The sequence below is a fragment of the Diorhabda carinulata genome, chromosome 6 (genome assembly GCF_026250575.1).
Source record: "Diorhabda carinulata isolate Delta chromosome 6, icDioCari1.1, whole genome shotgun sequence".
NCBI classification, from domain to species: Eukaryota; Metazoa; Arthropoda; class Insecta; order Coleoptera; family Chrysomelidae; genus Diorhabda; species Diorhabda carinulata.
In genome coordinates this window covers 20,204,606-20,263,278 of record NC_079465.1, presented here as the reverse complement: position 1 = coordinate 20,263,278, position 58,673 = coordinate 20,204,606, and the positions used below count along the sequence as shown (strand labels likewise).

Sequence of the window (58,673 nt, the reverse complement as noted above, 5' to 3'; positions counted from 1 at the left end):
GTCTTAAAACTATTATAATCTGACCTTATAACCATAACAATTTATCGCAATAAAATTTTTTAATTTGACCTCACAATATAATACCCTGAGAATAAAAAAAATAATAATAACATAATAAAATAAAGAAATTCAAATAATTATTAATGGCGCCCAAATTAAAATCTGATTTTATTTAAAATAAAGTTTATAAAAATAAACATTACACACTATAATACCATAACAATTTGGCGCCCAACGTGGGGCATATATAAAAATTGGGCATAAAAAAAAATTGGACATAACAAAATTTGGCATTGAAGAGTTTACAGTAATAACAAATTTAAACAAGAAAAAATGGAAAAAGGAATGACACTCGGAGATGGGAAACAAATAAGAGCAGAAGGAGAATCAGATGAAGAAGAAAGGAGACATGGAATGGGTGATTTCCAAGTACATTATATGGAACAAGACCATAATGAAGAAACAGAGAGAACTGAAACAGAAGAAATGATAGAAAATCAAACAGCAGAAAATTCACAGAAAAAGAAAGAGAGGATGGATATAATGAGTATGTTCCAGATTATGATAAAAAAAATGGATGAATCTAAAGAAGAAATAAAACGAGAAATGAATACAAATAGTCAAAGAATGGAAGAGAAAATAGAAGATATGAGAAAACAATTGGAAGAAGTAAGAAGCTATGCCGAAAACAAAATACAAGAGACAAAACAAGAAATTCGAGATGAAATGTTAGGAAGATTAATGGAAGTGGAAGAAATACAATCTAGAGAAATGGAAAATATTAAGAAAAATGAAAATGAATTTAAAATGGAAATAAAGAACATACAAGGAAAAATAGAACAAATTGAGAAAAAAGGAATGAGTATGGAATATGTTGGAGGAGTAAAAACAATTTATGGAGCAACTAGTCAAAAATTTGACGGAAATATTAAAAAACTGCATCCAAAAATATTCATAAGAATTTTGAAAAATCGAATAAGAGAAATAAATAATATTGAAGACATAAAGAAAATAATAAGAGATCATTTAGAAAATCATGCGTTAATATGGTTTTCTGCCAGGGAAAAAGATATGTCGGAATTTCAAGATTTTGAAACGGCATTTTTACAATGTTTCTGGGGGGAAAATACTCAATCAACCATCAGGGAACAATTATATTTCGGAAAGTTTGATGAAAATAGAACCCATAGTTTAAACAATTATGCAATCCAACTACATGCGATGACACAATATCTGGAACCACCAATCCCTGAGGAGGAAATCGTTATGTTCATAGCAAGGCATTTCAAGGCAGAATTGGCTGAGACCATTGCAATACAAAATATAAGAAAATTGGATCAATTATCTATGTATCTACAAAGAGTAGAGAGAAATTTGATCAGACATGAAAATTCACAACAAAATATAAGAACAAATTATAGAAACAATGAAAATAATCAGAGAAACAACAATCAAAACAACAATTGGACAAATAATAGATTTAATAATAATAGAAATTATAATAATAATGCACAAATTAATAATAACAATAATTACAATAACAGAAACTACAATACTAATACTAACAATAGAAACAACAATGATTCATACAGACAAAATAATTATAATGACAGGAACAATAGACAATATAGAGGACTGGAGAGTAGAAATTCTGAAGGAAATATGCAAAGAGGAAATGGAGATCAAGAGACAAGAAGAGTAAATTTTCAAAGAATCAATCAAGATAGAAGAAATAGATCAGAAAGCAGAGATGATGATGTAACAAATATAAATGAGACAAGATTACATACAGCACAAATATATAGGGAAGATACAAGACAGACAACTGAACAAATAAATGACAATGAAAATTTTTAAATGCGCACAGATCAAATAAACAAAATCTATATATTTGTAAATATGAAAATCCAAATGAATTTATAAAAATAAATGAAAATATAGACACAGATGGGAATAATAGTTTAATTATTATAAATGGGCTAATTAACAATTTAGAAGCTAAATTACTTATTGATACTGGATCAGAAGCATCAATGATTAATAAAAATTTTGTTGATAAATTAAATATTCCTACAAATAAAATTATTAAAATCCCAAAAATAAATTTAATAGGTGCTAATTCAAAGAAAATATGTGAAATTAATAGATTAATAAATATAAACGCTAATATTAAGGGAAAAGAATTTAATTTACAAGTATTAATTGCTCCAGATATTGAGACAGAAATAATAATAGGATATGATGAGCTAGAAAAACATAAAGCCATAATAGATATTGAAGAAAGAAGATTAAAATTGGATGGAACATGGATTAACTTTGAAATAATAGCTTTGAAGGAAGAAGGTAAAGTAGTTAATAATATGTACAAGGAAGAATTGAATAAAAATTATGATGATGAAGAAGAAGGGGAAGATGAAGTTATAATGGATTGTCCAGAGGACAGAAAAGAAGAAATAAAAATGTTAATGAATAAATATAATAATTTATTTTCAAAGGAAAATAGAATTGCGAAAGATTATGTACATAAAATAGAAGTCAATGAAGATATTAAGAATTTCAAAGCTAAAACTTATCCTATTCCATACAAGTATAAAGATCAAGTGAGAAAATGCATAAAAGAACTATTGGAAAATAAAATAATAGAAAGAAGCAACTTACAATACATTAATCCTATTGTTGTGGTATTAAAAAAGAATGGAGAATTGAGACTTTGTTTAGATGCAAGAAATATAAATAAATTTTCAAAACCTCAATATGAAGCACCTATGTCAGTTGAATCTATTTTGGGGCGTATAACAAGAACATCTATATTTTCAAAACTAGACTTAAAACATAGTTTTTGGTTGATTCCTTTACATGAGGATAGTCGGGATTTTACAGCTTTTTCCATAGACGGAGAAATCTATAGATTTTGTGTTGTGCCATTTGGTGTACAAAGTGCATGTAGTTCATTAGTAAGGGCACTAAATAAAATATTAAATAAGTATGAATCATTTGTTCTTCATTATGTGGATGACATTTTGATTTTTTCCAAAAATATAGAAGAGACAACAAATGTGCAAAACTACAATTGCCATTTGAAGGACCTTACGTTATTAGTAATGAGGAAGGAATCAACAGTTACATTTTGAAAGATCCCATTAGTGAGAGAATAAGAGGAATCTTCCATATTAATCAGTTATATAGATTTTATACATAAAACGAAAGGACATGACTGATAAATTTATTGATATTTCATTAATACTAAAAAAATTATAACTGGGAATTTATCACAAAATAATTATTGGAATAAAAGACAATAACTGAGAACAACTTATAAAGAAGAATTAAAATTTGGTTTTCTTATTTCTTTTATAAATAAAATAAATCAAGAAAACAAATTTTGGGAATGTTGTTATGGTATGAATATATCCAAAATAAATTATTAAATAATAATAAGATATAAATAAAGCAATAAGTTCAGTTCTGTTAAGCGGGATTTACATTTACGAGTACTCGGATCCGAGTTACCCTACTTGGAGACAAACTCTGAAATGTAAATGTTTACTTGTACAGTGTTCCCACTTGGATACGAGTTAGTATCAAGTAGAGCGCAAACCGAGTCCTGTCTCCAAGTAAACGTGGTTATTGAGAGTTAAAATGGCGGAAACTAAATTTTCGGCGGAACAGATGGAACAATTTATTGATATTTATCGATCTTTTGATTGTTTATGGGATGTGAAGTGTAAAGAATACCGTGACATTAACAAAAGAAATAACGCCTATGAAGCAATGGCGGATATTATGAACATTACCATAGAACAAGTGAAGAAAAAAATAAATAACATTCGTTCCACGTACCTTCAGGAAAAGAAAAAAGTCGATATATCAAAATCTACAGGTAAAAAAACCAGTTAAGCAATATTTTCTTTTCTTTAATACAATAATAATAAAAGCAAAGATAGAACTTGTTTGCATTTTTATTTACAGGGTCTGGTACGGAGGATATTTACACACCAAATTTATCTTGGTTTGGTAGTATGACTTTTTTGGATGATGTCACTACGCAGAGAAAGACAAATTCCACGCCATCAGTTGTAAAATGCGTGAGTTCATAAATGAAAGCCATTATTTAGTGTTTGGTCATTTATTAATAAGTAACAATAAATTATTTTCATATGTTGAAAAATCAAAAAATTTCTAAATATGTTTCCACTGAAAATCAATTTGGCCTTCATTATAAAAATATTCTGCAAATTCGTTACGTATTGAATGCGCGACTTCACTCGCATTGTTACTTCCTTGATGAGCTATTCCTCTCATACTTGTTGGAATATCTTCAAGCTCGTAATTTAGGGTAACCTCTTGGCATTGTTTTTTTAAGAAGTTATGTAAGACACATGCGGTTAAAACGATTTTATCAATAGTTTCTACTTTTAGACAAATTGGTTTTCTAAATATTCGAAAACGTGATGTCAAAATACCAAAGGCATTTTCTACTACTCTACGTGCACGACAGAGTCGGTAATTAAAAACTTTCTGTTTTGCATTAAGAGGCCTGCTCCTTGGAAATGGTTTTAGAAGATTCTTTGAAAGAGCAAATGCCTTATCCCCTAGCATAACATACGGTACTGGCTTAATGCGATTTGGTAAGCATTTATCAGGTGGTAGATTTAAAGTGGCTTCTTGCAATGCTTGATTTAATGTACAATTTTTGAAGATACCTCCATCTGATATACGTCCATTGCAACCAACATCAATATACAAAAAATTATAGTTTGCGTCTGCTAAAGCGAATAACACTATACTATGTGTGCCCTTGTAATTGAAATAGTAGGATCCTGCATTGGGCGGTGCTTCTATTACAATATGTTTGCCGTCTATAGCACCAATGGTATATGGAAAATTCCACTTGTTTTCAAATTCCTTGGCAATTTTTTCCCACTCGCCTTTTGTGCGAGGAAACTAGAAATAAATGTATACATTAATTTACAAATTTAATTATTTTAGGTGAAAAAATCAACAAATAAAGAACACAATACAACAATCACATAAGAAACTCCCCGAAGTACCAATTCGGAATCACAGTGTGGTAAACGAGCTCGTCGCCAAGAAACAAATGTAGATAGAGGGTTAGAAGATGCCGTAAATAGTCTAAGTGCAATATGTAAGGAAGATTCGACGGAATTTGATAAGTTTGGAGAGAGCGTCGCGGCACAGCTTAAAGAAATGCCTTTAGAAGATGCGTTGCATCTACAATTGGACATTCAGCAGCTCATCACACATTGAAGATTAAAGATATTGAATCAGCGCAAAATATCCAGTAAAAATAATTCAAATAGGACAGTTTCCCCAGGCTTGACATCTCCTTTTTCTCCAGAAGAATATAATATACCGACACCTTCTTCCAGTCATTCTTCTCAGTCAACCTATTCAGCATCACTTGACAACGTCACATATCGTGGGAGTAACGCAATTTTTGAAGCAATGGAAAGTGCCAGTATTACGGAAGACTATTTATCCATCTAATGATTTTTGTAAATTAAAAGATGTTAGAAATTAAGAATTAATATAAAAAAAAAGTTGTGAAAAATGTTTGGTTATAATAAATATATAAAATAAGTGCAACCTTTTATTAAATACATACCTTCATATACTGGGGCTGCAACACTTCATATACATATTCACATACTTGAGGAACAAATAAACTTATTGTGGAAGCTGATACTCTGGTCAGATATTCTAATGACCTATAGCTATCTCCAGTTGCAAGAAATCTTAATGTTATTGCAAGGCGTAATTCAGAACTTATAGCACTTCGTAAATATGTATTCTGTTTTTTTAAACCTAAAATTAAATAAATAATAATTGCTAGGTCATGTATACCCAATCATTCTCTTACCTTTATATGTAACATACAAAATGTTTCGTAGTCCATCCGCATGAAATTCTTAAAATCTTTCCCGTCTTGGGTTAACAAATCTTTTAGCAGATTTTCTTCAATTCCAAGTCTGTGGCGCTCTTGTAAATGTTGTTTAACCCAAATAGTTCTATTTCGTTTAACTTTGTCATATTCTTTCCTCTTTTTAAACACCATAAACAATACTAAAGTTACAGCGGCACGTTTTTTTCTTGAAGGAGCCATTTTTAAACAAAAAAAGATTTGAATTTACTCGGACGTATTGTAAACGATTGAACTCAACTCGCAAATATAACTCGGATCCGAGTACTCGTAAATGTAAATCCCACGTTATTCGGTTACTTAGAGCAGTTTATCACAATAAAATAAATAACATTCTTTATATTAAGTTTTGGCCAACACTATATTCTAAATTATTATTTAATTTTGACAAATCCTGTATAATCAAAGAATTTAATAAATCAATAAATTGACAGATAAAAACAGGAGCACCAACTTCAAAAATTTGTGTGACATACCAACATAAATTTTAAGGTTATAAATGATAAAATATAAAAATTTTGATAACTGCAACGATAAAATTAATAACATAGGAATGAAATAAATACAACAAAGAAATTATAGAATAATATTATTTGAATAAAGTCACAATAATTTAAAAATTTAGAAATGACAATTTAGTAACTAACTTTTAAAATAAATATCATTGGTTAAAAGAAAAAAAAAAGTTTGTTTAAGAAAAAAAAACAATGAAGAAGGGAATCAACAACGAAAAAAAATTGATAATTAATAATTGTATAAGTGTAGTCATAAGAAATTAGTGAAAACAATTAAATAAAGTGAAATAAGTAAGAATACTCACAAAGGAACAATTTCCAAGATAAAGAAGTTGTGAAAAGGAAAAGAACAGGAGTGGAACTACTGCGGAGTATCTGTTTATTCTGCAAGGCCGTAACAATTTCCAATTTAAAAAAAAAAATTAAAAATACAACATAACAAACACTCAAGGTACTGTTCTATTAAGTTTAAGTATTTCTTTTAGTATATAATATTTGAGTTCACATTTCCATATAATTTAGTTTTATGAGTGTAATTATGAGTATGAATGAATGAATGAATGTTTGTAAAATAAAATAATTGTAATAGCTAGTTAAGAAATTGTATATTTTGAATATTTTATTCATTATAAAGAACAGACCCGGTCTTAAAACTATTATAATCTGACCTTATAACCATAACAATTTATCGCAATAAAATTTTTTAATTTGACCTCACAATATAATAAGGTAAGGCGGGGTAACTGGGTCATGATTTTACAACAGTAGTATGGGTTCGACATTTATACGGGCAATAAAAATTACAAATCTAAGAAAAATTTAATTTAGGATATATATGTGTCTTAAGAAAGGATTAATTTAAAATACATTCGGGTTTTAGAATTAAATTGCAAATAGTTGAGTGAAATTTTTGTGTTTGTTTTTTTTTAGCACCTGGGCCCAGTTACCCCATATAAATGTGCCGGATTTGCCTATACTAAGGAAGACCTTCAAAAGGCCCTTAATGATGTGCGAAATGGAAATAAAACTACTAGAGGTGCAGCTGCTTTCTATAATATTCCTAGAAGCACACTGAAACATTATGTATTAGGAACTAGAGGTAAAGGCGCTTCCGCAGAAGAGGGCATAGGCGGTGGAGGTGTAAGATCCTATTTGTCGGCTGCAGAAGAAGAAATTGCCAACTGCATTAGAGTAATGGAAAAAAACGGATTTGGACTTTCACGAGATGAGGTTTTGGACTTGGTACAATTGTATATTAGACAAAATAATATACAGATTCGATTTAAAGATCAACGCCCTGGTCCAGACTGGTTTGTTTTGTTTAGAAAAAGGCATCGATTATCCATTAAAAAACCCCAAAGCATTGAACACATTAGAGGTGACCAGGTCAATCCTTGGGTAATTTTCGACTTTTTTGACAAGTTAACACAGCTCGTAAAGGACTTAAATCTAGAAGAAAGGCCGGGTCAAATATACAATTGTGATGAGACATCTTTTTGCCACGACCCGTCAAAAACCAAAATTGTTGGGGCTATTGGTGGCAAGTGTCAACGCAAGACTAGTTCCACTGGAAGAGAAAACACCTCGGTTTTACTCTGCTGTGCCGCTGATGGAAAATCCCTCCCATTGCTTTGCGTGTTCAAGGGCAAATACGTAATGGAAAATTGGATAAATACAGAAGTTGCCACAGAAACTGCCGTTTCCGTAACTGAGCGAGGGTGGATGGAAACAACCCTATTTTACAACTGGTTTAAAATGGTTTTCCTTCCAAATATTGGCAATGAACGGCCTGTACTGTTGGTGTATGACGGACATGTAACACATATTTCAACAAAGCTAATCCAGTTAGCCCAGGAAAATAATATTTGCATTATGAAACTGCCACCTCACACTACGCATGTTTTGCAACCACTTCATGTTGCGGTTTTTAAAGGTTTAAAAACAGATTGGGATAAGGAGCTGTGCAAATGGCAGCGTCAAAATCCCAGAAGAAAAATCCCCAAACCGGAATTTACAGCTCTCCTGACGAGAGTTGCCAGTCGAATTCCAGAGTCGAGTATTAAAAATGGATTTAAGACAACAGGAATATACGATCCAGAAAAAAATGGTCCAAACAGAGACGCTATTCCTCTTTCAGTATTCAAGCCTGACGACCTAAAAAAATATAGAGACAGCCTTCCTCCTATTACTGCTGAAGCAGAAATCCGTGCAGAAATCAAAGACAACCCGCCTCCAACGTGCAACAATACTCATGTTAGCGGTGCAACAGCAATCAAGGAGCCAGAAAAGAACAAGATTTCAACTTTGCAAGATCAGGAACCATTAAGCAACGATGTCAGTAATCAGCCGAGTACATCGAGAGTCGTGTTGAATTCATCAGCAAATACAGACAGCGATCTTTCTGGAAAAAGAGTCCAAAAATCCAACACGAAAAAGTTTTGAAGATGTGTTACTGGAACTATTTCAAAAAGATAAAAAAGTAAATCCAGAACGGAAGCGTAAAAGATTGGTAACCCATTGTGAAATCATAACATCGACAGAATATGCAACCAAAAGACAACAAGAAGAATTGGAAAAGGAGAAAAATCTAGAGCAAAAAAAGTTAAAGCTCTTAGAAAAGTCCGGTAAGAAGCAAAATGTAAAGGAAGTAAAAAAACCCAAACAAAAAAATGACCACCCAAGATTTGACTCGTCTAGTGAAAATGAAAGTGACTAAGTACTCACTGCGTGAAAGTGACGAAAGCCTAACAATAAACTTTTCTGAGAGCAAGGAAGAACCAAGCATCGTGAGTTCTGGTAACTGCTTGAGTACTGGTCAGTATGCCGTTGTTAAAGTTTTTGGAAAAGATGACTTATCTTTTAGAATGTATGTTGGAAGAATACAAAATACTGATACTCACGGCTACGAAGTCAAGTTTTTAAAGAGACATGGCCAGACTATGAAATTCCAGGAAACGGAGGAACAATCCTACATAAAAAGCACTGAGATAGTGAGAAAATTATCGCAGCCTATACCATGCAAATCGGCACGGTATCGTAATATGATATCTTTTAATACCGATCTGAATGATTTAAGTAACCTTATTGATTAAAGTATTTTTGTCTGTACTTATATCATTTATATGTTTTCGGAACTCTCGTTTTTAAGAAGAATTTTGTATTTTCGTTTTGAATTCCGTTTTTAGGTTCAAGAAATTTTTATAATATATAAGTACCCTGAGAATAAAAAATAATAATAACATAATAAAATAAAGAAATTCAAATAATTATTAATGGCGCCCAAATTAAAATCTGATTTTATTTAAAATAAAATTTATAAAAATAAACATTACACACTATAATACCATAACAATATATATATATATATATATATATATATATATATATATATATATATATATATATATATATATATATATATATATATATATATATATATATATATATAGATATTACGTAAAATTACAGATTTATGAATAAAGTATTATTATGAAATGTTATTAATATTTAACTAAAATTATTATAAATATTATTTTGAGTGTGTTGATCGATGCTTGTATTATTAGCGCGACTTTGGAAAGACCACCGATAACAGTTATGAGATTTATTTCATCGACATGTAGATTTAAAATAGATTTTTGTTCAATTCGGGTGAAAATATAATTTTTATTATAGAAATAACAAATAAAACGATCATCTATTATACTATTTAATAATTGTTTTTATTCTAAATATTAATATAAAAGGCATAAATGTAGAACAATTTATAATTATTAAAAAAAATATTAAATGATCAAACTATACCTAAGTGATTAAATTTTTCTCATACTAATTAGTTTTATACAAATAATAATTTTATATTGAACTGCATAATAATTTAGTATTAATATACATATTATTATTACTAATACAAGACATTTTTAGACAGTGTATTTTTCTTGCCATGGTAAAGGATGAATTGAAAAAAAGTTACACAAACGATTTCTTAAATTAACTGCATTATTTGTAGGTCTCTGATTATTCAATTTACTTTGGTTTTGATTTAATTGCTCTTGGTAACACGATTGAATTTGCGGTTTATCTGATTGTGTAAATGATCCATCATGAATTCGTATAAAATTATGTAATACACAAACAGCTTGTACGATACAATCTATATTGTTTACACTACAATGTATTGGTGTCTCCAAAAGTCTAAATTTTGATACCATCATACCAAAAGCGCACTCGACTGATTTTCGGCCTCTTGAAATTCTATAATTGTAAATTCTTCTTTCATTTGTTAGTTGTCTGCGCGGATATGGTCTCATTATGTGGTCGGTTAATGGAAAAGCTTCGTCAGCTACAAAATAATAAGGAAAAATGTCTTCTTCTCCTGGCAAATATGTAGGCTCAGGCAGACTTAGCTGATCATTAAATAAAGCTTTTCCAAATTCACTTTCTTTTAATGCTCTTCCATCACTATTCCTTCCATATTCACCTATGTCAACTGATAAAAATAATCCATCTGCATCTGATACAGCCATCAAAACTATTGAGAAATATCCCTTATAATTGTAAAACGATGAACCTGAATTGGGTGGTGCTTTAATTTTGATATGTTTCCCATCAATAGCTCCTACACAGTTAGGCAAGTTCCACAGTTCCCAATAACGATCAGCTACTTTCAACCATTGTTCTTTTGCTGGGTTTGGCATGTACTCTGGTTGCAAATTTTCCCAAATTGCTTTAGAAGTTTCAAATATAATTCTAATTGTAGTATGACCTCTAAGAAAATAAAAACTAAGGGATTTGCATAATACCTGAAAATAGTTCACTCGATAATTAACTTTTGGTCTATGAATTAATTAATAAAAAAATGTATTATTAATTATATAAAGTAGTATATTAAATATTTTTAACAATGATAAATAATAATAAAAAGTAGGACTATCCTATAGTATTATATTAAAATAAAATATTATATTCATGTAGCGCACTTTTTATACATGATAATTAACGTTTTTTGCAACCAATCGTAAATAATATAATTATAGTAAACCTATTCAATAAATTTTTATTTTTTTTAATAACTTACATTTTTGCGTTTTTAATTATTTTGTTGATTCTCAGATGCTTATTGAAGAAACTCTATTCATCATTGTCTATGTTCTCTGTCCTGTGCGCGAGAAAAACAAACTAACAATACGTGACAGCTAGGAGGGTGAACGAGATAAACGAATCAAGCAAAAAACAATGTCAGACGTCAGTAGTGATGGCCAGAGCACTTTTTAGACAAATGATAGTGTCTTTGAACATTTTATTATATAGAAGTTTATAAATATAAAAACTATCCACGCTATTCATTATTTTAACATGGTAGCAGAGCGTGGTTTGTTAAAAAAGGTAATTGAATAAGAAGATTAAGTCGATATTTGAAAAAGTAAAAAATTGAAGGTTAAATAGAATAGCTTGAAAGCATGGCCGACAGAAAAGACGATTTTGCTTTGCCGATATTTGATGGTAAAGATTGGACCAAATGGAAATTTAGATTAATGCTAGTATTGGAGAGTAAAAATTGCATAAATGTAATTAATGAAAAAATGCCAGAGGGAATAGAAGAAGAGGCACAGATAACATATTGGAAAAGAAATTATGTCAAAGCAAGATCTCTAATAGTACAAGGTGTGTCAAATGCTCAACTTGAACTAATTATCAACGAAAAAACAGCATCTGATATGATCCAAAAATTGAATTCAATATATGAACCATCCTCAACAGCATTGAAGCTAATTGCAAAAAGAAAATTATTAGAATTAAAAATGAAAGAAGACGATGATGCTAAAGATTTCTTAACGAGATTCGAACAACACATAAATGAATTACGAAGTACAGGAGAACAAATATCAGAAGATGACCACCTTAATTATCTATTACTTACTCTCCCAGAAACCTATGACAATTTAATAGATATTGTAGATGCATTGCCTCCTAATCAAAGAACTGTAGAATATGTTAAGTCAAAGTTACTCATAGATTTCAAGAAAAATCCAATTAAAGAGAATAATACACAAGTATTTAACTCACGAGCAATAAACAGAGGAAATCATGTAAAAAATTATGATGAATAGAATGGTATAAAAAAATGCTTCAAATGTGGACATATGGGTCATATACAGAGATTTTGTACAAGTTATCGCAATACAAGAGGTCATTACAGAGGTCAGGGGGACCATAGAGGATCTTTTAGAGGCAGAGGAAGATACAGAGAAGAAACAAGCAGTTCTAACTCGACAGGAAATTTTGCAGATGCACAAGAATACAACTCTTTTCAGTCATGAATTCAGAGAAAGATGTAACGGAAGCGAAAGAAAAAATAACATGGCTTCTAGACAGCGGATGCAGCGATCATATTGTTAATAAAGAGACTTATTTTAACGAGATAAGAGAATTAAAAAAAACAGTAAACATTAAGGTAGGTGACGGTCATATAATAAAAGCCTTGGCTATAGGGACAATAGTAGTAAATTTTACTGTAGGTGATAAAGAAATCAAAACACATATTAAAAATTGCTATTTTGCACCAGAAATGTCAAAAAACTTATTAAGTATGTCAAAAATAACTGATAATGGCAATAAAATTTGGGCTCAGCAGAATTATTTGAAAATTCTAAACAAAAATGACGAAACTATTGCATTAGCTGAAAAGAGAGGAAACCTATATGAACTAAATGGTAATATAGTTTTAGAAATTGAATCCAACGTTTGTAATGTTGTAAAAGAAAAAGAAAAATGGCACAAAAGGTTAGGTCACGTAAATTTTAAAAATCTCTCAATTATGTATAAAAATAATGTTTGTGAAGGTTTACCCAGTTCATTAGAAAATACACTTATTCAACGTGAAACATGTTTATTGTCAAAAATGACAAACTTGAAATTTAACAACAATAGAAAGAAAGCTAAGGATACTTGTGAAATAATACATACCGATGTTAACGGCCCAATTACCCAGCAAGGTTTCAAAGGTGAAAGATACTTTGTATCTTTTATTGATGACTTTAGCAAATTTGTTATGACATATTGTACACAGTCTAAGGATGAAGTTTTTAGTTGCTTTAAACATTGTGTAAATCTAATTCAAAATCAAACTGGCCATAAAATTAAAGAAATTAGATGTGACCGGGGCAAAGAATATTTGAATAAAAATTTTTACGAATTTACAAAAGAAAATGGTATTTGGCTAAGACCAAGTCCTAGCTATACACATGAATTAAATGGGGTAGCTGAAAGATACAACAGAAGTTTAATGAATACTGCAAGATGCTTGTTAACAGATGCTAACCTAGATAAAAAATACTGGCCCGAGTGTATAAAAACTGCCACGTATCTTAGTAATAGAGTAACTAAACACAATGATTTCAATAAAACCCCGTATGAATTGTTTTTAGGTAGAAAACCAAATGTTTCAAAGTTGAGAGTTTATGGCAGTACAGCTTTCGTAAGGATTAGTGAAACAAATAGGCATTCAAAATTAGAACCCAAATCAGAAAAAGGTATTTTGATAGGGTACTGTGATATGGACTATCGAATCTTAGTAAATGATAAAATAGTTGAGAGTAGGCATGTGAAATTTGTAGAACAAGATGAAAATTAATTAATTAATTAAACTAATATAAAATTTTCAAGACCATAAATCTTGAAAAAATAAATAAATAATGTTTTGCTCCTTTTACTATCATACGATATTTGTTTCTTATTATGATATAAAAAGATTTATTAACTGAAACCTAAATACTGCAGAAAACATTTTTTACCTTTACAAAATTATTTCTCACAATGTTAAGATAGAATTTTGCAAAAAATCTTACAAAATCCATCTTTTTGTTTTTAATATAAAGATAAAATAATACTTTTGTAGAAATCGTTCGTCAAATATGCTTCGAAAATTGTAAAGTTATAAAAAAATCAATAGACTAAAAAATAAAAACCTCTCGTTTAACAAGTAGGAGAGAAGAATGTACTTAATCTTGGTCTGGCAAAATTTTGGTCAAGTATTCACGTGCCAGACCAATTCTATTTGAAAGAGGAATAAAAGATAAAAATTTTGACGTTTAATTTTTTTTTATACCTTGTATAGAAAATTTGTTGTTGTTATAAGTTTGTTGGGGACTGTCTGACACACAGTTGCATCAAGAACAAGAACGTCAGACTTGAATTTCTGTATTTATCTAGTCAAAACGCAATCGTAAACTGAAAAATTATACTTAAGTTATGTAGATCGATTTTACGAAAAAATAAATTAGAAAGTTTATTAAAATAACAAAATTTGGACACGTCAAAGACCGCCAGACCAATGGTTTATTATTCATCTAATATTCAAAATTTAATAAAATATATTTTAGTACTTATTCTGGTTAACCACCCTTTCACGGCGGTCGCCGCTTGGACTATTAAGCAAGAAAGCTGCCTTGCGGAAATATGGAATTCCACTTTCCACATTGCAATTTCGCTTGAGTCAAAAATTCAGTGAAACGACATTTGGACCAAGTCCAATTCTTTCATAAAACGAGGAACAAATTTTGGTTGACTGGGATTTCCATAGTGCTAAAAAAGGTTTTCCACAAAGAAAAGAAGATCTGCAGATCAGTGTCAAGTGTTTTCTAGACGAAAAACCACGAGACAATCCATTTAAAGACAACATGCCGGGTGACGGCTGGTATAGAGCATTTATGAAGCGACATCCTATACTGTCTGAAAGAGTGCCTGAAGCCGTTACTGCTGCTAGTGCGAGGGTTAGTGAAGCAGACATTCGTAAATGGTTTCTGAATATTGAAACATACTTAAAACAAGAAAATTACTTTGATATTCTTAAATATCCCGACAGAGTTTTTAACGCAGACGAGACATCTTTCATGTTATGTCCAAAGAACAAAACTGTCTTAGCACCCAAAGGTGCTAGGAATGTTTATGAGATTGATAATACTCCAGCAAAATCTAATGTAACTGTTTTATTTACTTTGTCTGCTAAAGGTGATATAACTCCTCCTTTGTCATTTATCCTTACAAACGCGTACCTTCTGCAATTACCAATTCAGTACCAGATACGCAGAGACGGATTAATCCTTCAATTGCCTAGGGCATCACGTCTGTGGGGGCACCAGAAGAAGCACAAAAATAAACCGTCCTTACGGCATCATGTCTCACTCTCATCTCACGTCACCAAAAACCAAACCAAAAAAAGTTTCTAGGACTAATTTGAAAATTCGCGCGTTTTAAGTTATCATAGAGTCGGACTCTATGGTGGAATCCGACCTAGGCCGTGTTCCGAGTCGAATCCTTGCTATGAGCGATAAAACCGCTCATGCTGCTAACTTCATTTAAATGAATTACTACCGTATCACAGGTATGACACTCCAGACAAAAAGCGCGATTTGACCTGTCATTGTAGTGGTAGACGTTCTGTACACGCGCGCATGTGTGGGTAAGGTTAGGGATGGTTACAATATTATCAGGCGTCAGGTAACATAATCAAAGAAAGAAGTAAAACTAAACACACACCCTGGGTTACACTAAACAGTACAAATAAAGTGATAATGACTCAATAAACCGCTAACATACCTCTAAAGTCGCGGTTCTAGTACAAGTTTTCACAGAGACTGGAAATTTGTAAAAATGTCTGGTTGTAATTCGATTTATTACACAGAACAAAATATCCGCCCTATTATAAAAATTTGATTAAACTACCTTTCAAATGCGTCCTTACCCCTTCGAAATTGCACCCCGAGTTAGGGATACGAAACTATCGATAGTTTTTGACTATCGATACTATCGATAAACTATTGGGACTATCGAATACTATCGATAGTAATCAAGAAACGAGAAGTTGGAACATGATAAGTTCAAGTTAAGCATACAGACACTTATTTCAAAAGAATACATTTTTCAAAATCTATCTTCACTGCAAAGTCCGGCTGAATTTGCTAAATGATACATTTTGCTGTCTGCATGCACAGGTAGAGAAGCAAGAAGAAACAAAAAAAGAAGAATAGCCGCGAAAGGCGGTTAAAGGAGACGTTAAATGTAAAGGTTAAGGTTCCAACCTGTGGCGTGAGGCTTGGTTTTTGGTTTTGGTTTTATTTCAACTTTGATCTTTGATCAGATACCTATTAGTTGTGCTGTGCAATAAGTGTAGATGGATAATTAAAGGTTATATTACTCGTATAGTGTTTTGTGTAATTTTTTACTTTGTAATATTAAAAAAATGAAAAAATTCTTGAATATGAATATTTCTGCCAGTTTCAACAAGAAGCGAACCAGAGGTAAGTCGATATTCTTTGGTATTAAAAAATCGGCAAACAATATATACTTTGGTTGTTTTAATAAAAAAAATATATATGACAATAAGAATTAATTTTGGTGTAATAAAAAAAAATTAAGAGGTTATGATGCATATGGTCCGATTGATCATAAAATTTGCCATCTAATAGTAAAATGGCCCTTAATAGGTGCCATTTAGAAAAAAGTGACATTTCGGCGAAAACCACGTTTTACAAATTTATTTTTTATCTGGAGAATTTATTTTTAACTTTAATTTGTAAATTATTTTTTAATTGAGCATTAGAGGTTACTTAAACATATTTTTCAAGTTTGAAGCCAACCAATTGAAAAAAAATTTTGTTTAGAAAAATTAAAATTTTGCTTTAGTAATTTTAACCGTAGATTCCAAAAAATCTAAAATACATAGGGTGAATTAAACTTGACCGCATTTCCGTTGATACCGGAAGTCGGCCATTTTGATTCATGTATCAGGGATAATTCAAAATTATGTCTAGAATGTGTCTCCCAGATTTTATTCGAATTGTTTCATAAATATGGGAGATATTTACATGGCCCAAGTCTTATTGTCACCCTGTATATATTTTTCTATTTTAGATAACAATAGTGGTTCCGATGAGGATGAAAATTCTTCAAAAGTCAATCCTGGAGAGCCAATTCTTGTTCCCACAAGTTCTAGTAGTTTTACTAGTGTTAGCCTTAATAATATTCAAACTGAATTAACTGAAGTCGACAGGAGCAGAAAGAGAAATAAAATATCTACTGTGTGGAGATATTTTAAAGCATCCACTGACAAGAAGCTGGCTAAATGTTGTGAATGTGGCAAAGAATATAAGACTAGTGGAAACACCAGTAATCTCTCTGATCATTTAAAAAGGTTTCATCCGACACTTTTGATATCCAAATCATTCGAGCAAAGTAAGTATCTACATCAACATAATTATTCATGTATTTAAAAATAAATTTTAGGTGATGAAGAAAGAAGCTCAATATCTGAAGGTTCTTCAACTCGATCCAGTGGTCGATCAATCAGTCCTTATTTCCGGAGAACACTGCAATATGATAATAACTCTCAAAGAAAAAAGATCTTAGATCAAGCTCTTGTGATGATGATTGCTGAAGACTATCAACCGTTCACAATTGTAAAAGATGAAGGTTTCATCAAATTTGTACAGTTACTAGACCCAAAATATGTACTTCCAAATCCAGATACAATTAAGAATAAGCTTTTATTACAATTATATGTGAAACTTCTCAAGTGCTTAAAAACCATTTAGAAAATATAAAATATGTTTCATTGACTACTGATATCTGGACATCTACAGCAAATGAAGCTTACATTTGTTTATCTTGCCATTACATTGATTCAAATTTTACCCTTAGGAGAGTAATATTAGCTACTAAAAAAATGGATGAATCCCACACATCAGAAAATATTGCAAAAACTATCAAAGAAATTTGTGATAAATGGGATTTATTCGACAAAGTTACCTGCATAGTTACAGATAATGCAGCAAATATGACAAAAGCCTGTGATTTATTAAAAAAAAGACACTTACCTTGTTTCGCACATACAATGAACTTAGCAGTGCAGGAAAACTTTAAAAACACAGAAATACAACCAATTTTAAAAAAGTGTAAAGAAATTGTTACATTTTTTAAAAGTAGCAATCTGGCCACAACTAAATTTAAAGAGGAACAAAGAATTTTATGGAGAGGTACTGTTGACGAAAATAAAACTCCTTACAAATTAATCCAAGAAGTGACAACACGATGGAACAGCTGTTTTCAAATGATTAAAAGAATCTTATTAACTTCCAATGCTCTTAACTCCACACTACTAAAACTAAAAAATGCACCTACTCCATTGACTGCAGATGACATTGAAATATTGAAAGACTTAGAAAAATGCCTTTCTATATTTGATGATGCCACGGAAAAAATTAGCGGTAGTAAATATGTGACTGTATCATTAATAATACCTATATCATTTGGTATTTATAATTTTTTGAATACTGCTAATATTTCTACAGACCTTGGCAAATTGTTTTGTCAAGAGTTGATTGAATCAACAAGAAATCGACTGTTTCCCTACGAATCCAGAACAATTACCAGAATTAGCACTATTTTAGATCCGAGATGGAAAAAAGATGGGTTCCGAAGTGCAGAGAATGCTAATCAGGCCTCCTGTTTCCTGGATCAAGAAATGAGTCCTTTAATGAGAAATTTGAAAAACAATGAAGGAAATGAAGCCAACGGTTCAACCAACTCCCCAAAAAGTTGTCTTTTCGGATTTATGCATGAAAAAAATCAGCAAAAATCAAGAAATCACATTGCTGATGCAATAATTATCAAAAGGCAATACTTGGAAAGACAAAATCTGCCTGAAGATGGTGATCCGTTACTCTATTGGAAGGTAACTTATCTATTTCATTAAAATGGTCTAGAAATTGATTTTGCTTTGTTTATAGCTCAATAATGGTGAACTAAATCCTTTGCAAGAGTTAGTGGTTAGGTATTTATGCACGCCGGGATCCTCGGTTGAGTCTGAAAGAAACTTCAGCTCCGCAGGCCTTATTATAAATGAAAGAAGATCAAGAATCAAAGAAAAATATGTTGATGAATTAATATTTGTCACTAAAAATGCGTGGTTATTAAGCTAACTAAAATAAAAGATAGTTTTTCGTTTTTTTTGTAAATCCAAAATCCAGCATTTATTTAAAATATTAAACTATCGGAACTATCGATGGTTAATGAACAGACTATCGATAACTATCGATAGGCCCAACTAGCGATATTTTCGTATCCCTACCCCGAGTGGCCCACGAGCTCGGGCGATCGAGGGGGGCGTGACGTCACGAACGCGTTTTGGTGCGGGGCGGAGAGTGTCACTTCTGTACGGAGTACTATTACTAATTTTGTGACCGTATGAGTGCTATGAAGTTGCAGCGTAAGCGTTGTAATCGTGTCAACGAAACACGGCCCTAGAGTCATAATCCCGCGCACTTTCAATTTTTGTCGACAATTTATTGTGTTGTATTTTTAAATGATTGAAATAATTAGAAAGGAAGTATTTTGTCTTTGTTTGTGTAACAGGCTACTAACATATATCAGAACCAAGTTCTGTTTATAATATTGTGTTCGCTTAGGTACGTAAAGTTTTATTTTGTTTTGATAATGTACAAAGTTAAAATAATATCTAAAGTATTTTGTTTCATTTAAGTAATCACTTTTGGTTATGTAAATTTACTCAAACCAATCGAAGCTGAAGGTTTCTGCAAGCTTCGAAATAGGTAGTTTTTTCTAGGAAGGTAAATTAGTCTGAGAGGTCAATGACCGCACGTCAAATGATACCTACTAAAAACGGCTACCGATATCTAGCGATCGGGTGTGTTTCTTTAATTTAAAAGCTAATAGATATTGTTACAAGCTTTTACTAAACTTAAAGTAAGTTTATAATTTTGTACGGGCGGAATATTGGGATCGATTTTATTGAGTGAGTTCCAGCAACAGCGGTCCGATTGAGCTGAAATTAGGTATGAAGAACAATAAATACTCAAGATATTAAGATGTATTCCCTCCCGCCCGATGACAATCAATACGTTCTATCTATCAGGAATTGGTATTGATCTGATAATCAGGTCCCGAGAAGGAGCTGCATTTACCCGATTCGTAAATTGTTTTTACCCGATTGCGGGAGGGTAATGTGTTTGTCAGTCTATGTATTTACTTAAGTAAAAGCTCGTGACTAATTTTTTTTTTTTTTCGATAATTACTTGTTTTAAGATAATAATCATAAGTATGATGAATAAAGAAGTTCACCGTTGCAGTTTCTTTCTTTAGAATAGAATTTTCGAATGTCGCTAAGATAGGCATCGAATGTTTTTCGTTTGCAAAATAATAGGCTAGAATAGGTACATAGCTAAAAAAATAATATCTAATTACTTAATTTTAGCTTGAATTGAATTGAATTTATAAGGGCTTTGAAGCCTTCGGCTTCGGAGTAATTAGGTTCCATTTTACAGCGTTTAGTCTTTTTAATTATTTATTTCTTTATTTATTTCTAGGGGTATCCCTAGATTAAATCATGAAGCGTTCGCAATTGAGTGGTGCACAAAAACGAAAACACGCAGAAGAGAATAAAAGAAAAATAGCAGAAATAATAAGTAAAACAAAAAAGTTAACAAGTTTTTTCCCTCCCGATCAATCTGAACCACCGCCATCAGTTGATATTCCAATTCCAGGGACGTCAAAAAACAGTGAAGAAAATTTTACGATTCAAGAACCTTCTGATTCTGAAAGCTTGAATAATACTAAAGATAGAAAAGACGAAACTGTAATTAACAGAGCACCAAATCAAGAAAATGACCCAGGGCTATGGCGTGAATTTTCAAACGTTGACGTGCAATATTGGCTATCTTGCGGACCAAATGACTGTCAAAATCATAATAGTTCATTTGAGAAATCCCGTCGAACTTATGGTTCAACGTCGCGTTACTGCCATGAAAAAGTATTTATTGGCCAAAAGCCTAATGGCGAAAAATACAAAAGAGAGTGGCTACTTTATTCGACTTCTACAGAATCCCTTTACTGTATTGTATGTAAGCTTTTTGGTTCAGATAAATCTCCAGTTTTTGGTAGTTCAACAGGTTTTAGTGACTGGAGGAATACCAAAGTAATTATTGAAGGTCACGAAAAGAGTTCTAGTCACAGAGATTGTCTATTAACATATTTAACACGCAGGAAAGGTTTGAGCTTGCATCAAGGTTTTGATAAGCAAGTTCATGAAGAGAATGTTTACTGGGAGCAGGTATTACAGCGAGTTATAACTGTTATTCGTACATTGGCAGAAAGAGGCCTTCATTTTCGCGGTGCAGTAGAGAAATTTGGATCTCCTCAGAATGGAAATTTTCTAGCGTTACTGGAACTTATAAGTCAATTTGATCCCTTTTTAGCGGCACACATAACCAAATATGGAAACACCGGAAAAGGAAACGTCTCTTATTTATCTAAAACGATTTACGAAGAGTTGATTATGATAATGGCCCAAGATGTACATGGGAAAATTATATCGCAGATAAAAGATTCTAGATATTACAGTCTTTCAGTAGATTCTACGCCGGATTTGACGCACATGGACCAGCTCAGTGTAGTTATTCGCTATATAAAAGATGGACAGCCAGTAGAGCGATTTCTTACATTTATTGAGTTGAAAACGCATTAAACAGGAGATGAACTGGCAAAGCAGACTCTTCAATACCTTGAAGAACATTGTGGATTAGATTTTTCAAAATGTAGAGGCCAGTCTTATGACAATGCTTCATATAAGTCTGGGCGTTACAATGGCATGCAGCAGAAGATTCTAGAGGCGAATCCGTTTGCAATATATATCCCATTCGCTCAATTTAGTGGGTCGAAGCGCCGTGGATTGTTGCCTAGCAGCTGTAAACTCTACACGAATTTTACAACTGGCCGACGTTTCAGCTTTTAAACCGCTCAAAACGTATTGGAAAAAAGGCGTATTAGAATGGAGAAGACACCATATTTCGGAGTCATTAACCCAAGAAAAATTTGCTCCTATTTTACAAAAAGTAATGAAACCTGATATTATAAAACACGGTTTTGTTTGTACTGGTTTGTGTCCATGTGATCCAAATGCCATTGACTACTCAAAATGTCTTGGTAAAAATAATACTGATCAAGAGCCCAAAAAAGAAGACGAAGTTATGATACCTCGGTCAAAATTTGAAGAAATAGTTGGCGTTAATTTAATTAACAAGCTAAAACAGCCAAATCCAACGACCGAACAAGAATCTCAAGAATTTTGGGTTTTGCATAGATTGTGGAAGGAATATGATTCAACATCGGTTGAAAACGAGGCTGAAAACGAAATTGAAAACGAGATTGAAAACAACTCGGTAGTAGTTGAATTTCAAAATTTTGATGAACCCTTGCCTGTAAATATGGATTTAAACTGTACCAATATCACCAACGAAGACAACCAAGAATTGTTCAACATTACTGACATGCCGATTATATTTGCAAGCACTTCCAAAATGTCAATAGAAGAAGAATTGGCAACAACTTCTGTTGCAACGGGTGAGATTTATTTTATTACTTTTCCATGTTGGTTTATTTATGTATTTAGATGTTTCAGAAATTACAGAGGTCAATGAATCTAATAAATCAGTCATGAATCCTCCCCTAGAAAAAGAACACGAAGAAGAATTATCAACAAACGATCCTAGCAATGTATCACTCAAAGAGTATTTAGTATGGCCGGAAAGTCCTGCCAGGAAAGGCAACAGAAATTCTGAGCGAATGCCTTTCGTTCTCACGTCTGAACAGTGGAAACTCTAACAACACTTTTTAAGAGCTCATTATATTGCTACAGTGTGGGGAAATGCTGATCAGAAAATTCCAACGGAACTGAAACCTGCTGAATGTGGTTGGAAAAAGGACGCTTCCAGCTACAAGTTCTGTTGGTTTGAAGGTCAACAATGGCCTGCCCAAATTAAAGACGTTATTGTAAACGAAATCGCTGAGAATTGTGGTACGCAATATTTTTCTTAATTTAATTTATCAGCTGTTCAAGTTTGTTCGCTTCTTAATGCACATTTCTTTTCTAGACCAAATCACCGACAGTGAAAATGATAACACAGTGCCACAACATAACGATTTGATGGATGAAGATATAAATAATGTATTCGATGCAGAAAGTGATACGGATGATAGCGAAAATGATTTGGAGAGCGAGATCGATGAAGATGATAATGAGTGAACTCATATAATATATTTTCTCGAATGAATAAATTAAATGTAGTTGAAGTTGAAAAAGAGAAAGCAAGAAAAACTACTCATTCACTTTTTCTTTGTATTTTGACCATTATTACAATAAAGCATTTAATGACTTGCGTTATGTTAACACTTCATTAATAAATCTTATTTAAGTATACGTTTCTGTTCTTGTTCATGTAGCAATACACTTGATTCTTTCCTTTTCACGTTCTGTGATATATGTATATTTTATATTATTTACATAAATAAATGTGCAATTCATAATTTCATTTTAAACTATGACAATCAATTTATTATTGTTTTCTTTGGAAAACGATCGAGTTGGAAATAACTGAAAATTGAATAAGCGCGCTACGTCCGCATTACCGAAATGAGAGGCTAGCGATGGCGGTGGCGCGATGCGCCAGAAACGGAGAAACCTGCTTCAAATCGAGCGCTCTGTTATAATAGAGCAAGAGCCCATGAGTGCCAGACCTTCGGATTTTTATAAAAGCTGAAAATTTTTCTATGTGTGTCCCTAGTACAGGTAAGAATGATCCCCACCCATGAAGCTGAGGCAGCGGTGACTTTGAGTAGATGAGCAACGTATGTCTGACTACAGAAATAGGGAAAACCGTGTGTTAGAGAGAGAGCAGCGAGACAATGTGTAAGAGAGAGAGAGAGACTTCGTTTTTGCGCATGCGTAAAGTTATATATTCGTTGGGATGATAACAGCAGGAGCGCTGATATACCAGGTCGGTTAAAAGTCTTTGGGTTTTAAAAAATTATATATACCATTATTATTCGCTAATCTTGTAACATAAAAGTATAACGTATAAATAAAAAGAGATTTTTTGTCAATGTAAGGTATCACGCACGTAATCGAGACAGATTCGTTGCGATGATAACAGCGGGAGCGCTGATATACCAGGTCGGTTAAAAGTCTTTGGGTTTTTTAAAAATTATATATTCCGTTATTAATGTGATTGGAAATTAGTTTTTTGAGGATAGCAGAAGAGTGAAGATCATGTTAATCATTATATTAGCTGCAGTACTATGTCCAGTACTATGCGTTGTCGACCAACAGTATGCTATGAAGTATTTACACCGGTTCGGGTACGCAAATGAAAATGATTTGACTAAACTTGAGGATTATTTGTTGAGTTTTCAAGAAAGATATAATATCCCTGCAACGGGAGAATTAGATGAAAATACAATTCAACTTCTAAATAGACCAAGATGTAATGTGAGTGAAGCAGCTTCCGACGATGATCATTCTTTTAGAGTTAAATCAAAATGGTCAAAATTTGATTTGAAATGGTATTTCCCTCAGGCAACTCCAGAATATCTTAAAGTAACCAAAAAGGCTTTTGAAGTGTGGGGTAACAGTTTAAATTTGAATTAATACACAAAATAGATATATGCTCCCGATATATCTATTACAGTTGTACGGGGAAAGCACTATTTTCGAGCAAATTGCCAAGGTAGAGGTGAGTGCTCCAGTACATTCGATGGCCCCGGAAAGGTGTTGGCACATGCTTAGTTCCCAAAAGGCAACAGTTGTATAAAGCTTCATATTGATGCTGATGAGAAGTGGGATTTAAGTTTGGATGGATCAAGTTCAGAAGATCAGACTAGCCTACTTATGGTATTAATTCATGAAATTGGGCATATTTTAGGAATTGCTCACAGTGATATTGAGACAGCAATAATGTATCCATGGTATCAATTCAACATTGCTCCTAAATTGGATGAGGATGATAAAATGGCCCTTGAAGCTCTTTATGGACCAATCAATACATATGTAAATAATCCTTTCAAACCCTCATCAGCGCTGCCACCGACTACAAAGACACTTGCACATCAACCAAATGAATCGGATAAAAATTTATGTGTCATAACACCGGAGTATATGTTCATTGCCATGGCTGGTGAATTTGAAAATTACCATTTATATATTATTAATGAAAATTCCCTATGGAAAATTGATTTGAACTCGAAACTTATTCCCTCGCAACCAGAAATACTCGATGATTATTTACCTGAAGAAGTGGGTCCCATAATTCAGATTTTTCAAAGTTCTTCAGATAATTTAATAGCAGTCAATGACCGTAAATACTATGTAGCAGATTTTCCCGCTCTACAAATACTTGAGGAAAATAATTTAATTATACCTAAGAATTCTCAAATAAACACAATGTTTCAAAGCAATCATGGGAAAATATATGTATTTTATAATAACAGTAATTACATTGAATTTGACAAGAACTTGAAAACTGTTCGGAATAGAGGACAAATAAAAGATATTTTCCCTGGACTACCCACAGATGTTACAGGAGCATTCCAGTACATTGACGGACACATGTACTTTCTCAAAAACACCACATACTACAAATATAATGAGTTTACCAAAAAACTTGTTGCAGCCGGACCCTTTAATTGGAACGTGTTCGATATTCCATGTCCAAATGGAGACCTTTTAAATCATCTCAAAATTTTATTAACAAAAATAATTTCTTTTTATCAATGATGTTGTATATTTTAAATAAACTCTTATTAAAATTTTTTTCTGGAAATTCCCGAACGCCAATCTTAAGATAACTTTTACCTATTAATAAGAAATTTTTTGATAACGCAGGAAATTGATAAGAATATTTCTAAACCAAATGGACCACATTTACAGGAAATTACAAAATTACAAAATTGTCGCAAATAAAATATTTTTTCTAGAACATTCTATCACAATCGTATGGAGATAGTGACATGAGTATAAATAAGATGTTGCATTGTGTTGGAGTCGGTCTCTTCCACTGCCAGCAAGAGAAACCAGCTCTGAAGAACAAATACTAGTATCTGTTAAAATTGTGCCTTAACAAAAAATGTAAGTTTTTTCTTTTTTTTTCTTCTGGGTTACGCGCTCTCTCTCTTTTCAGATGGATTTAAAAAAAATTAACGCAACGTCTCTAATTACAGAGAGAAAACCAATAACAAAAATACAAGATCTACCTTTGAATACTCTGAGGGCTATAAAGAAGGCAAAAATAGTCAATTCCAAATTCGGAGAATCAGTTTTATTGGATTTAGATACAGAAGTAGTGTTTTTACCGCAAAGAGTCACAAGTGTCTACAAACCAGTCATTGAAGAATTTGAAAAGGAAAAATACGGAATTATATTCAAGGGATTAGTGGATGTTTGAAAAAATCAACGGCTAGCGTCATTTGAAATTGAGGAACTATAGACGTGCCTAAGACACAGAGAGAGAGAGAGAGAGAGAGAGGTGAGTACCATGAATATTGTAAAAAAATCTGAAAATTTACTGCAAGTCATTAAAAATGTCAGAAAAATATTGTTTGATAAGATAACGGATAGAGATGTGGAAATTTGGTTGAATCGATTGAAAAAACAAATTAAAGTATGTAATTTGACAATTAAAAAAGGAGGACTGCATGTAGCTACAATTAGGAAATTACAAACATACATAGGACATTTCAAACATTTTAAACAACTTATTTCAAATAGGAATATAGGTATGGGGCTGAATAATAAACTGAAAAATAGGGTTAAATGGGAAAATGTAGCTTCTGCATTTTCTAGAAGAATTAAAACCGGACTTATAGTAAATTTATATCATAAGGACTTAACGCAATTTTTAAATGATTGTCAAATAATTTTTAAAAATAAAATAAGGGAAATTTTTAGGAAAAAATATTCTGTTGTTAAAGTTTATGTTTGTTTTTGTGGAGAGTTCATTAAAAAATTTGGTGAAAATGAAATATCTAGTTTCCATTATTTTATGACTAAAAATTCTATTATCGATGTATCGACCGATATAGAGCGATGGTTTTTCGAGAACGTCAAAGATAAAATTAATTTTAAATTATCAGAATTTCAAGAGAGGGACTCTGGTTTTGCATTAAGTAAAATTATTTCTTTAGAAGTAAATATCAATAAATTTGAAATTGGAAACGGCTCATCTTATATTAAACTTCCAGAACTTATTCAAAAAAAGCGAGGGTGCATAAACATTAAAAATTCTGACCAAGCATGTTTTTATTGGTCAATTGTTAGTGCTTTGTACCCAGCCAAAAATCATAAAGAACTCACTTCCTCATATCCATATTATAGCACAGTCTTGAATACACAAGACTTGGAAGCTCCGATGCCCCTGCATCAAATTTCAAAGTTTGAAAAATCTAATAACATTTCCGTCAATGTCTATGCCTTGGATTTAATTGAAATAAATAATAAAAAACCATTTTACAAAGTATATCCAGTAAGACTTGCTAAATCAATACACGAGAAACATGTAAATCTTTTATTAATTCAAAATACATATTTTCCAAAGCTAAACGATTATGAAGCACCTCCTATAGATAATGACAATTCAGAAATCACATATCACTACTGCTGGATCAAAGATTTGTCACGTTTAATTAATAGTCAGTTAAGTAAAACTACATATAAAAAAATTATTTGCAATCGCTGCATAAATTATTTCAGTAGTGAAAGTAAATTGAATGTCCACTTGAAATTATGCTCTGAATTAAATAATTATAAAATGTCTTTTCCAAAATATGAATCTGTTAGTTTTAGAAATTATATATATATAAGACAATTTCCAATATATCTGTGGTTTTGGTGACACAGTCAATCAAACACAATTGTGTTTCTCTGTAAGAAAAGTAATTTATTGTTATTAACATGTAAACTAAAAATTACATGAAACAAAAGTATGCACCTATTTAGTACTAAACAAATATTTCATACCTGTAAGAAAAGAAACGACATTTAATGTTATTATTAACAATGTCTGTTCCAAAATCACAAATTAAAATAAACTTAAAAATGAAATTGTTTTCCAGCACACAATCACACAACACGACATTCGAGGTTATGCCCTGCTTCCCATCGATGACAGTGACAGATCATCTGTCACAAACGGACTTTATGTGACGTACGGCAAAATAACACGCAAAAGAAAATTATATTTTTCTTTACATCTCCCCTCCCAGCGAAGATAGGAGACTATATTTTCACATGTATGCCCTCAAAAGTAGGCAGGAGCTGGCGTTAGCTTCGAGATGTGGAAAAAGTTTGACTCTGATCTTCTATGGTCAGTGCTTATCTTGAAGATTGAGTTTGAAATTTTTTCTATGATTTTGTAGGGTCCAAGTCTCAATTCATCTAGCTTCTTCCTATTGAGTTTGTTTCCATTTTCTACAAAAACAGTATCACCAACTTTGAAGTCTATATTTTTTCTGTTTTTGTCATAAATTGTCTTGTTGTAATTATGTGATTTGATTGTATTTTTTAGTGCCTTTTCTCTGGCCTGGATTAAATCGTAGTCAGACTTCTTTTGTTTCAGCTCATTTGGCAAAATCGTGACATCTGTGCCATAAAGTAGGTACTTTGGAGCATATCCAGTAACAGTGTGTTCCGTTTCATTGTATTTTTGTACACAACTGTGAGCTACAGATGTCCATGCTTTTTTCTTGTCATGTTCGTTCATCCTGCACCTTATTTTATTGACCAATGTTTGATTTAATCTCTCGTTTAAGCCGTTTGAGAAAGGAGAGTTCACTGCTGTAAAAATTATTGGAATATTATTTTCATCCAAAAATCTCTTGAATTCCTTAGAGTTGATACCTGGGTATTGGTCTGATAATATCAATTCAATGTTATCACTCTCTGCACAATTCTTTATCAGCTTTATGAAGTCATTTGCATTTTGGGTACTTGATGTTAGAATATATGCATATCGGGTGAAATGATCTGATAAAAGGTGTAAATATCTCTTCGTTGATCTGGAACCTCCGAAACCTCCTATGGTGTCAATAGAGCATATCTGAAAAGGTTTTGTAGCAGGACCCAAATGAGACATCAGTCCATATTTATTATGTCCTCTTGATTTATTCTTTAAACATACTATACAACCCTCACAGATTAATTTTATGTTTTTAGTCATATTTTCTGCTGCATACACTGAGCTAATCATTTTCTGCATCTGTTTAATTCCTATGTGGCCTAGATCTGTATGTACATTTTTCATGAGTTCTATGCTCAATTCCTCTGATATAATGATTTTTTCCTTTTTCTTTACTTGCTTGTAGTAAACATTATTTCTTTTTACTAACTTTCCTTTTCTGCATTGTATATATTCATTTTTAATTTGATCTTTTAAGATATCTTCTAGTGTTATTGTATTCACTACTTTCAACTGATCCTCTAGGTTTTCATTTGGATCAAGCACTGGGTTCCTGCTCAGGCAATCAGCTTCAGTGTTGTATCTTCCTGGAGAATATTTAATTTGGAAATCATATTGTGATAAGTAATATGTTAAATCGCCTAGTTCTTCGTCAGTTCTAGACCTTATGTTCATGTTCTCTAATGGCTTGTGATCTGAAAAGACAATGAATTTCCTACCCATTAATAGATGTTGCCAATACTTTACACATTCTTTGACTGCCAGGCATTCCAGATATATAGCTTTCTTTCTTTTTTGGACTTCATTTAACTTTTTAGAAAAATATGCTACTGGTTTTTCTTCATTATTTCCTTGTGGCTGTTTTAGTATTGCTCCTACTCCTAGTATACTGGCATCTGTGTATATGTGAATAGGTAGGTTTGGATCAAAGATTGTCAATACCGGTTGAGAACATAATATTTGTTTCATTTCATCAAATGACTCTTGGCATGCTTCGGTCCAGTTAAAGGTTTGTCCTTTTCTTAAAAGGTTATGTAATGGTTCCAACTTTATTGCTATATTTGGCACATACTTATGATAAAAGTTTATCTTTCCCAGGAATTGCCTCACATTTTTCTGATTCTTTGGAATCGGGAAATTTTTTATTGATATTAAATTGTCTTTCAACGGTCTAACTGAATTATTTTGTATCACATGACCCAAGTATTTGACTGTATCCGCTGCAAATGTGCATTTAGAGAATTTTAGTTTCAAACCTTCACTTTTAATTGCTTGAAAGAGTTGTTCTAGATGCCTTACATGATCCGAAAATGATTTTGAAAATAGCAAAATATCATCGATAAAACATACCGTAAACTCTTCCAGCTTATGCTTCCGTATGATATTGCACATTATTCTCTGGAATATAGCTGGAGATGTTTTTAATCCAAATGGTAAGCAGGTCCATTGGTAGTGCCCCTCCTGTGTCACAAATGCAGTTTTGTATCTGTCAGTTACACGCAAAGGTATAGACCAAAACGCTGAATTTAGGTCTAGTGTTGAGAAAAACTTGCAGTCCCTTGTCTTTAATATTAGGTCTTCAATAAGAGGGAATGGCTGTGACTGAGGCACAACTATTTTATTTAAGTCTCGAAAATCAATGCACAATCTTGATTTTTTATCTTCTTCTCTTTTATATGCTAATGTGACCGGTGCTGCGAATGGGCTATATGATTCTTCTATTATATTTTTTTCCAATAATTTTGCAATTTGATTCTCAATTTCTTTCTTGTCTTCAATTGTGCAACGATATGGACGTTTACTACAATATTTTTCTGTTAACAGATCTATGTGTGCTTCATAATCCGTTACCTTTCCTATGTCAAATTTGTCCTTTGCAAATACTGACTTATTTTTTGATATTAATTCATCAATCATTGCCTGTTTTTCAAAGTCTAGATGATTAATACAAATTTGAAAGTCTTTTCCACATATGCCTTCATTGAAGTTTATTAAATTATCAGATTTTATTTTTATAGAAATTATATCTGAATCTGTTTCCTTAGAAACTGTTCCACTTCTTTGTATGGGTATTTTCTGACTAATTTCTAAGTTTGCATTTTGAACTAGGTAAAACTCTTTTATACAATCTAGTCCCACTAAGAAGTCATAATCGAAATTTTCCTTGTCTATTACAAAAACATTCATTTTCTTTTCCACATCAAAAATGGCTATATCTATTGTAATTATGCCATTTGCCTTTTTAACGCCATTAATCGTTTTCAAATTAGTATTGTTGTAGTGACTGGTTTCCTTATTATTTATTTTTAACAATCTTGAATTTATCAATGAGACATTAGAGCCTGAGTCATAGATCCCAAAAACTTCAACATTCTTATTGAGTACTAATTTGACTTTGATCAATGGCGGCACTATTAGTTTTTTTGATCTTCACACTGCAATTCACATTCCAATTCTGAATTGTTAACGAGCTTTATTTGCTTTTTATCCTTTTCTGTATCTGATTTTGTTCTAAACCAACAGGAATCTTTTGAATGATAGCGTACACCCTTTTTTAATTTTTCACAAATACTACATTTTTCTTTTACTTGCTTGGTATCGTCTTTTTTTTAATATTTTTTTTCTTTGCAACCAAATGTTCTAATTTTCCAAGTCCACTAAACAAGTCTTTAGTGTGTAAAATTTCTTCCTTGTTGATTCGATCAGTTATAAAATCTGGTAAGCCGGCGGCAATTATATCAATAAGTGTCCCTTCATCTATTGTTTTTCTTACTTCTAGTAAAAGTTTTTCTTTTTTAACTGCATATTCTAATAAAGATCCATATTGATATTTGAACGATAAAGCATACTTGCTAGTAGTCCAACCTTTATTTGCATAAGTCTGTATAAAGCTCGATTTCCATTGTAACCACTCGAAATGTAAGGTAAGTTTGATTATCATGGAAGAATACCAATCAGTGCACGATTTTTCAAGAAATAATCTAAAGATTTCAATTCTTTCTTCGTCTTTTAATACATTGAACCTTTCACATTCTTTTTCAAATACTTCCATCCACTGATTTGCATTTGAACTCTTTCCATCAAATTTTTCAATTACAAACTTGTCAGCTAGCTTCTTTATGCTTTGTTTTTCTTTTTTCTCTTGGTTTTCTATTAATTTCTCTAAAATTTTGGCTATAGGATCTTCTGAACACGTTTTGCTTACGACATTTTTGTCAACAAAATGGAAAAGTTGAAGTTTACTTTTCAAGTGAAACCAACAACAGACGGAAAGTCAAACTATATCGCCATAACCGCAATTGTGACTGAAGATGAAAAATATTTCCTTATTCCTGAAGAATTCCAAGCTATTTCACAGCACACATATATTCAAACTTCGAAAACCTTTGTCACAGTGAAAAATACATTAAAAAAAAGACATCAAACTAGAAGTGTTTGGATAAAAACAACAGAGGATATATTAAAAACATATGTTGATGAGGATGGCAATATGATTTTTCAGAACCAATTTCTAGAGGAAACTACCAAAGAACAATTAAATGTCGTTTTATAAGACAATTTCCAATATATCTGTGGTTTTGGTGACACAGTCAATCAAACACAATTGTGTTTCTCTGTAAGAAAAGTAATTTATTGTTATTAACATGTAAACTAAAAATTACATGAAACAAAAGTATGCACCTATTTAGTACTAAACAAATATTTCATACCTGTAAGAAAAGAAACGACATTTAATGTTATTATTAACAATGTCTGTTCCAAAATCACAAATTAAAATAAACTTAAAAATGAAATTGTTTTCCAGCACACAATCACACAACACGACATTCGAGGTTATGCCCTGCTTCCCATCGATGACAGTGACAGATCATCTGTCACAAACGGACTTTATGTGACGTACGGCAAAATAACACGCAAAAGAAAATTATATTTTTCTTTACATATATAAACAAACTACGCCTTTTGTAGTTTATGCCGACTTTGAGTGCATGCTAGAACAATTTACAGATAAAACACAGCTTCATAATAAGACAAATAAATATCAAAAACATATAGCATATAGTGCTGGTTACTATGTAAAATGTAGCTACAACGAAGACTTGAGTTTTTTCAAGAGCTACAGAGGTAGAGATTGCATGGATTGGTTTGCAAATGAATGATCGAATTTAGCTGAAAGTATTAAATCAGAAATTAAAACTATTACACCTATGGAAGAAAAACCAGATTTACGTGTGACAACAATGTGTCACATATGTGAAAAGGGTTTTTCCTCTACAGATATCATTGTTAGAGATCACGATCATTTTACGGGGAAGTTTAGAAATTTTGCACATCAAGCATGCAATTTAAATTTCAAAAAACTGTTTGTTGTACCTACAGTTTTCCATAACTTAAGTAACTACGATAGCCATTTCATCATTTCGGAATTAAGTAAAAGAGGAAACATCAGTTTACTCCCCATAAATAAAGAAAAATACATTTCATTTACACTTAACGATTCAGATACAAATATAAAATTTCGATTCATATATTCACTGAGGTTTTTGGGTGCTTCCTTGGAAGAATTGGCTGCTACATTGAATGATAATGATTTAAAAATTTCCAAAAGAGAATTTAGTAATTTAAGTGTCGAACAATTTAAATTAATAGCCAAAAAAGAGGTTTTCTGTTACGATTTTATAGATAGTTGGGAAAAATTAAATACTTGTGAACTACCACCAATAGAGGCATTTTATAATAAATTGGAGGATAAAAACATCAGTATTGAGAAGTATTCTCATGCTCATGCAGTGTGGAAATCATTTGATATTGAAAATTTGGGTCAGTATTCTGATCTGTACTTAAAGACCGATGTTTTCGAACAATTTCGAAGAAAATGTTCAATTACTTATGGTTTAGACCCTGCATGGTACTATACAATGCCTGGATATACTTGGGACTGTATGTTGAAATATGTAGGATGTAAATTAGAGTTATTGCATGACGTAGACATGATCATGTTTATCGAGAAAGCAATTCGAGGAGGAATTTCGGTTTGTAGCAGTAGATTATCGAATGCTAACAATAAGTACATGCCTGAATATGATTCTACAAAACCCTCAAAGTACTTACTCTACCTGGACGTCAATAATTTATACGGGTGGGCTATGTGTGAACCATTACCATACGGAGGATTTGAATGGTTAGATAATGAAAATTTTGATGTTATGTCTGTGGCAGATAATTCTTCCGTAGGATATATATTACAAGTAGACTTGGAGTATCCACATGAATTACATGATCTTCACAGAGATTTTCCATTTGCTCCCGAACACCGCAAGCCTGTAGGCTCAAATTATTCCAAATTAATGACAACGCTTTATTGTAAAAAAGAATACACAGTTCACTATCGTAATTTAAAACAAATGTTAGCCAACGATTTGAAAATTAAAAAGATACATAAAATTCTGAAATTCAATCAATCTGCATGGCTGCGACCCTATATCGAACTAAATACTCGTTTGAGGGCTGCAGCTACCAATGACTTTGAGAAAAATTTATATAAATTGGCAAATAATGCTGTGTTTGGAGAGACGATGGAAAATATACGGAAGCACCGAATTGTAAAACTTGTTAAAACCTGGAATGGTCGATACGGCGCCAAAAATTTGATATCTAGTGTTAGGTTTCATAGTCGTACAGTTTTTAATGAAAACCTAATTGCAGTAGAACTCACTAAATCACAATTGGTTTTCAATAAGCCTCTTTATGTTGGTATGACAGTTTTGCATTTGTCGAAGCTGTGTATGTATCAATTCCATTATGATTACATGATTCCGAAATTGGGTATTGATAGATGTAAATTAATGTACATGGACACAGACAGTTTTGTGTATGAGCTTCATCTGTGATGATGCATATGAGGAGGTGCTAAAAGCTGATTTAACAAAATTCGATACTTCAGATTACCCCATCAATAATAACTATAATATTCCACAGGTAAATAAAAAAGTTCTGGGAGTTATGAAAGATGAAAACAAAGGCCAAATTATGACTCATTTTGCAAGGCTTGAGGTCTAAAATGTATTCTTTTAAAGTTCAACCAGGTGCAATAGTAAAAAAGGCAAAAGGAGTTCGATATAATATAGTAAAAAACAAAATAAATTTTGAAGATTATGTAAACTGTTTAAATGATTTCAAAGAAAAAAATATTACTCAACGCTGTATTAGGTCATATGCTCATAACGTATATAGCATAGAACAGACAAAAATTGCGCTAAGTCCTCATGACGATAAAAGATATTTGATTACCAATAGTTATGATACGCTGCCGTGGGGTCATTATAGTATTCCAGACTTACTCTCTTGTAGATAATGAACTCCTCAATATTAATGGAATTATGCATCATAAAAATTTGTGAAACGATAAAGTCAGCAGCCGATTTCGCAGAGCAATCCCCTCTTCCTCGGAAATTGACCGAAAAAATTGTGAAAAAATTTCCTGTTTACAAATGGAATGCGATGATAAAAGAGGCTGAGAGTAATCCAAATTCTTCATCCATTGGAATAGAATATATTGACTATAATAAAGAAATACCGTTATATTTAAGAAACACTATATTAAGTAAAACAAATTGGGGAGATATGTTTGAAGAATCTACTTACTGCGTATGGTCTAGTGGATATTGGCTTCCACAATATCGTATAAATGTTTGTAAATCATGTTATTTTGTATTTAGAACGGTCCATAAATATTTAAAAAAGAACATTTTTGTTAATTATGATCACTGTCATGAAGTATTTGATGGTGACGAAATTGTTGAATGTGTATATCAAGAAATGTCCTATTGGTGTCAGAGTTGTTTTAACAAAGTCTTATTCATGATAAAATCACATGAGTCCTGTATTAATAATTTACATGAGATGCCTAGAAATAATCGTTTTGATGATTCTGATATAGACAGTGACATTGATACTTTTGAGGCCGCTATGCAGTAAAAACAATATTCATGGAATGTATCTCTCTCTCTCTCTCTCATAAATGTAGAATATTATCGTTTTCTTATTATAAAATTATTCCTGTGTTTTTGCGGTATTATGAACGGTGGCGGCTCATAATGCCACATCAAAATATCTGTTTTATCATAGTTTTTTAGTATGCGTTTTAGGTGATTTATATGAGCGTTGTTAGTGTTAGATATAAGTCTCTGCCCAACAGGGCTTTATTAGAAATGTAGAATATTGTCGTTTTCTTATAATAAAATTATTTTTAAAATTCTTGTGTTTTTGTTAGTTTCCAATATATCTTTATGTAATAGCAGTAAAAACAATATTCATGAAATGTATCTCTCTTGTCGTTGCGTCACGTCGTTAAGTCAAACGTCAAGTGCTGCGTCAAACGACCATCAAACGTGTCTACGTATGAGAATGTTCTCTTTCGTAATATGTCTTCAGAAGAGTACAGACGTCGAATTGAAGAGTTTATTAATAGCATTGGTGAATTAAAGAAAGATATTGCTTTCAATGGAGATAAAAGTGAGGTTATGAAACAAATGCAGAATCTTAGTTTATTTGATAAGAAAGTGACGTGGAGCAGTCTTCACTGGGTGTCTGAAGAGGTCCATCAGTTGGCCCGTAGACTGCCGCAAACTACTTATCCGTTAAGACGTATTCAACCTACACCATGTTCAACAGAACAGAAGGGGATATAAAAAATGAAATTAATTCTGTTTTTGCTATGTCATGTGTAATATTAGTGGCTGTATTTGTTTTAATTTTAAAAATTATTTTGAAAATTGTAAAACGAAAATTCCAGTCTTCATGTAATATAAAAGTTGATGAATATACAGAGTGTTTCAATAAAACCCATATTTAAAAAAAAAAAAACTTTATTTATAATGGTAATACAGTATTTAAAAACCAGTGACGGAGACGTTGTACATTTCTTTCAGTACATGAAAATAGTCCAGATGCGTGACAGGGGTTTGGATCTTGAGCAAAGTTTCCAGTTTCACAGGGTGTACCATCAAATTTGCAAACGTCAATAATATGTGGAAAAATACCGAAAATGTGACATTTCTTTTGCAGAAACTCGACTTTTTGTTGTCCTCGAACGTAAATGTAGTCTGCGACATACAATAACTTGCTTTCTAATATCTCATTTACTTTAGAATATTCTACATCTCCTGAAGAGTATCGAATGCCGTGCACATTTCTTTCCAAGTATGATGTGGTCTTTTTGTCCTCGTTACTTAATGTAGAAAACGGTTGCGGTGGTAAAAATATGTAATGTGAACTTTTGAAGCCAATTTCTATGGTGAGCTCTTTGGCAACGAAAAGACCGTCTACGACAAAACCTTGAATGTCTACAAAAGCTACTCTCATGTTGACGTCTGCTCGAACACTAACTCACAACATCTAGTTCAAGCTTTTAACAATTTCGGTGAGGGGGAAGTATTCCATTACACAATCGTGAATTATGATGCAATAGACTTTGGTATTTTCGGGAAAACCTATGTTTGCTTCAATGTCAAGTTTCACATCGACTGTGGATACCTTCATGCTTTCCTCCTGTTTTGAACAATCGATAACAAACAATGCTCGTTTCTTGAAAGAAGAATAATCCAGCAGGGGGCGCTTCTGTGTGGAGTTTGCGTAGTTGGGATAGAATTCAGTATAGTTAAAATAGGCTTCATTGTAATCAGTTTTAGCGAAATCCAATTGCATTCTTTCATTGGGCCAATAATCACCATTAAGTGACAGTCTTATACTTTGTACGTCGGTATTGTCGTCAAATAAAGTCGGGTCAGCTGTACTCAAGTTACGTTTGTCGGTTTGAAAGAAAACAATAACAAAACGAGGTCTTTCAACTGAAGTGGATGTCTTGACAGCCCAAACGTCATGTCTTGCTCCTTTAGTAATTGAGGGTAATTCGTGTAACTCCCACTTCCTAAATGGAATAACTATAGGTTGATCTTTTTGAATGGATTTCATGAGATTTAATTTTATGTCGTCATTAGGAAAGATATGTTTAACTTTTAGCTCAACGCTTGTAATGTTTATTTTAGCTGTTGTAGTGGAGAGCGTTCCAGAGACATTCTTTTCAGTAATATATAAGCAATCATTATCATTTCGTGCCCGAACTAGTCGTATTGTTTGACGCCCACATGTAATCATTGAATAATCGTTGAAAATGCTGAAAATATGTTTGAGAGGAATTTGAAGGTTGAAGGACTTGTCGCTAACATTCAGAATAGGATCTTTCGGGTAATTCCAGCCGGCTATAGCCATATGATTGGAATCTTCTTGGTTATAACAAGTCATAGCACGTACGGCACTCACTATTCCAGGATCCCGAACTGTTTCCATTTCCCTGGCACTTTCACTGTACGTACATGAATCGAATAGAAAGGCTCCAACATTATTTGCTAATTTTACGTCACCAGCTCCGTGTATTTCAAGCGAACCTTTAATGCACAACAAAGTTTCGCTCATTGCAAAGAACGAATCAACCTGATTAATGCTAAACTCCACAATGTCACTGCAATTGAATGACTTTATAAATGGAGCATAGGTTCTGTATTCAGCCTTTCGAATTGAATCGTCAAACATCGGCTTACGGTAGATATCAAACATTGGAGGCATGTTGTCGTTTTGTCGTTGACGTTTTCCATACATTGTTGTCATTTTTCAATTTAAAACCCAACGATTGCAGAACCAATTTGTTTGCGAACGTGAGTTGCTTCAGCTTTGATGGTAGCTTATCTAATGAAGTTGAATGCTCTGTAGACTGTTTTTTATGATTTATTATTAGTCCCATTTGCTTCGCGCTCTAAGCTCCAACACCAACGTACTTAGTTCTCCACGAAAGTTTACAGGCTGACCGTCTTGGTCTAAAGCGATGACGGTGATATTGGTTATTTCACGTTGTGGTATAACAGGTAAATAGAGCAAATTATGAGGAATTTCGTCTATGGAATATCCTGGATCCACTTGTATGACGAATTCGTATATAGTATGAGCAGGTCTGTTTGCATCGAAGGCTCCAGTGGTAATGTTACAATCGAAGCGAATACTAGATACTTTAATGATTTTGACGGGGAGATCTGACGAGTGTATTTTGTTTGCGTCGAGTATTTTCGGTGAAAAACCCAAAATTCTCCCAAGACTATTATCTTCTTTGAATGAAATTTTGTATTTACTGGAAATTTCACATTTCAACGTATTGTGATTGGGTTTTAGTGAAAATATACCTTCTGGTCTAGTTGAATTGTCCACACCCAGTTTATCTCGTATAAACGCTTCAAGATCGGCAATTTCGTAACATCCTGTGGGAAAATCAAAACTTTGAAGCTTGCCCTTGGTATCGTAGTAATAAAACTTACAATTTTCAATGTTTGGTATACTGTGATAAGAATGAAAAGATCGCAAAGCTATTTCGTAATCATTATTCGGATCGAGCACAATAGGCGTAGTAGGTTGAAAGGTAAATTCATGATTGATGCTGTTTACTCTCAGCAACTGTGACATGGTGACTAATGGAATTCGGGTGATGTTTGAATTTAAATAATACTACTTGTTTATTCTATTTATTGTTACAAAGAAAACAAGTGGCTTGAGAACTCGGAGGACCATCACAATGTGTTGTCCAATCAGGTCGGTTGTAATGGATGAAACAAGGTAGTCGTATTTGTAGTTCAAAATTTCCTCGATATTCATTGGGAAGTTTATGCCACATATCCAACAATTCCCAAGGTCTTACACACTCTATTAGATGTTCAATGGGAAAGTGCTTTAGTTCTTCGGCAGTAAAACTATTCAATGTTTTTCCATGGTAGATATGTTGTAGTAATAGTTCTACGCTCGTCATTGTTGCTGTAGAAATTTCAAACACAAATGTCCGCAATTTATTTGATTGTAGTTTTGATATTGGGTATTGTTGTAGAAAATTCTCGCACTCTTTCCCAGATATTCAACAACTTCTTTCGGCGGCTTCAAATTACCAAATGAATCAAAATACTCTACATCGTTGTTTATCTTTCTGTAAGCCACCCAATGACTCCCACTATTCTTAGAGACATCTAAATTAACCACTGCGCATTCTTGTCTTCGAGGACCGTCTTTGGAGAGGGTGTCTCGCATGAAAACTCCTCGAAAATGTGGTATTTTAAGTAATTTTGCATAATGCGCAATGTCAAAGTCAGATAGTGCGTGATTGGGTAGCTTTATTAGTTTTTTTTTGTTTTTTTTTTTAATACAATCCAAATCCACCTTTTGAATACTTTTTCAAGTATAGGCCAGATCCTACACGTTCCATAGCCTTATTATGACGTACATCTTCCTCCAATTTCTTTTGCGCATGTTTAGCATCAATGACGGTTTTTGCAATCCCAGCAGCACCACCTGACAAAGCTCCAAGTGCCGAAAGACCGGCAAACAAAGGAATAAGTTGTAGGAAACCTCCGGATTTCGCTACAGGTATTACTCGAGGAACCTCGACTTCTTTTTTGCCACCAAATTCTTTAATAAGTGCTTTGGCTGCTCGTAAGGCAAACGTTGCGGTGTCTTTCAAAGATGTTCCTCTCTTCAATGACTTTCCCACTTTCAGAATAACATCTCGATGCAAGGAACGACGTTTGCGACGACAACCCATTCCCAGCTTTCTTTTCACCTTCATTCCGCCTGTTACAAGTAATGCAGCAGCTTTCTCTCCCAGTGAAGCGTCTTTTGATTGGACGCGTGCCCAAGCTTTATCTTCAAGTATCTGATCGGCTTTGTGTCGTTCTTCGAGAGACTTATTCTTCCAGTAAGAAATATCGTGTTGTTTACAAGCAGCGTCCAAGGGGTTGATGCCCGGATCTCCACGATCAAGACGTTTTTCCAATTTTGTACCAGCTAAAAAAAAAATTTTTCGGAAAAAGGGTGGGGGGGTGGTTTACTTACGTCCACAGTACTGATAGCTAGGTAAGTGAAGTTCAATAGGTAGTTTATTGATGAGAGAATTCAAAATACCCTCTCCTTCAAACACCAACATTAAGACTGATACGCTTAATTGGTGACACCTATATTTAAAGAGTAGTACTACGAAAAACGACACACACAATGAAAATAATTCAACAAGAGCAGACTATACCCATTGAAAATCTGGATTTCACCTCAACACCAACTGTTGGCAAACATGGTAAATTGTTGCCAAATTCTTTCCGTGCCATTATATGTGGCCCCAGTGGGTGTGGTAAGACGAACGTCGTGCTGGCGCTCCTATTCAATCCAAATGGCGCGAAATTCAAAAATGTTTATGTCTATTCAAAATCGTTATTTCAACCAAAGTATCAATTGCTACAAGAAGTTATAGCGCAAGTCAAGGGTGTTGGGTATTTCCCATTTAAAGACAATGAGGAAATAATTAGTCCAGAGAAAGCTCGACCAAATTCCATCTTTTTATTCGATGACGTAGCCTGTGACGGTCAGCAGAAAATTCGTGAATACTACTCCATGTGTAGACATAAAGATATTGATGCTGCATATCTTTGTCAAACATACTCAAAAATACCGAAACAGCTTATTCGCGACAATTGTAATGTTATTGTGTTATTCAAGCAGGATGAGGTGAACTTGAAACATATATTCGACGAACACGTATCTCCAGACATGACGTTTGACACATTCAAAAATGTGTGTTCAAAGTGTTGGTGTGATCGCTATGGTACTTTGGTAATTATGAAGGATTTTACCCTTAATGGTGGTAGGTATCGCAAAGGATTCGATAAATATATAAAATTGTAAGCTGCATCTTTAATCCATACCAAAATGTCTGACGATAAGGTTGCTAATGCATTGCGCAAGAAAAAAGTGTCCGAACTTGCCAGATCGATTCGCAAAAAATACTTGTCGTTGAAATTAGGTAAATCAGAGCAAGATGAGTCTATTAATAAACTATTCAAGCCGATATCTAAACCACTTGAAGAAATTGTGCAATCCTCAAAGACATTACAAAAAACGATTACAAATTTAAATCCAAAAGAGGAAATAAAGAAGGAAGAACCTGATGATGTGTTTACACCTTTTCTCGAAACGGAATCGGTGGCCGAAACCGATGAATCCGGAAATATTACACGTTCTGAATCTCCAGAAGAGATGCGCCCCGAAATTTCCCAGGAAGCTTTCGCAGACTATTTGGACCAATATCCAGCCATCAGTCATCAGTTCATTGAAGATTACTTCCAAAAAGTTGATAAAATTGATAAAAATTATGGTCCGATATACAACGATGAAATCGGTTGGTCATTAGGCAAACGTCGAATTGCATTTGATGGAAAAACCGGTAATATAAACATACTACCTCAGAAAAACAAAGGAGGAAGATATGTAATTGGAACACCAGGCTTGTATGAGCTTCTATTTTACCGAGACCCCAGTTACCATGATCAAGATTTACAGAACTATAAAAATCTTTTGACAACAACTGAAGTTCATTTAGACACGTTAGATCGTCTTAAGGGGTCAAGCACTGAAAAATATCACTACATCATAAAACCTTTATTCAAAACAAAATCTCTAACGACGACGAATAGATCGTCGCAGGTATTGACTCGTCTAAAAATCGATTCCTTCAGCAAAAGGAAAAGGCATCGATCGTTTAAGATATAATGATAAACCTATGGAGTATATTTATTGGGATGATGCGAATGAATTGGTGGAACGTTTGAAGTTGTTGATTGCTTCAAAAGAGGCAGGTAATACGTCACACGACAACGAAATAGTAGCAATTATCAATGAACTCAAGGAGGCTGATATAATAGAATAATACAAGTTGAAACTTGATCATTTTAATTATGCCAGTCGATAAATTCGGACATAGACATCAAACGCCCTATGCGCGTTTACCAGTGAAAATTACGTTTCCTCATACACAGGACGGTAATATTGATATTGAAAATATGAAAATTTGTAATGTTAAGGAACCGACAACAAATAGTGATGCTGCAACAAAAAAATATGTTGATGTGCAGTTGAATGACCTACGTGCTATCAACTCGCCATTAATTCAAGCACATGGTGTGGTGCTGCAGCAACAAGACCGTGATATAAAGGATTTAGCTGTAGGATTGAACGAAATGAGAAATGAGCTTCATAAGACGAAAATCCCCATATTACAGGCGCACATTACTAACTTACAAAATAAAACTAACGAAATTGATACATTTATTTCGCGAAATCCCCCTGTAGCAGCTAGGGATATGGCTACGAAGAAATACGTTGACGATTCAATTGTTGCAGCCAAAATATTTATTCGAAAAGAATTCGCTGCTTCTATTAACATGTGTGTTGAGAGCATACGTGAGTTACAAAAAGAAATTACAGAAAATATCAGATCCGTCTCTGATATGAAAACTAACGTTTCGGGCATTGTAAACAATATTAAGGTTATGAATACGAATACCGTTAACCGCATTAACAGTCTGGAGCTGAAGCTAGCTGGTAGTACGTCATAATATGTATTCTAAAGAAAAAATTCATCTTGTAAACGAACTCCACAAACCGATACGGAAAAAATTTCCTCGGAGACGCACTATTATTAAGGGTCTTGACGATCTTTGGCAAATGGATCTTGCGGAGATGAGGAATTTTGCATCACAAAATAGGAATCATAAAATGATACTGGTCGTCATTGATTGTTTTTCAAAGTTTGTGTGGACACTCCCACTAAAAACGAAGACCGGAGAGGAGATTACTCGGGCATTCTCGGACATCCTCGCTCACACTAGACGAATACCAAAAAATCTGCAATCTGATCAGGGAAAGGAATTTTACAACAGCAAATTTCAAAATTTAATGAGAAAACACAACATAAATCATTATAGCGTATTTAGTACAATGAAAGCCTCTATGGCAGAGCGAGTTATAAGAACGCTAAAATCGAAACTCTACAAGTATTTCAGTTTAAATGGCACCTACAAATGGATTGATATTCTGCCTGAAATAACTCAAAACTATAACAATACAAAACATTCCACATCAAAATATAAACCTTCTCAAGTCAACAAATCCAACGAAAAATCTATTTTGAATAACACCTATAGTCATTTAAAGATAGCCGGTCCACGAAAATTTAAAGTTGGCGACATTGTGCGCATATCCAAGGCAAAGCATGTCTTTGAAAAAGGATATACACCCAATTGGACTACAGAACTATTCAAAATCACCAAAGTTAAAATTACCAATCCTGCTACGTATTTACTTGAAGACATGCAAGGTACACCAATCAGCGGCTGCTTCTATCATGAAGAACTACAGAAAACATCGAATCCAGACATTTACTTAGTTGAAAAGGTGCTCAGAAGAAAGGGTAACAAAATGTACGTCAAGTGGCTTGGTTTGGATAGCAAACACAACAGTTGGATAGAAAATATTGATATTGTATAGATTTTTTTTTTTTTTTTTCGGTTCGCCGCGCTAAAAACCTTGAAAGAGCTCTATAAATTGGTGTGAGCTTTTGATATCAAACCCAGTTAGCAACATGAGTTCCCAAGATAGTGGTATTGTCGACATCGAATCTGATTCGAGTAACTACAGTTCAGAGTTAGATAGAATATTGGAAAACTATGAGACTGCTGTCAAGTCTGAAAACATTTACCTGCTTTCAACACAGTATCCAATTTCGGGGTATGAAGTAAAATGTGGAATAAGTCCTGCAAGATCATTCACACCTGCTGTTATCTTATCTCAACATCTTAAGTTCAGCAAAATATCTTTCAGTACTTATGAATGGAATACCTTTATCTCAATTATGTCACAACAGATCTTTCATACCGGAGACGAGTTCAAACCTGATTTATTACCATGTGGAGATTACTGTACCATCACCCCATTGAATTACGATGACAGTAAGGTAATTTTAGTCAAGAAACATGGTGTTGATAGAGTAAGAGCCCACGACGGCCAGACCTTCATTATTTTATAAAAGTTGAAATTTTCTCTTTACATGTCTCCTATACAGGTAAGAACGACCAGCGACTATAGAGTTTGGGTTGTGGTTACCTGGGCAGGTAACAGGTAGTAAAGGTGTATAAAATAGTACTTAAAATTTGTTAGAGCATAATGCTCAATTTTTTTATATTTTTTTCGGGATAACTATAGAAATCTCGTCATCCATTGCCGGACACTTATGACAGTTGCTACCCCTTGCCAGACACCCCTAAACTTTGATAAATTACAATTATACTTTCGTTATAGTATAAAAGCTCAATTTTATATATGTTACTTGGGGACCTATAAAAAGATGTTACCTCAATAGCCGGACAGTTTTTGTGGTTTTTACATCTTGCCAGACACATTGAAAGTCCACTGTAGGTGCGAGCGCGAGGTAACAACTGTTCAAGCGGGTGCGAGTGAGATAGAGCACTTAGTCGAGTGCGTTCTTTTACTGCGCACCATCTGTTATTTAGTGATGTATTGAATTGTTATGTGTAGATACAACCAATGTTTTATAATTGATATTTGTGCAGTTTTTTTGTGAAATAAAAGCATAATTTTAGTAAAAAGTGTTATCATGGGAGATACATTAATTTGTTTCGTTTGTAATAAAAGTGATGGTAAAATAATATTTTTCTCGGAAGAAACATTAAAAAAATGTCAAACTGTTTTGAAAATCAGAAAAAAAAATAACCTTAAATATAAAGACATTATTTTGCCTGATGAGTATACAGAAAATGGATATCATCGGGAATGTTATAAAGCATTTACAGGACTTATGAAAAAATACTTAATTTCTGAACCTGAAAAACCGACAAAAAAAAGTGAAAAACAAAAATCAGCCAGTGCACCTACAAACAGTAGCTCAACAACCTCGTCATTGATACCTAAGTTGACCACAGAACCATCTCATTTACAGTCTTCCTCTATAGAATCTTCAATAACATTGCAATCAAGTTTAACTTCTGAATCAATAGGACCTCAAGCTACAACTCCTCAAGAAAATATTGAAATTTGTGAACCAGATGTTAGTGAAAATAATGATTCAACTCAGGATGCAAATATTTTAACTGAAAAGGAAGCTAATAATATCAACTATGAAAATGTTTGAAAAAATTTTCAAAAGATATCAAATTTTTTACTATTCGCAATAAAAAAATAATAGCCCCCAATTACTTGCAAGCAATAGACGATACTATAATTGAAAATTTACAAACTGAAAATACTTTGCAAAAAGCTGCATTAATTTTAAGAAAATTAATACTGCAAATTGAAAAAAATAAGTTACCGACAAAAAACTTAACAACAGAACATTTAATGTCAGGAGAAGTTTCGATACCACCACAATTATTGGACTTTTACTATACTCTTCTAGGTGGATGTAATGAAAAACGGAAGAAAACCCTGAAATGTGCTCGTCAAGTGCGTTCTTATTCTCAAGACGTAATCTTCGCAGTTCATAATGGTCATGTAAAAACACCAAAGCACATCATGTTAGGTATAACTTTAAAGAGCTTAACAAGCAGTAGAAAAATTATCGATATTGTTAATCGATATGGCCATTGTATTAGCTATCAGGGCATCGAGGAGCTAGAGACTGAAACAACTTATACTTCTTTCGAAAAATCCAGTTTGTATCCAGAGATGATTAAAAGAAATCCTGAACTTTTTACTGGTGTGGCATATAGACCGGGATCCCTCGCCCTTTTTCGTAAGTGATTACTAACAAGCTAATTTTTCGTCAGTAGCTTCATTTTGACGAGACGCCCAACATTAGCTAGTACAAAAATTTCGTAAGTGGTAGCTAACAGGGGTAATGAGAACATAATTTGTTGATTTAGTGGTTATCAAAAATTCATTACTAACTGGTTTTTTTATTTATAATTCTTATAATAATAATCTAAATTAGCCGAAAAAATATTTGTCCTACAAAATGCTAGGTTTGATCAACGAGGTCCCATTTTTGCAACATGTACTATTTACGAGGTCATGAAAAATTATTACTAACCAGCTGATTTTTTTTTTTGTTGGTTAGTTAATAATTATATAATTTAACGCCCACATTGTCCTACACATTACGTGGAACGTTTTTCTAGTCCGACACTCTTAGGTTGTAGTACAAATACTAGATGTAAAAATAATTAGTATCAAGTTGAAACTTCGTGAGTAGCTTCGTTTCAATGAGACGCCCAAGAATTTCCTTTACGAAAATGCTCGATTGTGGTAGCTAACAGGGGTAATGAGGACATAATTTGTTGATTTAGTGGTTATCAAAAATTTATTACTAACTGGTTTTTTAATTTATAATTCTTATAATAATAATCTAAAGTAGCCGAAAAAATATTTGTCCTACAAAATGCTAGGTTTTATCAACGAGGTCCCATTTTTGCAACATGTACTATTTACGAGGTCATGAAAAATTATTACTAACCAGCTGATTTTTTTTTTGTTGGTTAGTTAATAATTATATAATTTAACGCCCACATTGTCCTACAAATTGCATGGTATATTTTGCTGATCCTCCAATGGAATTTGAAATTCATAACAATAAAAATCTATTCATTCTGTACATTTTTCTATTGGAGTTTAGTTATATTAGTACGCATGCGCGCGATGCTGCGTACTGTGTTTAGTTACTCCATGCTGAAGCCGACTATAACCGTGCTGTTCTTTTCTGTTGACCACGTGTTGGACGCTCTGAAATAACTTACATTTTTTTTTAATTGCTCAGCAAAAATGGAGTGTTTTTTATGCAGTGTATTGTGTGATAACCCTCGCTTTAGAGAGAAACGCGAAGAGATCAAGAAATTTTCTCAAGAAATTTTGCTTTCTTGTCGAACTTTTTTGTCTGCTCGAAAGCATCATAAACATAAATATAGTAATGTCGTATTACCGGAAAATTGGAATGACGACATAATCGGGTATCATTCCTCTTGTTATAAGGAATTCAGAGTGAAATCTCAATATTTGTGTTATCAACGGTAAGTCGATTGAATATTTTTTAATTTTATTTTCAAAATAAGGTAAAGCACGCAGCCGTTGCTCAGGAATTTGTATATCTATATATATGAATATAGATATACAAATACATGGAGTAAGCAGTTACTGATCGCTGAGCAGCTACTGGGTGTTTTACCCTATATGATAAATAATTTATTAAGTAGAAGTTTTCACATAATTATATAAAAAGCATGATAAAATTATAGCTATTTTTTTTTGTAAATAATAATTTTACAAAGTACATTGTGCTTTACATATTTTACTAAAAATTTTGAAGTATAATATATAAATATATATATACATTTAAGAAGGGTTTATCGTTCAGTTTGTCCATAAAATGCTCTTAAACAAATAAAAATGTTTAAGAGTATTTTATAGACAAAATTTGCATTTATCGTTCAAGTGCAACAAGGACCTTACTATTTATCTCAACGGATGCAATAAAGAAACAAGTATAAACCCTTCTTAATACAGAAGTTAATTTAACCGCGTGCTTCTCATTTTCTCCATTGAGAGTCAGAGAGCACAATTATATTTGGAAATGCCCAATTGTTTTTGATGATTTTCCACAGAGCGTAAATCTAAAAAAGCACATGGTCGTACACTTAAAAAAAAAGCAAATTTTTGTCTTAAGTGTCTACTTTTCGGATCTGCTCATAAAAAATGTTTAGCAAACTAAGAAGTATCAAATTTTTTAACAAATCAATGAGGTGAAATTTCGAAAAAAAAGTTTTCAAACTCACAGACTTTATTTAAAGGAAGCTAAATTGTTGAAATTTTTTTATTTTTGTAGTTCTCTCTGAATAACTCCGAAACCGTGAATGATAAAAATTTTGTATGGTAACATATGAAAACTAAACAGTTGGGACTAAAATAATTTTTTTTTTTTTGTTTATTGAACGACGATCTCCTTCCGAGTTACAATCTGTTGAAAATTATCCAAACATTTATGACCTTTTTTTCAATCCCGTAATTTTTGTGTCTAATGTATTACAAAATTATGCCATTTAAATATTTTTTAGCTATTAATTATTTTCGCCCATACACAAACAGGGTGGCGATTGACCTAAAATACCTTGAAATGTCAGGGAATTTAAAATTTCTGGAATAGTCAGGGAAAAGTCAGGGAATCTTAATTTCAGTCAGGGAAATTTATAGTTAATTTTTTATTATTTCTATAGAATTCTAAATATTTTTTAATTATATCTGTTCTATTTTGTGATAAATAATATTAAAAAAATTAAGTGTTTGGATAGTTAATTTAAAAACAAAAGAAGTATAACTTCAAAAAGATTATTAATTATAATTATATTAATTGTTGTATTTTCAAAAGTTATAAATATTTAATCAAAAGAAATTGGTCTTTTTAAAGAGTTGGAAATTTGCAAGAAAGTATACAAAAATTCATAATTCTAAAATTTTACCCAGTTTCGGGTATAAGAGTTAAATCCTAATATACAAAAATTATTTTCTAAATAATTTGCAATTTTAACGAATATTTGAATAATAAATAATTTTTTGTAGGTTTTAGAATTTTATTTTTGGTCAAGGAAAGTCAGGGAATTTTGAAATTAATTTCAAGTCGCCACCCTGACAAAGCTCCAAAAAAAATGTTTTCGGTTATTGATTTTTTTCGTTACTAATATAATAGCTTCACATGTTATTATTTACAGAGATATCGAACAGAATGAAGAAACAGAAAACATTGCACATTCGCTGGATACTGTTGAAGAGAGCTATGCACATGATGAGATAGATGTTGAGAGTTTTGAAAATGATGGATCAGCCAAATCATGCTTTTTTTGCATGAAAATTAACATCAAACGTAAAGGGCGGCAAATATACTGCCGTAATATTAAAAATAAAATACCTTTTCTACAAAAAATTAAAAGCTATGCTACAGAATTGAATGACATTGAGATGTTGCAAAAAATTGAAGAAGAGAGTAATTCTGTCAACCAGTCTTCTTTAGCATATCATAACAATTGTAATGTCAATTATTTTGCAAAACATCAAAGAAAAGTTAATCCACCCTCTACCGATGATTGGTCTAAAAAGCGAGACAGCCATAAAATTGCTAAACAACGATTAATTCTATATATTGAAAAAGAAATTATTGCAAATCGTCGAGTGTTGTCACTAATTCACCTCCAAGATTGCTACACGGAATTTCTAAAAGAGACATATGAAAATACAGATTTAGAGGCTTCCATTTTCAGCACTCATGTTCTCAAGGACTTCATTCTGAAAACATTACAGAATAAAATTACAGTAATTAAAATTTCAAATAAGCAATTTTGTATATCCTCTGAAGTTGATATAGAAGCTATTGATGACGAAGAAATCCAAGACATCATATTTGAACAAGAAGCTCAAGATTTCGCTTTAAAATATCGCAAAAATATAATGAAAATAAAAAAAAAACCTTTAACAGATTTCATAGATAGTGAAGTCTTGAATAAAGGAGAGTGCGATATTCCCAAGTGGTTAAATATTTTTTGGACTACTGCCTTGAGCGGCGTTGGCAAAGAAAGCTGCGATCGAGTTAGAAGATTATCTTCATGTTATTCACAGGATTCTATCTACAGCATTACAAGAGGATACATCAAACCGAAAAAACATATTTTATTGGGTATGACTGTAAAGAGCCTTACTGGAAGCAAAAAAGTAGTAGAGATATTAAATAGGCAAGGCTACTGCATCACCTATCCCAGTATACTGGAATTAGAAACGTCTGCTGCATACTCTTGTACTTCTAATAATCAGTTATGTCCTACCAGCATTTTACGCACTTCTATATTGTCATGTGGAGTAGCGTGGGATAATTACGATAGATTTGTGGAAACAAGCTCTGGTAAAAATACCCTGCATGATACAGTGGGTATTCTTCATCAAAATATCCCAACAGAAGAAGAGTTGAACATCATCGAAAGGAACAATGCATCTACAGTGTTCGAACAGAATTTATCAATTAATGTTCGTGATTTCTCTGGTCGTAGAAAACGTTCATTTGAGGACGACTCATTTGAACATTTACAGCCTACGAAGCAACGTCGTCCAGAATTTTGGCATAGTAGTTCATCGTTACCCGAAGATATACAAAATTCAGATAAATTTCAACATAAATACTTTGCGTGGGTACTTTCCCATAAGTTACAAATTTCAGACACGCCAATGTGGATAGGATATAATGCCAAAATTTTTGAAGATACTAGTAAAATTCAAAAGGTGGAGTATCTCACGCAAATTAATGATTCACCCACGGATCCATCAGTTGTGAAAGAGACGATGCGAAGAAGTTTGCAAATCGCTTCGGAATGCCAGAAAAATTTCTTCAGTGTTACTTACGATTTAGCCATGGCTAAGATTGCTTTACGGATACAGAGTGCCGAGGACGAATTTCAAAAACTTTTCATTAATTTTGGATCTTTCCATATAATGTTATCATTCATGAAAGCAATCGGGAAATTTATAAGTGGATCTGGTTTAACAAATATTCTTATAGATAGCGAAATTTTAGCCAGTGGTTCTATCAATTCGTTTTTAAGTGGAAAACATTTTAATCGGTGTAGAAAGATTCATCCTCTACTCTCCCTTGCTTTGCAGATTTTGCATTTGGAGGGGTTTTTACAGCAACATGATGAGAACCTGGAAAATATCCAAGAGTATTTACAAATATTTAATAAAGAAAAAAATGAGGACCCACAAATAACCAATGAGAATTTGAAAAAGTTATTTGAAAAATATGAACAATATAAAAGTGAAACTTTACTCGGAAGACATGGTAAAACACCTCAAATTTATTTAATGTACACCAGATTAGTTGAATATTATCTTCAATTAGAATACAGTATTCGTACGGGTGATTTTAATTTCTTTATATACATTTTACCGAAAATAACCAATATTTTCTTTTCAATGAACTACCATAATTATGCAAGGTATATGTCTGTTTATTGGGATAAATTAATAAATATTGAAACAACACATCCTGGATTGCTTAATGATTGTCAAAAAAGTTTTTTGGGCATTCGCAGAACAATGAAACCGTTTTCAAGAATACCGATTGATTTAACACTTGAACAAACAATCAATGCTGATGCTGCTTCTAAAGCTTCTGGAATTATTAACGTTACAAACTCGTTTTCCGCACGACAAAAATGGTCAATTACTCATTCACTACGTACGAGTGTTATATCAAAAATGATGGAGTTTTGTAATATGAAATCCACCGATGACATAACGAAAGACTTAAAGGAGTCATCCATTAAGAAAGCTACGAAAAACTTAGAAGTATTAATGCAACTAATAAAGCAGTACACCAACCCTTTCTCGTTCGATCTGCCAAAAAATTATCTTTACAATATATCGAAAGGTCAGTCCGTTAGCGATGAAATATATCAATTTTTATCATCAGTTGAAATAGAGGGTGAAAAACAGCATCAGAATTTCATTACTGAGACTCGGATAACACCAGATAGGTTTGATGGAGCCATTAGTAAAAATAAAATTATTAATTTTGATGACAAGAATACGAAAAAAGTCAAAATTAATGGAAAAGTCAAAGAAATTAAAATGCAAAGAGATGTTTTTGGCCGTTTACTTTATGCATCAGTAGAAAATAAAATTGATATAGAAAAAGCATTAAGTTATCCTCTAGCTCCTGTTCCTTTTTCACTCTGTCATACTAATGGATCGATATGCAAGACCCCTAAATCTGTGATTATTAATGAATTACTAGAATATCAAACCGAAATTGAAAATCCTCCAGAAGCAGACATTCACTTAATTGATGGATTTTATTTATTACATACGCTGAAAAACGTTCCAAACAGATATGGTAAAATCTCGAAACATATATTACAAATACTTACATATAATAAAAAAGAAGTACATATTATATTTGACAAGTACAAAAAACCCAGTATCAAAGATTTTGAACATGATCTGAGAGGTGAAGAGGATACACAGTATGACGTCATACGTAGAGACAATAATCGTCCTGCGGATTTCTGCAAATTATTGAGGAGTAGCAACTTTAAAGAAAAATTTGTCGAATTTTTAATTGAAGATTGGACAAGAGATGAATTTTTTACCTTGATTGAAGGGAAGACTGTTAAACTTAATTATGATCAATGTTACACTTATGAGGTGTCTAGTGATAATAAAATAAAAAGAATTATTGATTATAATCTTTCTTGTTATCATGAAGAAGCTGACACCAAAATTGTGTACCATGTTTGTCAATTTAATCGTAACTATCGTGTGCAGATACATTGTACAGATTCTGATATACCAATAATAATGTTGGCTAATTTCAAGTATTTAAAAGATGAAATACAAGTAATAATTAATTTAAGCACAAATAAAAAAAAAATGTACCTGAACATAAATGAAATTTATGCCAAGCTTGGAGATCAATTATCGTGTTCATTTGCTATATGCCATATTTTTACAGGAAATGATTACAATCCCGCTTTTTTCCGTAAAGGAAAAAAAGACCTTTCAGTATTTTTAAGAAAAATAAAAATTTTCAAGAGGCTTTTATTCAACTCCTACGAAGTGATCATACAGTATTAACAACGTCAAATGAAATAGTTCGAATTATTGAAGAGTATGTATGTAGAGTGTACTCATTAAAAACCAAAAATGATATCAACAGAGGACGGTATGAACTATTTGAAAAAGGCTATAGATCAAAAGGTGGAAGTGAAAAAGTATTAAAAAAAAATATTATAGGATATGATCCTTCCAGTTTGCCACCAACAAAACAAGAATTGTTGCAACAAATTAAAAGAACGGTATTCATCAGCAATGTATGGTGTAATGCACACATGCGGTGCCCCACAGATAAAGTACCTGAAAATTATGGATGGACAATAATTGATGGTAAATACGAGTATTATTGGTTTGATGGTCCTCAAAGCCCATCCTTTGAAGAATTATCTTCTCAATTGCAAGGTACCCTATTAATATTATTGAAATTTGGTTTTTAATTTTTCGGCGACATTAATTAATTTTTTCATATTATTACAGATTTAGATACCACGGAAGATCAGAATGAAGAAGATACTGATGAAGATGAGGAGAGTGATGCCAGTAGTGAGGATGAATGTTTTTCTGATGAGTCAGATGAAAATTAATTACTTTTTTATATAAAAATATCTACTTTTTCATGTATGTTACATAATAAAGTTGATTTATTTCAATAAATATATTTTCACTTTACCTCATGTTGCACATAGGAAAAAGGAAAATTACGATTATTGTAGGACTACGGATGCATACCAGTTTTTTTGTAGGACATTGTTTTATTCGGATAAAAAACACACTAATGTATCACGTGATACTTTTGTCCTACAGTTACTAATAAAAAAAATGGTCCTGTGGTATGGACAACTTAGGAGTCTAGGACTAGAAAAACGTTCCACGTAATGTGTAGGACAATGTGGGCGTTAAATTATATAATTATTAACTAACCAACAAAAAAAAAATCAGCTGGTTAGTAATAATTTTTCATGACCTCGTAAATAGTACATGTTGCAAAAATGGGACCTCGTTGATCAAACCTAGCATTTTGTAGGACAAATATTTTTTCGGCTAATTTAGATTATTATTATAAGAATTATAAATAAAAAAACCAGTTAGTAATGAATTTTTGATAACCACTAAATCAACAAATTATGTTCTCATTACCCCTGTTAGCTACCACTTACGAAATTTTTGTACTAGCTAATGTTGGGCGTCTCGTCAAAATGAAGCTACTGACGAAAAATTAGCTTGTTAGTAATCACTTACGAAAAAGGGCGAGGGATCCCGGTCTAATATGATAATTTCGATCGTTTTGTGGAAACTACAAGCGGAAAAGATACTCTACATGACACCGTTGGAATTATATACCAGAACATCGAAGCCAATACAACCGAGGAATCTGAGATGCCTAAAGAACTTGACGAGTCTGAAGCGCCGATTACAAATAATGAAAATAATTTACCACATACAACGGCAAAAAAAAGAAGAAGAACTTTTGAAGCCATATCTACAGAAGAGATTCCGTATGCTAAGAAACCGAAAATGACAAGTGAACTGCAATCAACAATTGATGATACAGAAGTTATACACTCTACAAACTCGCAGCTATACACCGAAATCGACAATATATGGATGATCATTCATGTTTTGCAATTACCTGATGTTCCTATGTGGGTTGGTTTCAATAGCCGGATTTGTAACAATGCTACCTTACAACAACGTATTTCTTATTTAACCCCTATCAATGCATCACCAACTAGTACATCTATAGTGCTAGAAACTATGGAACAGAGTAAAAAAATTGCTGAAGATTTACATCAAAATTACATCCAGGTAACCTATGATCTTGCTATAGCAAAAATAGCATTGCAAATACAATCTACGGAAAAACCCAAATTTGATAATTTATTCATACATCTCGGACCGTTTCACATTATGATGGCTTATTTTAAAGCAATCGGTAAATTTATAAGTGATTGTGGGTTAACAAATGTTATGGTTGAGAGTAGTTTGCTGGCAAACGGTTCTGTAAATGGATTTCTTGATGGAAAGCATTTCAACCGCTGCAAAAGATTGCATCCTCTGGTAGCATTGGGATTGGAAGTTCTAAATTTTAAATCATTTTTACAACATGACAACATAACATTAACAGATGATATGATAGAGGAAGTGAAAAGACTACAAAACTGTGAAATATCGTCATTTAACATTGAAAATAATGAACTGACAGAATTGATGAATAATTACAATATTTTCAAGCAACAATGTCTCAATGGTGAGCATGGTAAAACTTCACAATTTTACTTAATATACATTAATCTCATACATCATTACTTGAACTTGTCACGGAGCATTCGTACGGGGGATTTTGAGCTTTTTATATCAACATTGCCTAAAATTACAAATTTATTTTTTATATGCAACCAACAAAATTATGCGCAATGGACCGTAAAATATTATGATAATTTGTTGAAAGCTGCAGAAACTCATCCTGACTTACACGAAGGATTTAAACAAGGTTGCTTTGGTATTAAACGGACCACCAAACCATTTTCTAGACAACCGATTGACCTGGTATTAGAGCAAACTATAAATGCAGACGCTGCTAGAAGGCTCACAGGTGTTATACACTTTACCAATTCAATTTTGGCACGTCAACGGTGGGCTCGTAATCATGATGTTAGGTCAACAATAATAAGTCAAGTTTATCAAGAACTAAGACTTCAGTCTCATCAAGATGTTTCAACAGACTTAAATCTTCATAATATCCGGAAAAATACCAAACAATTGAGACAATTTATCGATACCTTTGATCGATTTATTAATCCCTTCAGTTCAGAATTGCCAAAAGACCAACTAATAAATATTTCATCTGGAAAATCTGCATCGCCATCGGTAGAGACATTCCTTTTAAACATTGAAAAAAATGGAGATGATCTTCGTAAAACATTTGTTTCCGAATGTTTATCAGATATAACCAGATTTGAAAAAGCTATAAAAAAAATTCAATTGACAATTTTTCTATGGATTATAAGAAGAAGAAGAAAGTTCAAATAGGTGGTAAAATTCAGGAAATTAAAATTCAAAGAGATCTATTTGGACGCATGCTGGGTATCTCAATGGATTTTAATGTAGACATTTCAAAGATTTTGTCTTACCCGATTACCTCAGTGCCATTGTCCATGTGCCATTTGGATGGCGCTATTTGTAAGACAGATAAATCTGCTCTGATGAAATGTCTAGAGAAAGAGGTCCAGCATGAGCAACCACATCATATAGATGTTATAATAATTGACGGTTTCTTCCTACTGCATACAATGAAAAATGTTCCAAAAACATTTGGAAATATTTCAAAAAAATTGTTGCAAATGGCTACTCAATTTCAAGCTTCGAGAATTGATGTGATCTTTGATCAATACTTTACCCCATCGATCAAAGATTATGAGCATTCCCAACGGTTAGAATCCGCACAATTGGAATATTCTATAACTGGGCCCGAACAAATTCGACCAAGTGATTTCGCGAAAGAGTTGAAAAATTTGAATTTCAAAGAAGCTTTAGTTAATTTTTTTATTTCACATTGGGCTACTGATGAAGTGGTGCCATTTATTGGCAACAAAACAATATACATCAATTTCAGAAAGTGTCATTCTTTCACTGTTGATAATTCCAATAAAGTTGTCTCAAGGATTGATGAAGAGTTGTCATGCCCAGCACACGAGGAAGCAGATACGAAGATAGTATATCATGCATGTAACATCAACTTTCCAGCAGAAATAGTAATAAGAAGTGCTGATACAGATATTGCGGCTATAATGCTTGGTAACATGCATCACCTTAAAAGTGATACGGTTGTTTGGATGCTTACAGGCACTGGCAATAATTTAAGGTATGTAGACCTAACCGAAATACATGCAGAGTTGGGACTGTTAATTTGTCAGAGCTTACCTGGATTTCATGCCATCACAGGTTGTGATTTTAATCCTGCGCTCTTCAGAAAAGGAAAATTAAGACCATACAAGATATTAAAAAAAGATCCAGAGTACCAGGAAGCTTTCAAGAACTTCGGCAACAACGAATTAATTGAAAATTTAAATCATCAACAAAACATCTTTAATATTATTCAGAGATTTATATGTAATGTCTACAATGTCCCTAATGTAATTGATGTTGATGCCGCTAGACTTCAAATATTCATCGACTCGTACACAGTCTCCGATGTAAACGAAGCTTTTGACCGAAAGAAGTTGCGAAATTTTGACGCTAGCAACCTACCGCCTTGCAAAAGCGAGCTACTGCAGCAATTTCTGCGAGCAAACTATATATGTACCATTTGGAATAATGCTCATTTGAAAAATCCAACCACATATCAACCAGACAATAACGGCTGGGTATTAAAAGATGACAAATACCAGTTCAAATGGTTTGAAGGGGATCAACTACCGAGTTATGTTAGTGATTCGCTCAAAACTCAATCAGGTATATAATTATTATGACAAATTATGATACATAATTTTTTAATTATTCATAATTGTATAAACTTGCTTATTTTTCTTTCAGAAACTGACGAAGAAGGTGATGTTGAGGACGATCATGCCATCGAGTGGAGTAGTAGTGATGAAGAAAATGAAAACATCGACGACAATGCTTAAATTAATAAACAAGTTTAAATATTTTTTTTACCTGTAATCACACTTTTTATTATATTTTTATAATATTAAACTAATATTTTTTACTTTATACAACATGGCTATGAACGTAATAAAATTATTTTTTATTAGATATCTTAAAAAATAGTAATCGACTAAGTATTCGCGCTCGCACCTACAGTGGACTTTCAATGTGTCTGGCAAGATGTAAAAACCACAAAAACTGTCCGGCTATTGAGGTAACATCTTTTTATAGGTCCCCAAGTAACATATATAAAATTGAGCT

At 32.6% G+C, this 58,673-nt stretch overlaps 6 protein-coding genes across 7 annotated transcripts; 3 read left to right on the top strand and 3 right to left on the bottom strand.

The window, feature by feature from the left end:
• The first annotated feature begins 3,639 nt into the window (after positions 1-3,639).
• LOC130895076 (uncharacterized) lies at positions 3,640-4,494 on the top strand. Its single transcript, XM_057802196.1, has 3 exons — positions 3,640-3,880; positions 3,970-4,085; positions 4,420-4,494. Exons 1-3 carry the CDS (start codon positions 3,640-3,642, stop codon positions 4,450-4,452), a joined length of 390 nt encoding a protein of 129 aa, XP_057658179.1. The 3' UTR covers positions 4,453-4,494.
• Positions 4,108-7,204, bottom strand: LOC130895071 (putative nuclease HARBI1). Of its 2 annotated transcripts, XM_057802191.1 has the most exons (3): positions 5,882-7,204; positions 5,627-5,826; positions 4,108-4,944 (listed from the first exon to the last, which is right to left on the bottom strand). In XM_057802191.1, the coding sequence occupies exons 2-3, from the start codon at positions 5,630-5,632 to the stop codon at positions 4,180-4,182; spliced, it is 771 nt and encodes a 256-aa protein (XP_057658174.1). In that variant the 5' UTR covers positions 5,633-5,826; positions 5,882-7,204; the 3' UTR covers positions 4,108-4,179. The 2 variants fall into 2 exon arrangements, with proteins under 2 accessions (XP_057658174.1, XP_057658173.1); XM_057802190.1 differs by having other exon boundaries at positions 5,627-6,359.
• A 21-nt stretch (positions 7,205-7,225) lies between these two features.
• On the top strand, positions 7,226-8,898 carry LOC130895771 (uncharacterized). Its single transcript, XM_057803316.1, has 2 exons — positions 7,226-7,246; positions 7,387-8,898. The coding sequence occupies exons 1-2, from the start codon at positions 7,226-7,228 to the stop codon at positions 8,896-8,898; spliced, it is 1,533 nt and encodes a 510-aa protein (XP_057659299.1).
• Positions 8,899-10,376: 1,478 nt separating this feature from the next.
• LOC130895770 (uncharacterized) lies at positions 10,377-11,153 on the bottom strand. Its single transcript, XM_057803315.1, has one exon. It carries the CDS (start codon positions 11,151-11,153, stop codon positions 10,377-10,379), a length of 777 nt encoding a protein of 258 aa, XP_057659298.1.
• A 21,322-nt stretch (positions 11,154-32,475) lies between these two features.
• LOC130895769 (uncharacterized) lies at positions 32,476-35,143 on the top strand. The gene is made up of 2 exons (XM_057803313.1): positions 32,476-32,737; positions 33,903-35,143. Exons 1-2 carry the CDS (start codon positions 32,476-32,478, stop codon positions 35,141-35,143), a joined length of 1,503 nt encoding a protein of 500 aa, XP_057659296.1.
• A 2,506-nt stretch (positions 35,144-37,649) lies between these two features.
• Positions 37,650-38,909, bottom strand: LOC130895768 (uncharacterized). The gene has a single exon (XM_057803312.1). It carries the CDS (start codon positions 38,907-38,909, stop codon positions 37,650-37,652), a length of 1,260 nt encoding a protein of 419 aa, XP_057659295.1.
• Positions 38,910-58,673: the final 19,764 nt, after the last annotated feature.

What these genes read in the sequence shown, in the direction of transcription:
- LOC130895076 (XM_057802196.1), top strand. Translation starts at nt 3,640, where the DNA reads ATGGCGGAAACTAAATTTTCGGCGGAACAGATGGAACAATTTATTGAT. An exon ending in CGATATATCAAAATCTACAG is followed by an intron (nt 3,881 to 3,969) that starts GTAAAAAAACCA and finishes TTTTATTTACAG; the next exon opens with GGTCTGGTACGGAGGATATT. An exon ending in CGCCATCAGTTGTAAAATGC is followed by an intron (nt 4,086 to 4,419) that starts GTGAGTTCATAA and finishes TTCTACTTTTAG; the next exon opens with ACAAATTGGTTTTCTAAATA.
- LOC130895771 (XM_057803316.1), top strand. Translation starts at nt 7,226, where the DNA reads ATGGGTTCGACATTTATACGG. An exon ending in TGGGTTCGACATTTATACGG is followed by an intron (nt 7,247 to 7,386) that starts GCAATAAAAATT and finishes GTTTTTTTTTAG; the next exon opens with CACCTGGGCCCAGTTACCCC.
- LOC130895770 (XM_057803315.1), bottom strand. Translation starts at nt 11,153, where the DNA reads ATGCCAAACCCAGCAAAAGAACAATGGTTGAAAGTAGCTGATCGTTAT.
- LOC130895769 (XM_057803313.1), top strand. Translation starts at nt 32,476, where the DNA reads ATGGAAAAGTTGAAGTTTACTTTTCAAGTGAAACCAACAACAGACGGA. An exon ending in AACATATGTTGATGAGGATG is followed by an intron (nt 32,738 to 33,902) that starts GCAATATGATTT and finishes TTAAATTAATAG; the next exon opens with CCAAAAAAGAGGTTTTCTGT.
- LOC130895768 (XM_057803312.1), bottom strand. Translation starts at nt 38,909, where the DNA reads ATGTATGGAAAACGTCAACGACAAAACGACAACATGCCTCCAATGTTT.